Here is a 72089-nt window from a genome sequence, read left to right as displayed (position 1 = left end):
AAACAACTGGTTTCAGTGAATGCTGCCACTGTACCTACTACAGCCCCTACAAATACCTACCCAACAAAGCCTTATATAGGTAACCTCCCAAAGTGCACCAAATGCAATTACCACCACCATGGACCTTGTCGAGAAATGCAGTGCGCCAACTGCAACAGGAAAGGACACACAGCCCGTTTCTGCAAGGAACCCGCAAAGCCGATCACTCAAGTTCCCGGTGCGGGTGTAGGGCAGGCTTGCTACGGTTGTGGCGAGGTGGGCCACTACAAGAGGAACTGTCCTAAGGCAGCAGGCACCGGAGGTGTGGGACGAGTTTTGGCAATAGGCCACGACGAAGCTGTAGCCGACCCAACTATAGTTGCTGGTACGTTCCTTCTCGATAATTCATATGCATGCATATTATTCGATAGTGGAGCGGAGAGAAGCTTCGTGAGTCAAAACTTTATTCATTTACTTAAATCTAAACCTAGCAAGTTAGAAAAATCATTCACTGTAGAGATGGCCAATGGAAAAACCGAAAACACTAATTGCATATACATGGGCTGTACGTTAACTTTAGACGGCCATTCTTTCCCAATCAATCTCATGCCGGTCCAAATTAAAAGTTTTGACGTCATAGTCAGCATGGATTGGTTGAGTCTTCTTCGCACCGACATCATGTGCTTTGAGAAAGCAGTCCGTCTTAATCTCCCTAACAACGAAACATTAGTTATCTACGGCGACAAATCTAGTACAAACCTTCGCATCATTTCGTGCATCCAAGCTCGAAAGTGCTTGCGAAAGGATTGTCGAGCATTCCTAGCGCACATCGTTGATACAAGTCAAGAACTGAAGGACATCCAGAGCATCTCGGTAGTACGCGACTTTCCCGATATCTTTCCAGAAGAACTACCAGGATTACCACCGCAACGCCAAGTCGAGTTCAGAATCGACTTAATTCCAGGAGCTACCCCAGTAGCGAAGTCGCCTTATCGTCTTGCACCAGCAGAGATGCAGGAACTTTCCAGTCAACTTAATGAACTCCTTCACAAAGGATTTATAAGACCAAGTTTCTCACCTTGGGGAGCACCGGTCTTGTTTGTAAAGAAGAAAGACGGATCGTTCCGTATGTGCATCGACTACAGAGAGCTGAACAAACTTACTGTCAAGAACCGCTATCCTCTACCCCGTATTGACGACCTATTCGATCAACTTCAAGGGGCGAACTACATCTCCAAAATAGATCTACGATCCGGATATCACCAATTACGAGTTCTAGAGGGGGACATTCCAAAGACAGCTTTCCGAACTCGTTATGGACACTACGAATTCGTGGTGATGCCGTTCGGATTAACCAATGCACCAGCAGTATTTATGGACCTAATGAATAGGGTATGCCGCCCTTACTTGGATCAGTTCGTCATTGTCTTTATCGATGATATACTTATCTACTCTCGAAGTGAGGAAGAGCATAGTCAGCACCTACGAAAAGTCCTAGAAACACTGCGAACGGAGAAACTCTATGCGAAGTTCTCTAAATGCGAATTTTGGATTCAAAGAGTCGAATTTTTTAGGTCACGTTGTTAGCGAGAAAGGTATACACGTGGACTCCTCCAAAATTAAGGCCATCGAGAACTGGTCGGCACCAAAGACACCTACAAAAATTCGTCAATTTCTAGGTCTAGCTGGCTACTATCGCAGATTCATAAAGAACTTTTCGAGCATTGCGAAACCTCTTACTACATTAACCCAGAAAGGTGTGGCCTTTGACTGGGAAGCGAAACAAGAGAAGGCATTCCAGACACTAAAGCAGGCCTTGTGCACCGCACCGATACTATCCCTCACCGAAGGGATAGAAGACTTCGTAGTGTATTGCGATGCGTCAAATCAAGGACTTGGTTGTGTTCTTATGCAGAGAGGGAAGGTTATCGCTTATGCCTCCCGACAGCTTAAGACACACGAAGTGAACTATACGACACACGATCTCGAGTTAGGAGCAGTGGTATTTGCTCTGAAGATCTGGAGGCACTACTTATACGGAACAAAGAGTACTATTTTCACCGATCACAAGAGCCTTCAAAACATTTTCGATCAAAAGGAACTCAACATGCGACAACGACGATGGGTTGAGTTACTGAATGACTACGAATGCGAAATTCGTTATCATCCTGGCAAGGCCAACGTAGTAGCTGACGCCCTCAGTCGAAAGGAATACACTGGTCGGAGGGTCAACTCTCTGACTATGACCATCCATTCCCACTTATCCACACAAATTAAGGAGGCACAAATGGAAGCTTTGCAACCTGAAAATGTGGCGGGTGAATCCCTGCGAGGAATGGAGAAGAACCTAGAAGTCAAGGGTGGCGGAGCCTACTATCTCATGGACCGAATCTGGACCCCGAAACATGGTGGTTTCAGAAACGTAGTCATGACCGAGGCTCACCACTCAAGATATTCCGTTCACCCGGGTTCAGATAAAATGTATCTGGATCTTAAGAAACTGTACTGGTGGCCTAACATGAAAGCATAAATTGCTACCTTCGTGAGTAAATGTCTTACTTGCGCTAAGGTTAAGGTCGAGTATCAGAAACCGTCAGGATTACTACAACAACCAGAGATACCAGAATGGAAATGGGAGCGGATTACTATGGACTTCATAACCAAGTTACCCAAGACGACAAGTGGACTCGATACCATATGGGTCATTGCTAACAGATTGACCAAATCTGCGCATTTCCTACCCATCAAGGAGACTGACAAAATGGAGAAGCTTACACGAACTTACTTAAGGGAAGTAGTGCGACTGCATGGTGTTCCGATATCCATTATCTCCGATCGAGATAGTAGATTCACTTCAAGATTCTGGCAGTCACTACAAAATTCCCTGGGAACTAGGCTAGACATGAGTACAGCCTACCACCCACAAACAAACAGACAAAGTGAGAGAACAATACAAACTTTAGAAGATATGCTGAGAGCCTGTGTGATTGACTTTGGAAAGGCATGAGATATTCATTTACCCCTTGTCGAATTTTCATACAACAATAGTTATCATACAAGCATAAAGGCTGCTCCGTTTGAAGCCCTCTTTGGTCGAAAGTGCAGATCCCCTCTGTGCTGGACTGAAGTTGGCGATACCCAGTTAGCTAGAGGAAGAGTTCCTGAAAGCACTCTCACCGGTCCGGAAATCATACGAGAAACGACAGAGAAGATCGTTCAGATTCGTGAACGATTGAAAGCCTCTAGAGACCGACAGAAAAGCTACGCTGACCAAAGGAGGAAACCTTTGGAATTCCAGGTAGGAGACCACGTCTTATTAAAGGTCTCACCGTGGAAGGGTTTAATACGCTTTGGAAAGTGTGGGAAACTAAATCCAAGATACATAGGGCCTTTCGAGATTCTTGCCAGAATCGGCCCGGTGGCTTACAAGTTTAACCTACCGCGCGAACTTAGTAACATCCATCCAACCTTCAACGTCTCAAACTTGAAAAAGTATCTGTCCGACGAGACTCTTGTTATTCCACTCGACGAGATCGAGATCAACGAGAGCCTTAACTTTGTGGAAGAACCAGTAGAAATCATGGACCGAGAGGTCAAACAAACAAAACAAAGTCGCATACCCATCGTGAAGGTTCGCTGGAACGCCAAGCGGGGACCTGAATTCACATGGGAACGTGAAGATCAGATGAAACAAATGTACCCTCATCTCTTTCATGTTCACTAGTATCTTTACTACTTTAAATTTCGGGACGAAATTCTCTCTAACAGGGGGATGATGTGACAACTCGATATTTCAACTCCTTGTAATGACCTAAAAGGGTCAAGTATTGTAACCACTTTTGAGTAATAAAATTTACTTTCATAATAAATGTACAAATAGTTCTATTTAATTTCCTTCTATGTTTAAATGTCTTTGAACCATGATCGTACGTGAAAAGAACGCCCAAATCCGACTTCATATAGCGAAGTTATGATTTTTCCAAGTTTGGCTTAGCAACAGACAGCTAAAAACTCGAATCGGAGATCGAGCGACTTTTGGCCGGAATGACCTAAACGAGAATCGAAGGTCTCGACAATGGTATTCCAGCGGTAAAAAGTCTGGCAAAAACCGACATCAGATAAAGAAGTTATGAATTTTCAAAGAAATTCCTTAAACACGGCGAATTTATAATAAATAATAAAAAAATAATTTCGGAATTTGCCGACGGAGTCTAAATGAAAGTTGTAGAGCGTAGTCTCACCTACGCGTGGATATAAAGACCATCGAAAACGGAGTTCGTATGAAGAAGATATGAATTTTTGAAGTTTATTAAATAAATTAATTATTTATTTAAATCAAAATTCGGACATTATCCGAAGAGGAGTCAGCGTCCTCATCCGAGGTACGCGCTGCGTACCCCTGTACGCCCAGCGTACCCGAGGGACTTGGCCTCTGATCGTCCACGTCGCCATATCCGAGGAATCCGACCCGTCCGAAGCGCCGACCCGTCCGACCCGCTGTCCCGTCCGACCCGCCTCCCTAGCAACCCGTCCCATCCGAAGCTGAGGCAGTCGAGGCTTCGGTCATGCATGACGTACGCGTACGCGCTGCGTACGAGCGTACACCCCGCGTACCGAGGCAGTTCAGCCTTACTATAAATAGGATGCGAGGGCTTCCGAGAAAAGGGCTCAATTCTCTCCTCTCTCTCACAATCTTGCCTCGTTTCCCGTGTCCTTTCAAACCCGAAGCTCTGGTCTTTTTGGCTCAAGTCCCGAGGGTCGATTTTACTCCCGAGATTCCCGAGAATCCCGAGGAAAATCCGTTTCCCGAGACGAAACTCTGCCCGGTTTTCCACCTCGCTGTCTCTAAAACTTTCAAGTGAGTTTCATACCCCTTAATCAACCTTTTTAAATATTCTAAATGCTTTTATATGCTTTCAAGGGGGGGATTACAAGTAAAACACACGAGTATTATCGTGTGTTACATAAAGAAACTCTTTTATATGCTGTTATATATTCAAATCACATGCGATTTATAAACCTTTAAGGAACTTATATATATATATATATAACATATGTTAAAATAACATTCTATCTTTGGAAATATAAATTTGTTGTAATGCATATATAAACTAAACTTTTCTTAGATTATTCTTGTCTATCTTAGACTCTACACCAAAAATCTATGCTTTCATAAACAAGCGATTTCTTTTCTAGGTATTTCTAAACAAACAAGACACACTTTTAGAAAACTATAATAGGTATAGTTTTACGAACAAATTTCTAACTCTTATGTACTAAAAACATGAATTTCAAGAAGTTTACTTTCGTATACAAGAACAAACGTAACATTTTAACAAGTAGATCTATTTTTATACCACGGTTTTGTGAGACACTAACTTCATGTACGTTCGAGTACACATTTCAAGTCCTGTATTATATACCAGAATCCCTTGGTGGGGAAGCATGGTGTTTGTGTATAGATCTATACGGGCTTGACAACCCGCGCCCTGACTGTTAGCTGCAGTCCACCGTTTGGGGTGACAAACGTCATAACATTCCAATGCCTGAAGAACGTTGTGTATAGGCATTCCGAGTCAATAGTATGGTTATAAAACTCACAAGGGGTATTAAAAATGCATTGATTTACCAGGTTTTCAAACTCATTGGTTATTTCACACTTACATACATTTTGGAAACAAACATTGGTCTTGAGTGAAGGCTACTTTTATACTAGTAGAAAATATAGGATTTTCTAAACACAAACAAACAAAGATAAAACATTTCATTTCATTCAAACATTGTCACTTAAATACTTATGAAATTCACCAGCTTAAATGCTGATCTACTCTTTCAAAATTACTTGTATGTCCCAGGAAATAAGTAATTTCAGGTATTCATTACGCTTTTGATGAAGGGATGCTGCGGCGCCAGTTTAATCTCGTATTTTTGACATCATATTGTAATTGAGTTTTGAACATGTAACTTTTGACAAATGTAAACTTTCAATTATATATATGATGGTTGTATTGCTTTCTTTACTATGTATTCATTTGTTACGTTACCACATGAAGTCATCCGCCCCCGAACGTTTCCGCCGTTCAGGTTTGGGGGTGTTACATCATACAATACAACTTGCATGATTCCAAGTTTCTATGTTACACCCCGGCCGTCGGCGGAAACACCGGGCAATGTAACGTCATTTCTCGTATCATAGTTATCAACTTCCTGAAAACACATGAAATTTAAAATACATCAACATAAAGTTGGTAAGTCCATAGGTTTTGACTCCATATAAAAATAATACTTTTTCCAAGCTCAAAAGTATAGTTTTGAAAGTATCATTTTGACTCTCCAATGTTTAGTATATATATACTAGGTATAAAAGTTTACTTGCCAAATAAGTAGTTTACCTATAAGTCTCATATACTATGAATATAAGTGTTTGTAATTCCATACAAACGCGAGTTGCTACGTATAAATCTTATTTCAATTCTATACGAGTAAAACCGCTACGTATAAATCTATTTCAATTCTATACGAGTATGTGTGTTAGGTATAATTATCTACTTAATATACAAGTAGTACCTAGGGTATAAGTAGGGGAAACTTATACTTAACATTAAAACTTGTATAGCGACGAAGTATAATGTTTCTAACAAGTTGCTACCATGAGTACGTAACCGCAGCTTGACAACAAAACCTCTGACAAAACAATACACTCATGATTTACCATGAGAAACAATACACTCATGATTTACCATGAGAAACAACACCGCGCGCTTCATCGACGCCGGAATAAAAATAAAAGGAACGAATCATCACTCGCTTGTCTTGGGTTGTAATTAATAACCACGAGTGGGGTCGTCAACCTGTATCTTATTCATACACGACTTCCTCGCTCACACGGGATTAACGGTTACAGGTCAGAAGACTTCCCCTAAGATCCTCAATCTTAGTTGATGAATGAGGTAGCTCGCGTAGCTAATTATGAGTAGTACAACTATATATTAGGTTCTGATAGCTATTTATAAGCCTATTTTAAATTCGTCTTGTTATAGAGATTTTATAGTGTTCAGTTTATCATAACTTCTTCACGGGAAGTCAGATTTAGATGTTCTCTATATTTTTGGAATCGTATGGATGTATACTTTGATTTATACTATAAAGTATGTATGAAAGTTCATATTTATATTAGCATCGTCATGAAATACATAGTGAGTTTACTACATTACTAGTTTAACAAAATCACTTTACATGATTGGTATAATCACATGTGATTGTTATTGACCTAATTTTGACGGGTGTTACATTCTATCCAACTGAAACTTTGGTGATGAGAATCTTTCCTGATTTGGAAAATTTAGACACTACCACAAATGAAAGAATCAAATTCATATTGCTAACATGGAAAACTATGTTATTACATATTTCCTAGCAATCTATCATAAATCCTAAGCAGCAGCTCAAAAATCCAATCTTTGAACCATGCGATTGAAATACATCTTCGTGATCAGATTCAACATACTCTACCGTTAAGCTTCCTTCCCTTTGCATGATCCTACACAACATCAAAATGCAACCTTGTCACATCATGTATTAAGAATAAACAATTAGCAACTTAATAGAGTTAGACAGTAGACTTACCTGAAGCAGAGTCAAACTTTTTGATTCTACCTTCTCTCAGGTTTTTCAGGTATTCAGTGCAGCTTCGCAACCAGTGCCCCTTCTCTTGGCAATAGAAAGATACAGACTCTTTCGAAATGGTACACGAGACAATCTCAGAATTAGCCTTTCTCTTTCCCTTGGAAAGATAAATCTTTTCTGGACATCCAATTTTTCCATTGTGAATGTCCATGGAAGTTTGAGGAGTAGATCTTCCAACCAAATTTGATTCAGTAGCAATAAGAAAATAAGTATGATCAACAATGATCATGTCGTGGTCTGTCACATAGTATTCCTTAATGAACTCACTATATCACTCAGGAACTGAATGAAGAACCCAGTCAACAGCCAACATGCTTAAAACTTCGACACCCAATACTCTCATCTTGTCAATATATGACTTCATCTCCTAGAAGTGAGTACACACAGGCCTTCCATATTGCTTTTTCATTGCAAGTAGGGCTTGAGTGACCTTGAATTTTTCAATTCTTTGATCTTTTGGGTTACGGAGAATTATTGGAGGAGGTGGAGGAAGTGAAGTATGACCTCCATGATCCAACCGCAGGACATCATCTTCAAGAGGAAAGTTTGTTCCAAAAGATTTGGGAAGACCATAGTTGTCTGAACTAGACATCTACAATGGGAGAAATTCAAGTTAGTTGATTTAAGTCCTTAATATAACACCCAAATGAAATATTAAGGCTAGGACCCAACACAATATTTTACAATTTGGAAGACGGATGCCGTAATCCAAACTGCAAAATATTTGAAGGTAGGTAAATGACGATTTACCAATTTCCACCACGAAAAATGAAAAAGAATTTTAGGTTTTAAGTGAATTGAAATTCCTAGATCCTTTGAGATTCATTGAGATTTTCAATGGCATGTTTAAGTCTCGATTGTGCCCTTCAAGTTTATGACTGGGATGTCGAGGATCACAAACAAGGTGTGAATAACCATGTAAATTAGCTTGGTACATCCAATGTTACAACCACCTAATCAATGTGCCGGTTAACCACACACACTCTATTGATCTATGATTAACATAAAGCTACCCTTTCCCACACACTGGCAATCCATATTAGTGTTCTGGTTAGGGTTTTTGACACTGTAGCACATCAATCTTTGGTCAATTTGCACATTTAGTCGCTAAAATTTTTTTTGTGCTCAATTGATCCTTAATGTTAGTAACTACCAAATAATTAAAGGAATGTGAGCAAATATTACTGGTTTAAGGGTCATCGCTGACGTGTATTATCTTATGTGGACAAGCATTTGACCATGTCATCTGTAACGTGGAAACCTTCCTTAATTGAACATTATATTGAACCATTGAGGATACATTATTACCCCAAATTAGGTCAGTGCCTCCCTTCCGAAACTCTACACTCAATCGATATAACCAGAACAATGTCTGCCTCTTCAGTCGATCAATCAAGCTCCTGCGTGTCGGAAACCTTTGTGATGATGACCCCTATCCACCTTGCGATTGTCAAGATGCAATAAGCATCGAAAGCACTGCCTGGACCGACGATAATGTAGCTCGCAGGTTTTGGAACTGTAAAAACTGTTTGGTGAGTATTCATCTTGTTTACTTACACCGTATTTGTTATTTTGAGCTGGAAATGTACACATTTTCATTAATTGAAACCCTAACCCTAACTCTGGTTTTCCCTTTTAATCAGTCAGATGAAGGTCCAAAATGCAAGTTCTTTATGTGGAAAGACAAAGAAATGGAGGAGGGTTACTACAAAGAACAGGTTCGCAATATGAGGTTTGAGCTGAAAAGGAAAGAAGAGCTTAGTGAAGTTTCGAAGGTTCAAAAGAAGTTGGTTAAGCTGTAGCAAGATATGGAAGCAGATAGGCAAGTGTTTGAGACACAGTTGATGGAGTTGACGAAGCAAAAAAAATAGAATGTTGAAGTGTGCGATCTTTGTTATGGTAATTGTAGTCATTGCCATGTGGTTGAAATGGACTTGAATTGTGCAGCAGATCAAGTAGGTGTTTATGGTTGATGGTATATAATTCCAACCAGTTTTTTGGAAAGTGTACGGGTGGATGTTAAAAGTTATCAGCTTTTTTGGGAAGTGTATGGGTGTATGGATACATGGTCAAGGTTAGATCCTAGTTGTAATGTATAGTCAGGTTTTTGGTTGAATGCTTGTTTGATCAGTGTGTGTGTGTATGGGATGTTAGATGTAATGGAATATAGATGTAATGGGATGGCAGTACATGGGAGCAATTGTAATGACTTTGTGTTGATTCAATGAATGATATGAAAGATCCTAGTTATGATATACCTTGCTAAATTTTATAATATGCATGTGCTCCTTTTAAAAATTAAAATGTGGGTACCACATTGTCGTCCATAAGGAACTCACTTGGTCCAGTTAAAAGTGGATTATCTTTAGAGTTTTATGCAGGGGTATATATGGAAAAGTAAGGGTTAGTAAGGGTATATGGACCACTGACCACACGTGGTATATAAGGACATAATCAATCATAATTTTAAATTATCTATATAAGCAAATATATTCCCTTACCATGCAGTTTAACAAGACAAGTCCTTGCCATGCATGCAACTTCAAATTAACAATACAAAAAGCTCAAAATAACAATCAACTTAAGTAACACAAAATACACATCACATAAACCAACATAGTGTCATACAAACTAGCATAGTTAATAGCAATTTCATAAAAACAACAACAATACACCAAAACACATCATTTCACACTACACACCATGTTCATATCACATAAACTAACACTTAAAGTTATTCTAGAGTAACATGTTTAGCTTCTGAATTCCCAGGTGCATCTGCACCACCAACTTTCTTTCCCAGTTTCAACTTGATAATCCTTTCAGATTTCTTCCTCTTGATTATCTTCAACAGGGTTGCAACTGGTGTTTCTCTAGCCTCCTGTTCTTGTACATGAACATGAATAGGTTCTCCATTAGATGATGCATCAAACTCCAAAGGACTGAGTTCCACCTCATCATAGTCTTCTTGCTTCTCCACCAGCATTTACTACTACTCCATCGTTGACTGCATTAGATTGATTACCTTCATCATCCTTACTGAGCGCTTCAGCTACACCCTGATTGACCAATATGAAACATTATTAGAAATTTAAAAAGAAATTGTAAAGATTAACCATTTAAATACTTATGTACCTTTTTTCTATTAGCTTCGGTTTTAGGAGGCCTTGTTAAAGTACAAGCTCTTTTGTTGTGTCCTTCAATCTTACAAAGGCTACATTTTTGTTTTTTCCCAGCCTTGGATACCTTCACCTACTCCTTACCTTTGTTTTGTGTTTGGGTAATTGTCTTTGATTTTTTACTTGACTGGTTTGGGGTTTCTGTTGCATCCCTTTTCCTTTAGTTGCAGGTCTCCCAGGCATAGTTCTACGAACAGGAGGTAAAGGTGGGTTTTAATCAGTTGCAGGCCACAAATTACTTCCATTCATAGGTGCTAACCTAAACTTGTATGCCTTCATGTAAGTGATGATACTAAACATTTTGTCCACGTATGTCTCTACTTCCCTATTCATAAAACTAATAGTTGCAATAGAATGGACACAACCAATTTCATTAAGCTGCAAAAGCCTGCATGAGCAAGTTCTTTCTTCAAGATCCACTTCATAAGCATTTGTAGTTCCTCTTACTATAAACTGATTTAGTCCACTAGGTAAGACTTGTAATGTCTTAGACCCGTCTTAATGTCATTCACTATTTCTCTAATTGTTGGACAAATTTGGTTGCCCCATCCTAGACCCTTTCATTTCTTCTTGAACACCCTCTCCATCATATACATCCTCAACTCCTCTAGCATGGTGATAATTGGTTTCTTCCTAGCATCAACAATCACAACATTAAAACTTTTTGACATTCCGTTCTCCATTGCATGGTTAAGGGCCTCCTCATCAGTATCTGATGGACAAATCCCATTGTTTGCATCACTTCCAACAGCATATAATAACTCCCCTTTACAGATCCCTTTAAGGAACCAACCATCTAAACCTATTATGTTCCTGCATCTCTCCTTCCACCCCTTCTTCAATGCATTAAAGCAAACATAGAACTTACTAAAGTAGTTCTTCCCATCTGGCATATGATTTACATCAAGCTTCACAGTGCTACCTGGATTTGATCTCCAAATCTCTTCTGCATACGACCATAACTTTGCATAATGTTCAACAAGGGTACCAGTTATTAGTTGGAGTGCATATTTCTTAGCTCTCCTGCATTGACCAACACTAACATGAATGCCAAACTTCTGTGACACAATTGTTCTTACCTTTCTAACACTCATCTTTTGTCTAAGTAAGAACTCTATTGTATAATGACTCCCTATCCAAGAATAAGTGACCATGGACCCTAACTTGTAGTTCCTTGCACATTTGTGGACTAGCTTTAAAGACTTAATTTGGAAGCTTGATTCATCACTCATCCAAGATGCCCACAACCTGAATGAGAACTCACCCTTGTAACACTTAACCAACAATCTTTTCCTATCATTTTTCTCAAAGCAAATTTGGTACCCATTCGCAACAGCATAGTTGCATAACATTGATTTTAATTGAGCTGGATCTTTGAACCTCATACCAAGTATTGGGATCTGCTTTTTCCATGGAACTTACTCATTAAAAATGGAATGTTTTTGAGTTACATTGGCATCCTCTTCATGCCCATCATGATCATGTATGTTGTTATCATTTCCCTCTTCCTCTTCGCCAAATAATCTATTTAGAAATTCATCACCCTTTGTCCTGTTCATAGTGACTACCTCCTCATTAAAGTCCACATCCACATCTGTTAGGTTATCAATTTCATCCTTATTCTCACCACCATCAATGCAAGAATAATCTCCATCCTCCTCTTCTATTTTAGAACCAAACCAATCTTCTATTCCTTGACCATCATGGTCCACATACATACAAATTTTACCATATGTCCCATATGCCTGAAAAATGAAACTACCATAGTCTTCATCATTAGCGATAGCAGTTATCCCAGATATTAAGGGCTTACCTGGTTCACAATAGTATAACTTCTTTATACTTTCTTACATGAACCGTTCGAGAAAGGTGACACATTCACCGTATGTCATTCCAGAAAAACCGTGATCATTGAAAGTAAAGTTGATACGATGGTTATACGAGAAAGTATTTCTAAAAAAACATCTTTGAAGTTCAGCTCCACTATAGGGTGGAGTCCATCAGGGTTTGGCATTGAGCTAGACATTATGGGTCGGTTGACTGCTCACTGACTTCGATCAGAGAAAACGACTTCGAACCGTAGGTTTAGTGCTTCGTATTCACTGTAAGATGAGAAAAAGAAAGAACGAAGAAGGACTGTTCTTGCTAAATAAATGTGTTTATTTTGACCTCTAAATCCTACATGGATAGAATAAATGAATTATATTATGTAAACTTATTCCACGTAAGCAATATCACCGGTTGTTCCGTTTACCAGGTACATAAGGGGGTAATTAGCTGGTAGTTACTAACATTAAGGATCAATTGAGCACAAAAAAAAAAACTTTAGTGACTAAATGTGCAAATTGACCAAACATTGATGTGCTACAGTGTCAAAAACCCTTCTGGTTAACCATACATGCTCCACTAACAACTTAATAAGGTGCAAAGTGCAATTTCATGGGTTACCACCATATTCACATTTTCCTAAGTAACTAAGATTTGGGAATTTATAAGTATTTCGTTACTTTATATGTATCATTATACTATTAATGAAGGGAGAATTATAGTCTTATCTTACCCGTTCGGCTAAAGACCCCCCAGCAGTCAAGGAAGCGGTGGGTGACAGTGGACACCCATTATACTGTCATTTTATAGGCAGTAACCTTATACCCCCCCCCTCTTATAGACCGGCTCCGTGAATAAGGCCTACTAATGGTAAGAATGACTTTTTTTCTAATACATATATATATATATATATATATATATATATATATATATATATATTAAACCTATAATATTATAATAATATAATGGTAGGATTTTAAACTTTAAAATTCTAGGGTTTGGAATTAAATTTTTCAAAAGTTAGACTTTTAAAATTACAAATTCCAAAACTTTAGGGCAAGTTTTGAACTATTAAAAAACTTTTCGAATCCATAACTTATGAGTTTAATATAAGTTTTAATGAAAAGACTCTTGAAAATCCATAACTTAGGACAAGTTATGGAGTTCATAAAAACATTTACGGAAAAAGACTCTTCAACTTCATAACCTATAAGTTTAATGATATCTTTAAAAGAAAACTTTTCGATTTCCATAACATGAGGACAAGTTATGGAATTCATCAAAACACTTAGATCAACAATTGTAACTTACAAATATCAAACAATTTTTTCTACGATCTAAATTAAACTCATAAGAACAAGACAATTCATATCAAACAAATTTCATGTAATTAGCCTAACTATATAAACTAATACAAAACATGAAACTTTGAAAATTATCTTATAAATTGGATAAGCATGATCATTACCACATCAAAAACAAGTTTATAAGTTCAAAAACAACTTAGTGTAATGATGCTAGTCCAATTCTAGCCAAAAACCTCGAAAATCTGCATTTTGGAGCACCAACTCGTCGAGTGCATGAACTAACTCGGCAAGTTGGTTACATCTGTGAGGTGACTTGGCGAGTCCACTGTCCAGATAGCAAAAAATTGATTTTTAAAGAATTTTAAAGCAAGTAGCATCAAGTATATAGGAAAACAACCCTAGGCTTTGATACCACTAAAGGGTTTTTGAGCATTCTAACACTCCTATGGTGTACATGCAACCCTAGATGCTTTTGATCTATGTTTTCTCTAATATACATGCAAACTTTAATTTTCCAAAGCATCATCCTAACTAGCATATAATAGAGTATCTTTACTACAAAGTTCTAGTTGGATGACATACCTCTTGTTGTAGTTGGAAACCTTCTTGAGTTTAGCCTTTAAGAACTTAGCACCAATAGAATGAATGCCTTAAATGGAATCACAACACACCTAGTGTACACCCCAAATCCGAACGGTGGAAACATTTAGGGGCGGAGGATGTCATGTACATTATCATAACAATTGAATAATCAAGAAAGTACACACCACCATAATATATATTTGAGAAGCTTACATGATTGTTGTATTACATGTTTCAAAAGTCAAATACAATATGATGCTGCAAAAGATGTTACTAACGCTAGAGCATTAGTCCCCAAAAGTAGATGCTAACATGGTATTCAACGATTCCCTGACAATACAAGTTATTTCAAAGAAAAAGTGTCAACAATTAAGTTGATGAGTAGATATTCGTGTAAATGTATGCCATTCGAAAGTTCACGTTTGTTTTCCAGAAAATCCGATATTTTCTTATAAAATGAGTTATGAATCGATGTTTGTAAGAAATGAATTTATTGAACCAGGAAAAACCTATATTTTACGAAAAGTGAGAAGTAGTCTTAAATGCCCAAGACTGTAACTTGTAAGTAAATATGTCATACTTAAAATGATGATATATAATTTTATTAGTAAACAAAACTATAGGAAGCTTGTATTTTCACGTAAAAATAACTGTAATATTAATTTTCCCGTAAAAACATAATACCATAATAATTGTCTATCGTGTGAGTTTTTATAGCCGTACTATGATGGATTTGCCTGTAGTGACATTCTTCAGGTGTTGAAATGTTATGACACTTGTCACCCTTAACCTGTTGGTTCGACTGTAGCTAACAGCCAGGTGTTGGATCATCAGTACCGTATAGATCTACACACACTTATCACGTTCTCTGGACGGAGACTCTGGTTATAAAACAGGGCTTTCTTATATACCTTGATAGGTACGATGAAGACAAATTACTCACATATTCTCAATTAAGTCACGTATTTTTGAAATGTATATGTTTATGTCCAAAATGATTACCCTTGTCATGATATGTTATGCAAACATAAAAATAAAGCATGATATTATTTATAAACACATTTCATCCCGAGAGGGTAAAGTGGTGTCGTAAGATGTTTTGCATGCCAACGTTTCCGTATGATAGTTATAACAATAGTATGTGTAACACCGAAATTTTTCAAACTAAAATTTTCTTTTAAAATCGCTTAATCTTAAAACACTTTTCGTAAAACTCTGATTTTGATTAAATTACAAAACAAAACTCCATATTCAATTAAATAATAATCCAGGATCCTCAAAAACGTAATTCTTCCTCCGGTGTGTACAATTGAGCCGGTGCCCCGTGATCCTGAGAGAAACCTGAAACACCTAACACACAACACCGTAAACACGAAGCCTAGTGAGTTCCCCAAAATACCACGTACAACACATACGCCTTTCAGGCCATAACTCTATGGGATCTTCCGATCAAAGTGTCTCAGGGGATTTCCATCCCATAACTCTGTTGACCTTCTGGTCCATGCTCTGTTGACCTTCCAGTCCATATCATCATAATAATATCATAACATATCACATATACAACATACATCAAATTTTCATCATACACATAAGACCTTCCGGTCACACATAATTACCCTATCGGGTAAGGCATAGTGAGAAGACTCACCTGGCAAGCAGAAAGAGGATATCTTTACACTTGAATCTCAGACTCGCCATTTCCTAACACATAAGGCAAATATCTCTGATTAACACTCGAAGTCTCAACTCTAATTAAACCGACGATTACTCATTCCCTCTCTAATCGGGTAGTGGTTAAAAGACCATTTTACCCCTCCAAGGTCTCTATTACTTATGTTGACCAAACCCCAACGTCAACTGAAGTCAACTGAAGTCAACGGTCAACTCTGACCAGACTCGTCGAGTATACAAGGGTGACTCAGCTAGTCGATGTGAGTCTTCTGACTCCTCAATGGCATCACTTAACTCGTCGAGTGAACCTTCCACTCATCGAGTCTTCCCATGGACTCGGCAAGTTGCTCCCATGACAACACTCATCCGACCTTCTGAGGTCAGATATGCTCCTCTAATCAATAGATTTGACTTCCTTGAGACCAATAACCACGTAAAGGTCGAGGCTTGACATACATGCAAAGCTCACAAGGCTTTCCTTGGAGAAATGGCTCCTAAAATGGCATCAAAGTCACATTCCCTCAATGAACTAACATAAAACATACAGAATAAGGCTCTATGGACCTTTTTGGGTCCAGATCTGGGACCTCTCACACAATGGGACCCTATACTCATCACTACAAGCCATAGAAAGGTGTAGAAACCCTAAAATCACCAATCTTAACCAAAACAAAAAGGGAATTCGATTTGATACCTCTATAGTGAAGATACGAGCTCAGGAACTCTGAATCAACAACTCCCATGACCTCCATTTGCTGGAAATGACTTCTCCCTTGCAAAATCACACCAAGAAAGCTCAAAATGGCTTTATCTCTTTCACTCTTCTCTCAAGCTCTCTAGGGTATCTCTCTCTGGATTGTTAGCCGCACAAGAGGGCTATAAGGTCCTTTAAATAGGGCTCAGTCCCGAGGATTTAGGGTTTTCCTTAACAGTATTGACTCGGCGAGTGCAGATACCCGACTCGTCGAGTCCCTTCATTAAACAGGTCGCCAAGTCGTGATCCTACTCGACGAGTTGAGGCGTCAACTCGCCGAGTCTCTTCATATCCCAAAATAAAATACTCAAATTTCCAAGCCTAGATATCCGAATGTTACAATTCTCCCCCACTTGAATTAGATTTCGCCCTCGAAATCATTCCTTAACCACTTATAGATTGAAATTATCAACTCGAAAGGCACTACCGAAATTATCTTCATACTACACTCATATCTTTCTCTATGGACACCCGAAACCACATAGAACATCCAAAACCAGAGATTAAACCAACTCTTTTGTCGCTAAAATGCTCCTTCCCAATACCCGGAAACTGTAGTGGCCTGACCCGCCGCCAGACCGCCTACTCGAGCGATCACCATGATATTCGCTCTTCGAATATCGATCGTGTTTACTCACTGGATTTCTGATTCTCACAAGACCACATCCAACAACCGGCTATCGCTCCTGCAAACCGATCATGCTAAATCATACGAATCACGCCCCACGAATAAAAGGGTTCACACTCCACCGGTCACATCTACTTAACTGCTACCAAAAACCATACGAACTAAGAATCCCCAACACTCTGCCCTCAGACACAAAAGCATAACCATGCTCGCTCAGAAGTGTCCTCAAACATCACATTCATAAGCCTCAGCTCCAAATCCCATATCTATTTTAACACCAAATGAGGTCTGACCTCAACCCCATAGTTGAACCTCCATGGTCACCCATAACATGATCCAAAATGTCTCACTAAATTCCTCCTTGCATCATCTATCTCGGCCCAGACGGATACTTTACTTTCAACTGGAATTGTCTCATGCACCCCATGGTATTTCCCGTGCCCACGAACCGACCCTGCTCAGGTCTAAGATATTGGATGACAACATCACTCCCATCTTAACACGGAATCCATCTCTAAATCCGGAACTCAACCCACCTACCTGACGTATCACCAGAGCCAAACTCAACTTGAGACTTTGGTTTGCCCCAAAGTTAGAACTACGCATCCCAACGAAAAAATCATCTCATAACTCAGGACTTGCAACCTGCACGCAAACCACCTCTCTAATTCCCTTTGGTTGCGACAACCACCGCTCAATTTGGAATATAGCGATTTCCGACAAAGACGGAGACCCCAGTATCGCCCCTGGTCCAACCGCCAGGCTCCAAAAACTCAATACTAGGGCTACTCGAGCCTAAAAATCTTCTACATCATACTCTGATCAGAGAACACTTCATCATCATATTCTCTTGCCGTCTAGTGAGTAGTATGGCTCCCCACAGCATCGCGATGACCTCTTGATGACTAGTGAGTACTACGACTCCTCGTAGCATCACAACAGCCTCTGCCTAGTGAGTACTATGGCTCCTTATAGCAACACAACACCCTCTGACTAGTGAATACTACGACTCTCTATAGTATTACAACTCCCACTCTCTGACTTGTGAGTACTACGGCTTCCCGTAGCATCACAACACCCTCTCTCATCACCCCATAATCTCATTCTCATTACAACACCACACTACGTCCACTAACTCTTGCTACGTAGACTATCATAGATAGCTACACACACGCTTGACCCAAATATGCATCACAGACTCTGACGACAACCGCCATAACAAAATACCTTTCCCTGCTGAGATCGACATTCTTAAATAATGCCTCTTGATGACAATACTCGAACGGCTCCCACTGGAATCGTAGATACTTGATACACGACATTTCGTTTCAAACTCAAGATTCTAAAATAATTCCGACATCAGGAGATTATACCCAGATTCCTCAGAGCAATAACATAGAATGTTACAATGTTCTGCCCCAACCACTAGTCTCATACTCCCATCATCTTACAGATACATCAATACATTCCCTCTAAACCCCATAATTAATTCTTCATTTTACCCAATGCACAACTTCGATGTATCCAAATACTCAATTGGAACATAGAGAAAGCACTAACGCTTCAGAACACGTTGATGATCTTTTCGAATTTCTTTCCTTTACTACTCAAAACCCTTGCAATAATACACATACCGGCCCGGGAGTTGGCTGCTCGATCATCTTCTATCTACCCCCCAAAAAGGCCATATACAATCCATACTTCGACTCAAAAGTTCTTCACTTCCCATACCATCCTTACGAGCCTTCTACTTGGAATGGCCCTGACCACTACCAGGTTCCTGACCATTGACCACCTGCCGTGGAGACACTTATCCTTTCTCAAACTCGTACCACATGTATCATCTTGCTCTGTACCTCTCCTCGATCACTAATAACTCTGGTCTCATTAATTCATACCGTAGGTCTCTAAATCTCACCTCCTAAATGCTCTTGAACAAATATCTGCTTCCTTCAATACGATACCAGGTTGTCCCCCACTAAGGGTTCCAACCATCACCAATTGGCGCACAAACCATCCCACAGACTGTTTCCACTAGCAACATCGCACCTGCCCTTGGAAGGTGCTACGCAACGCCCAATAATCTCCTTTAAAGTGATCAAGCAACCTTAAATACTCTGAATCTCAGATGAAATCCTCAGGAACTTCTCATCACGACTGCCTCTAGTCGTTCAAAGTCTCATACCATCCCAATACCGAACACCTCAACTGTCCTGTAATATTACTGACTCTTAGACTGAAGCAATAAATCATCATACTCCTCAACCTCGACTTCTCAACCCATGCTCCAACACATGAATCATCACAAGAATAGGGACTCTACTCCCACACTCAATACCCATCATAGACAGAAGAGTCACCGCTCTGATATACTCGTCTGGATTACCCGCTGATACCGCTACCACACGCCCTACTATACTCAAAAAGGGTGCAACATGATCCTTGACTACCTCAGTCCCAACCGACTACATGCTATTGATATATCTTTATCTCGCGGCAGACATGCTGCCTGATACTCTGGTGGAAAATCGACATAAATGTCCATCTGCAGTGTTTTACTCCTAAACCCCAAAACCTAAATCTCACACCTCTTATGTTTCCTACTAGAAGCGGAAATACCATCCTTACGAGCCTTCTACTTGGAACGACCCTGACCACTACCAGGTTCCTGACCATTGACCACCTGCCGTGGAGACACTTATCCTTTCTCAAACTCGTACCACATGTATCATCTTGCTCTGTACCTTTCCTCGATCACCAATAACTCTGGTCTCAGTAATTCGTACCGTAGGTCTCTAAATCTCACCTCCTAAATGTTCTTGAACAAATATCTGCTTCCTTCAATACGATACTAGGTTGTCCCCCACTTAGGGTTCCAACCGTCACCAATTGGCGCACAAGCCATCCCACAGACTGTTTCCACTAGCAACATCGCACCTGCCCTCGGAAGGTGCTACGCAACGCCCAACAATCTCCTTTAAAGTGATCAAGCAACCTTAAATACTCTGAATCTCAGATGAAATCCTCAGGAACTTCTCATCACGATTGCCTCTAGTCGTTCAAAGTCTCATACCATCCCAATACCGAACACCTCAACTGTCCTGTAATATTACTGACTCTTAGACTGAAGCAATAAATCATCATACTCCTCAACCTCGACTTCTCAACCCACGCTCCAACACGTGAATCATTACAAGAATAGGGACTCCACTCCCACACTCAATACCCATCATAGACAGAAGAGTCACCGCTCTGATATACTCGTTTGGATTACCCGCTGATACCGCTACCTCACGCCCTACTATACTCATATAGGGTGCAACATGATCCTTGACTACCTCAGCCCCAACCGACTACATGCTATTGATATATCCTTATCTCGCGGCAGACATGCTGCCTGATATTCTGGTGGAAAATTGACATAAATGTCAATCCGCAGTGTTTTACTCCTAAACCCCAAAACCTAAATCTCACACCTCTTATGTTTCCTACTAGAAGCAGAAATAGCACCACTCAGATCATAGAATGTGACATCTCTTTTATTGGCTGGTGGCTCAACTCAGACTGCAATCCCCCATAAACGTCATCTCTACTTATCCTTGAGTCTTGCGACTACATCTGACATCTTACCAAAAATACTTTGAAATGCTCTCGACCTCCCTCCCAAGGGATGCCTCTTCGGACTCAAACATGGCCCTCAGGCCTAAACCCCCATTGCGTCCAATTTCCACCTAATCAATCATGACCGGATAACCGGAGAATTATAAGTGTCATTCGCTACGAACCATGGTACTCAGTCCATGATATCTCTTCTCAATCTGCTATGATGTATGGTACTTGAACCATAACATCACCCATCAATTTGCTAAGATGCATGGTACCCGAACCATGACATCACTCCTCAATCCTCTATGATGCATGGCACTCGAACCATGACATCACTCCTCAATCTGCTCCGATGTATGGTACTTGAACCATAACATCACTCCTGAATCTTCTCTGATGTATGGTACTCGAACCATAACATCACTCCTCAATCTGCTCCTTATAACCTTTAGGATACTCCGTGTATCGAGTATGGCTCCTCTGCTTTTGGTAGTACGGGCCCATACTACCTGCCACATCTACCCATACTTTCCACACGGCCCATCCCAGAGCTCCTAAGTAGCTGCTCAACCTTCTTGTTCACTAACTCTGTCACGCGTGCTCGCTCCTCAGCAAAAGGCTCTACTCTTCCAACATACTAATCTGACTAAGGTTACTCCGTAGGCTCCTCCTAGATTCTCACACTTCTCCGCCATCAGCTGCTGAAGAGCTCCTAATGATGCCAGCCATCTACCTTCTGAATATTGTCATATTCACTTAGTAGCTCACTCTCATCATCGAGAGTTCCACAAAGCATGAAGTAAGCAGCACTCGGGCATCGAAGCATCTCCTTCAACACGTAAAACCTCCTTAGATTATTATCCACTTGCTTTCCTCATACTCGAAGGATATCACCAAACTCTAACGACTTCGCCCCACATGGCATCTGCCTACCCTCTCGGCATGCTCCTCCTATGCTCAAATAGACACCTCTTCTAGATTACTCCTCTACTCGAATCCCCTAAAAGGATTCCTGCTGAACACTCTTACTCAACACATACTCGAAAGCACGTCACATATAACAGCAACTCCTAGGCTAAGGCATCACAAATCAGGCCATTCTAGTCCTAAAATATGAAATACCTAGCCTGTCTCTAGCATGCATAATATCTTATAAAATGTCTCATAAATATCTCATAACATAAATGTAAGGGTATTTTGGGAAATCACCGTTCGGGCTCTGGCTGATTGTACACACTGCTCTTCTCGTTTTCTCTTTGAACTCTTACTCGCTTTAGAAAAATCATTTCTTTGAAAAACTTTCTCAATTCCTCAGTTTGAGTCCAGATTTATCAGAAGGTGCATCCGAATCACTCAAACCAAGGCTCTGATACCAACTTGTAACACCGAAATTTTTGAAACTAAAATTTTCATTTAAAATCGGTTAATCTTAAAAAACTTTTCGTAAAAATCTCATTTCGTTTAAATTACAAAACAAAACTCCATATTCAGTTAAATAATAATCCAGGATCCTCAAAAACATAATTCTTCCTCCGTTGTGTACAATCGAGCTGGTGCCATCCCGTGATCCTGAGAGAAACCTGAAACATATAACACACAACACCGTAAGCAAGAAGCTTAGTGGGTTCCCCAAAATACCACGTACATCATATACGCCTTTCTAGTCCATAGCTCTATGCGATCTTCCGATCCAAGTGTCTCAGGGGATTTCTATCCCATAACTTTGTTGACCATCCAGTCCATGCTCTGTTTACCTTCCTGTCCATATCATCATACTCATATCATAACATATCACATATAAAACATACATCACATTTTCATCATACACATAAGACCTTCCGATCACACATAATTACCCCATAGGGTAAGGCATAGTGAGAAGACTCACCTGGCAAGCAAAAAGCGGTTATCTTTACACTTGAATCTCAGACTCGCCATTGCCTAACACTTAAGGCAAATATCTCTAATTAACACTCGATGTGTCAACTCTAATTAAACAGGCGATTACTCTTTCCCTCTATAATCGAGTAGTGGGTAAAAGACCATTTTACCCCTCCAAGGTCTATATTACTTATGTTGACCAAACCCCAACGCCAACAAAAGTCAACTGAAGTCTACGGTAAACTCTGACTAGACTCGTCGAGTACACAAGGGTGACTCGGTGAGTCCATGCGTTTCTTCTGACTGCTTCAAGGGCTCACTTGACTCGTCGAGTGAACCTTCCACTCGATGGGTTTCCACTAGATTCGAATCGCGAGGCAACCGGACTCGACTCGTTGAGTCTTCCCATGGACTCGGCGAGTTGCTCCCATGACAACACTCCTCCGACCTTCTGAGGTCAGATCTGCTCCTCTAGTCCATAGATCTGGCTTCCTTACGACCAATAACCACGTAAAGGTCGAGGGTTGACATACATGCAAAGCTCACAAGGCTTTCCTTGGAGAAATGGCTCCTAAAAATGGCATCAAAGTCACATGACCTCAATGAACCAACATAAATCATATAGAATAAGGCTCTATGGACCTCTATGGGTCCAGATTTGGGACCTCTCATACAAAGGGACCCTATACTCATCACTACAAGCCATAGAAAGGTGTAGAAACCCTAAAATCACCAATCTTAACCAAAACAAAAAGGGAATTCGATTTGTTACCTCTACAGTGAAGATACGAGCCCAGGAACTCTGAATCAACAACTCCCTTGACCTCCATTTGCTGGAAATGACTTCTCCCTTGCAAAAATCACACCAAGAATGCTCAAAATGACTTTATCTCTTTCACTCTTCTCTCAAGCTCTCTATGGTATCTCTCTCTGGATTGGTAGCCGCACAAGAGGGCTATAAGGTCCTTTAAATAGGGCTCGGGCCCGAGGATTTAGGGTTTTCCTTAACAGCGCTGACTCGGCGAGTCCATATACCGGACTCGTCGAGTCCCTTCATTAAACAGGTCACTAAGTCGCGATCCTACTCGACTAGTTGAGGCGTCAACTCACCGAGTCTCTTCATATCCCAAAATAAAATACTTAAATTTCCAAGCCTGGATATGCGGATGTTACAATATGAAAAGTATAGCAAAAGATTGATGTTTTTCACACGGGTTTAACCATGTGTTTAGTTGTATCCCCCCCCCCCCCCCCTTAAAAGTGTTTAAAAGCAGTTAAAATCATTTTAACGTGTGGTGATAAGGGTATGAACTCACTTGTTAGAAGTGACGATTTGATGAAAATGATGTTTAACTCGGGCATCACTTACAGTGGAAAGATGCAAGTTTCTTCGGAACTTTGGGACTTCATGCTTCCGTCAGGGCTTGTACATGTAACCGGGGTGTCGGGGTAGTCTCGGGATGCTTAACATAGAGTAAAAGTGGAAAGGAGAGTAGAATTTAGAAGCCTAAACCCGAGACTGTGACAACCCGATATTTTGAGATGATAAAATGTAACGCCAGTCAAATTTAAGCCAAAACTTAACTTTCCTAACTTCATATTTGGGTTAAATAAAGTGGTAGGACTCGTATCAAGGTTTTCGTACATATAAAGAACACAAAAATCCAAGTTATAACGAAGAAGTTATGACCAGTCTAAAATTCACGGCGAGAGCCGGCAACGCTGGTAGACGTAAAACGAAAAGTTTCGATACAATAAGTTTTAGCCTTAGGTATCTAAACAAAATTTGTACATTACGTTAAACCGTGATCATGCATACAAAGAACGCCCAAATCTGACTTCGTATGAAGAAGTTACGAATTTCCTAAGTTTCGTAACAGTAGTAGAGGGCTAAAAACTCGAAACAGAGATCGAGCGATCTTTAGCCGACACAACCTAAACGAAAGTTGGAGAGCCCGACAATAGGAGTATAACAATAAAAAGTCTGACGAAAACGGACGTCGGATTAAGAAGTTACGGATTTTTAACAAAGTTATCGTGTCCCGACCCATTAATTAAAATATAATTAAAAATAAAGTCAAAATTAGCCGACGGAGTCTAAATGAAAGTTGTAGAGTATTTTCTCACCTTCGCGTGGATCTAAAGAACGTCAAAAACGGAGCTCGTACGCGAAAGTTACGGAATTTAGAAGAGGACAGGCCGGATTACGCCCCGCGTTCTCTGGGAGTACGCCCCGCGTACTAGACCCAGAGTTGAGTCCCATCGGCCCCGCCCCCTCTACGCTTATCTAGCCAGGATTCGTAAGCCATGACGCCATATTACGCCCAGCATAACGAGGTACGCCCCGCGTACTCCAAAATTACGCCCCGCGTACTCACTCTTCCAGCACTATAAATAGATGGCATGAGCTTCGAGTTTTGGCACACTTTCACAATTCCTCAGCCATTCTCCCAGCTCCAGAGACCATTCCCTCACCTCGGTTTCCGCACTCGAGCCCCCGACGAAAGATTTACGCTGCAGAGATCCCCGAAGAGCCCGACGACGCAACTCTCCGCGGCCGAAGTTGTGCTCAACCCTAGCCTCTCTCTTCAAATTTAACGAGTGAGTTCATACCCCTATAATCTACATTTTTAAATGTGTTATCAATATTGTTTTAATATACACTTTTAAGGGGGGGGGGGGGGAATACAAGTAAACACACGATTATTATCGTGTGTGACTCAAAGTTTCACTAAATACTCTTTTTTATCAAGTAAAACATATGTGATTCATAACCATTACATGAAATCCTTCGTACGGAAAACATAACACGATATCATATTATCTGTTGAAATTAAACAGGTGATTATATGTATACGAATCAAACGGTTTATTTGTACCATGAGTACATGTGTTCATTTATGTCATCACAAAAGTTACACATTACATAACAAGTTTTACTATACAAATGAAACAAACTTTTGGAAAAACTATAATAGTTTACGACAAACATTTTTACATGTTAAAAACTCTTTATCAAACTGTCTTACATACTTTATATTTCCTTTCAAACACCATTAAAATCGTATTTCAAACAAAAGTCTTCTTATACTTAAAATTGTTCTTATCAAACAAACTACTTTCAAATCGTTTTATAAACTGACATCAAGTCATCACTTCTTATTTATTAAACTTCTCAAAAGATATACAAAACATCTGTTATATTTTATTTGACAAATGCACGCCTATACATGTGTGGTTATATATATATATATATATATATGTATATATATATATATACATAACATATATACAGATATAGACATAAAAGTTTTATATTCAGTTGGTTCAGTACCTTTGGGTAGCAAAGGCATATTTCGATTATACACACACATTATCAGTAACTATAATAGGTATAGTTAAGACATACTATTTACCATTCCAAGTACCAGGAATCATACAAAATTCAGTCTATTCATGAGTCTATACAAATACATTACATACTATGCGAAGAGATACGATTACATACAATTACAAAGCATACAATTTCAACACATACAATTTCAAGAAATGCGATTACATGAGATAGTGTACTAGATATTCATTTTACATACTACAAGTACCATATCAAAGAGATATTTTCATATACAAGAACAAATGGACATTTTTCATACGTAAATCTGTTTTATACTAGGTTGTGAGACGCTTCACGTACTTTCGAGTATGCATTATTAAGTCCTGTATTATATACCATAATCCCTTGTAGGGGGAGCGTGATACTTGTGTATAGATCTATACGGGATTGACAATCCCACACCTAAGCTGTTAGCTACAGCTAGGCCGGCAGGCCTGGGGTGACAAGCGTCATAACAGTTCCAACGCCTGAAGAACGTTGTTACAGGCAGTCTGGGTCATTAGCATGGTTATAAAACTCACATGGAGTATTATAAACACATTGATTTACGGGGTTATCAAATAGTTTAGCAAAGATATACTTACACAAATCTACCATTTTAGACATGAAAAACACCATAGTAATTCATTTTTGGAAATTTTAAACTATCACCCCTTATGGGCAAATATTGGAGTTCTAAAAGCAAACATTCAAACCAGTCGGGTCTTGGTAGAAGGCTACATTTTTTACTAGTAGAAAATATGGGATTTTCTAGAGTTTTCAAACGTTTATAGATACTTACAAATATGTACATTGGTACAAACTTTCCTACAAGCGTTGCAGGTCTTTCTTTACAGTTTTACAAATCAAAGTCACATAAATACTTATGAATTCACCAGCATTATTGCTGATACTCGCTTTCAAAAATACTTGTCTTCCCAGGTCACATATAGACAGGTATGACCACCAGGATTTGTGAAGACGGAGCGGTCAAGACTCGTCTTTTATTTTGAATATTCATTTTGTAGATTCGTATTATGAAAGAACTCAAATGTAATTAAAATTATACTATTAATGCAATGGATGATGTTGTTTCTTGTTTACTACTTTGCATTGTTGTGATACATTACATGACGTCCTCCGCCCCAGATCGTTTCCGCCGTTCTCGGTTTTGGGGTGTGACAGATTGGTATCAGAGCATTGTTTATAGTGAATTAAGTATATCAACCCATAAAAGATATACAAACTATAAATACAATAGGGATTAAAATACCCTGATAAAGAGTCTATACTTTTAAATAATAAAATATTTAAGTAAGGATACATGTCTGCATTCATACTAAAATCAGTGTCACTAAGACAGAACAAAAGTATTACGATTGTTGAACAGCACAAGTAGACTTAGAGACATATAGTCAAAACTGGGATGATATAGCCTGATCAACTATATTTTCCAAGGGTTGACTAGCATGTGCCTAAGTGTTGTTATGAGTTGCAACAAGTCTAAAAACTTACCCACAATACCACAATGGGAACAATAGAACGTAAACCTAAAATACTATAGGAGTATTTTGTGTATTCTATAAACTACTTATGTGTTAGATTCTTATACCCCAAATTATCGCTTAGATAACATAGCTGGACCCCATCCCCACGACAACTCGTACTTCCCGAACAAAGGCAATACTGGATGGTTTAGAGAAGAACCAGAGATTGATCATCCAATCCCTTTTGAATGATCACCATACTAAAGACCTTTCGGATGATGATAACTCTGAACTCGAGAATGAGAACCTACCCCCGGTGGCTCCCAATTCAAACCCTAACCCTCGTCCAACTCTTCATGGCCTGACGCCTCCTTAGGTAGAATACTTGGAAACATGGAGCGCAGAGCAAGATCAACCTATGTCGTCAAAAGGAGACCGAAGCTACTACAACTTAAGCGAAGGGAGCTCAATAGACAAAGTTCTAACAATCCTGATCTGCAGAGTTGGTCGAAACGAAATTCAAGGCAGGACGACTCTCCATTATATCAAAGAGGTTAAAAACCAACGCAAGAATGCACACCATCTACACCAATCATCTTGAAAACACTCGTGAGAGATCTAAGAGAGACCATGAGACCCTGCTGCAAGCATTAGCTGAAACACAAGCCGAAGTCATAGAACTCCGAAGGGTATACAAAGGACACCTACTTGATATGGAATGTCAACTGACTGGGATGAGAGTCCACCAGAGGGATGACCGTCACCAAAAGTAGATGCCTTACTTTAATTTCCCTTGTTAAAAGAATTATTTTTCTGTCTATTCCCGATGCAGCATTTTTCTATGTAACTATCTTGTACTGTAAGTACTGTTAGTTAGGCCTTTATGCGGCCAAAACCTTTCTACTCATGATATGATGTAAGACCTTCTTCAAGATAAAATTTTCCTAAACTTATTCCATCTTAAACATCGATGATATTGACAATCGGCTAACCCCCGTGTCACTCTTTGTTCAAAAACCCTCATCATACCCTCGTTGGAGTCTATCTGAAACATGCTTTAGTCAAAACATTGGACTATAGTAATTTAACTCCGAAAACATTTCCAAGTCTCTGTAGTGGTAAGATCATGTTATTCACCAACTAACGATACCTCGGCTTGAACAACAAACATACTTCTACTCTGTACTATGACTGCATCATAGGGATGTAGGTCAAACTTTCAAGAACATACTCTTACTCTTTACTTAAGCGATCGAAATACACCTAGGTTCAACCTTAATATCTCACGAACTCCTTTTCCTTTCGTGTTACAGAATCATGTCGCCGAAGAAAAGTAATCAACCCATCAGCTAAACACCAACTCTTCAGATTGATGCAGCTACCTTTCAAGCTGTAGTCTCAGCTGCCGTGACAACTGTTCTAAATCACCTTAACGCCAACTATGCAAATGTTAGCGGGATGGTTTTCAATAATTCCAATCCAAGTAACAACCAAGTACACCCACGAGTAACAAACTACCATGACGCTCCGAACCTCAAACCAATGAGCAACAAATGAAAATTTTGGGATAAAGTTAAAGACAAATCACCACGAGGGACAAACAAGAAACCATCACCGGTGGCAACCTTCGCAGCCACAACATCTTTAACTCCTACCACCAACACTACAAGTATCCCAATTATCCCTAACCCGGCCAGACAGTGTGCTGGAAACCTACCGAATTGCAATAAGTGCAACTTCCATCACTTAGGTAGTTGTCGTCTGTTACACTTCAAGACCTGCAACAAGAACGGACACACTACCCGCTTCTGCAGGACTCGGGTCAAACACATTACATCAACCACCAATGTCGAAACTTCTCGGATATGCCATCTATGTGGTTTAATGGGTCACTTCAAGAGGGATTGCCCAACAGAGAAGAACGACCGTAGAACATGAGGAGTTTGACCTCAGAATGGAAAAAGGCAATGAAGGATCCGACTATAATAGGGGCTCACTTCCAATCGTCAGCATTAAGTATGTCGTTAAACTCGCATAAAACTAGTGCAACTCGAGTCTTACCTTTTGAGAGATCCTGTCAGTATAAGGGGACCCTCATGTTGCATATACTTGCCTTTTGTAGTATACCTTGTTCGCAACAATAGTCTTGTAGTAGAACCAAAGTACTGTAACTCTGTTAAAAGTTGCACTGTTGTGTTTTGTCTGTAACACCCTTATGATCAAACCTAATACCGTATTTCCAAGTAAGTCCGATATCATCATACAATTTGACTCAATTCGATCCTCGCAATATCAGTTTCGTGCGTACTTCTCCTTCTCCGAAAACGTCTTTCTAGCGAAGCCGTCATTCCAGAACTCCGAAGTACTCATGCATAGAGTACCTCCTGTTTCTCATCCTTTCCAAGGAAACCGCAGCAAACCTCCCCGAAGTATCACTCGTACAGTACGTCAAGTTCAATCTAAAGACCCATATGGTTGATTTGTCTCCGAAGAATGTATACATAAGGGTGGTATATAATCAAGATTCTACAGGTTTAGCATTGATGATTCCACTTTAACTTCTTTTCCTCGTTGGGATGTGAGCTTAAAGAGGAATCATTTATTCGACTACCTTTTCAATCTTAATTTTATAAGACTCGTATACCCGAGTCTGTGATGGATGGACTAGGTATGAGTTCTACTATGAACTTCAGGACGGAGACTACCCAAGACTACGAGTGATCGTGCATCAGCGAGAATAAACTCAGAAATACCTACCCTTTTTCCTAATTCATGAGTAGTTATACGTTCTTTTAGATCTTCACGATAGCTAATCCACCCCAAAGTTTTGACATCTTAATCAATAGGAGTTGTTTAAGTCTACATCGAGCCGACATTAGGTGTCTTGATAAAGCAATTTTCCCTAACCTCCCTAAACAACAAATCCCTAGTTATTTACAGCGACAAACCAAGTACGAACCCTCTCATCAATTCGTGTATTCAAGCTCAAAAATGCTTATGAAGGGAATATCATGCATTCCTTACACACATCGCCGAGACATGCCTAGAAGTGAAGGACATTCAGAACATCCAAGAAGTACGCGACTTTCCCGACACCTTCCAAAAGAACTACCGAAACTACCACCACAGTGTCAAGTCGAATTCAGAATCGACTTAATTCCAGGGGCTACCTCAGTAGCCAAAAATCACCTTATTGTATAGCTACAACCGAGATGCAAGAACTTCCTAGACATCTTAACGAACTCCTCAGAAGAGGATTGTCTAGGCCAAGTTTCTCACCTTGAGGAGCACCAGACTTGTCTGCAAATAAGAAAGAGCGTTCCAAACGCTAAAGTAAGCCTGGTGTACCGCACCGAAATTAACCTTCCCAAAAGGGGATAGAATATTTTGTGGTGTAATGCGATGCATACAACAAAGGGCTTGATTGTATTCTTAAGCAAGAGGAAAGATCATTGCCGATACCTCAAGACAGCTTAAGACACAAGAAGTTAACTATTCAACATGTGATCTTGAGTCATGAGCAGCGGTAATTACTCTGAAGATCTGGAGACAATAATTGTAGGGCATACTCTCACAAACCACAAAACATTCAACATACATTCGACCAAGAAGGGTTATTATACCAGCGAAGTCAAACGAAAGAAGCAAAGTCGTATCCCGATAGTGAAAGGTTCGCTGAAATGCCAAGCGAGAACCTGAGTTCACTTACGAACATGAGAAGAAAATAAAACTTCTATCCGTAACATAATTATTAAGTCTTACTTACAACTCGAATTACGGGACGAAATTCCCTCTAACAGGGGGATGATGTGACAACCCGATATTTTGAGATGATAAAATGTAACGCCAGTCAAATTTAAGCCAAAACTTAACTTTCCTAAATTCATATTTGGGTTAAATAAAGTGGTAGGACTCGTATCAAGGTTTTCGTACATGTAAAGAACACAAAAATCCAAGTTATAACGAAGAAGTTATGACCGGTCTAAAATTCACGGCGAGAGCCGGCAACGCTGGTAGACGTAAAACGAAAAGTTTCGATACAATAAGTTTTAGCCTTAGGTATCTAAACAAAAGTTGTAGATTATGTTAAACCGTGATCATGCATACAAAGAACGCCCAAATCTGACTTCGTATGAAGAAGTTACGAATTTCCTAAGTTTCGTAACAGTAGTAGAGGGCTAAAAACTCGAAACAGAGATCGAGCGATCTTTAGCCGACACAACCTAAACGAAAGTTGGAGAGCCCGACAATAGGAGTATAACAATAAAAAGTCTGACGAAAACGGACGTCAGATTAAGAAGTTACGGATTTTTAACAAAGTTATCGTGTCCCGACCCATTAATTAAAATATAATTAAAAATAAAGTCAAAATTAGCAGACGGAGTTTAAATGAAAGTTGTAGAGTATTTTCTCACCTTCGCGTGGATATAAAGAACGTCAAAACCGGAGCTCGTACGCGAAAGTTATGGAATTTAGAAGAGGACAGGCCGGATTACGCCCCGCGTTATCTGGGAGTACGCCCCGCGTACTAGACCCAGAGTCGAGTCCCATCGGCCCGCCCCCCTCTACGCTTAGTTAGCCAGGAGTCGTAAGCCATGACGCCATATTACGCCCAGCGTAACGAGGTACGCGCCGCGTACTCCAAAATTACGCCCCGCGTACTCACTCTTCCAGCACTATAAATAGATGGCATGAGCTTCGAGTTTTGGCACACTTTCACAATTCCTCAGTCATTCTCCCAGCTCCAGAGACCATTCCCTCACCTCGGTTTCCGCACTCGAGCCCCCGACGAAAGATTTACGCTGCAGAGATCCCCGAAGAGCCCGACGACGCAACTCTTCGCGGCCGAAGTTCTTCTCAACCCTAGCCTCTCTCTTCAAATTTAACGAGTGAGTTCATACCCCTATAATCTACATTTTTAAATGTGTTATCAATATTGTTTTAATATACACTTTTAAGGGGGGGGGGGGGGGGGGAATACAAGTAAACACACGATTATTATCGTGTGTAACTCAAAGTTTCACTAAATACTCTTTTTTATCAAGTAAAACATATGTGATTCATAACCATTACATGAAATCCTTCGTACAGAAAATATAACACGATATCATATTATCTGTTGAAATTAAACAGGTGATTATACGTATACAAATCGAACGGTTTATTTATACCTTGAGTACATGTGTTCATTTATGTCATCACAAAAGTTACACATTACATAACAAGTTTTACTATACAAATGAAACAAACTTTTGGAAAAACTATAATAGTTTACGATAAACATTTTTACATGTTAAAAACTCTTTATCAAACTGTCTTACATACTTTATATTTCCTTTCAAACACCATTAAAATCATATTTCAAACAAAGGTCTTCTTATACTAAAAATTGTTCTTAACAAACAAACTACTTTCAAATCGTTTTATAAACTGACATCAAGTCATCACTTCTTATTTATTAAAGTTCTCAAAAGATATACAAAACTTCTGTTATATTTTATTTGACAAATGCACGCCTATACATGTGGGGTTATATATATATATATATATATATATATATATATACATAACATATATACAGATATAGACATAAAAGTTTTCTATTCAGTTGGTTCAGTACCTTTGGGTAGCAAAGGCGTATTTCGATTATACACACACATTATCAGTAACTATAATAGGTATAGTTAAGACATACTATTTACCATTCCAAGTACCAGGAATCATACAAAATTCAGTCTATTCATGAGTCTATACAAATACATTACATACTATGCGAAGAGATACGATTACATACAATTACAAAGCATACAATTTCAACACATACAATTTCAAGAAATGCGATTACATGAGATAGTGTACTAGATATTCATTTTACATACTACAAGTACCATATCAAAGAGATATTTTCATATAGAAGAACAAATGGACATTTTTCATACGTAAATCTGTTTTATACTAGTTTGTGAGACGCTTCACGTACTTTCGAGTATGCATTATTAAGTCCTGTATTATATACCATAATCCCTTGTAGGGGGAGCGTGATACTTGTGTATAGATCTATACGGGATTGACAATCCCACACCTAAGCTGTTAGCTACAGCTAGGCCGGCAGGCCTGGGGTGACAAACGTCATAACAGTTCCAACGCCTGAAGAACGTTGTTACAGGCAGTCTGGGTCATTAGCATGGTTATAAAACTCACATGGAGTATTAAAAACACATTGATTTACGGGGTTATCAAATACTTTAGCAAATATATACTTACACAAATCTACCATTTTAGTCATGAAAAACACCATAGTAATTCATTTTTGGAAATTTTAAACTATCACCCCTTATGGGCAAATATTGGAGTTCTAAAAGCAAACATTCAAACCAGTCGGGTCTTGGTAGAAGGCTATATTTTATACTAGTAGAAAATATGGGATTTTCTAGAGTTTTCAAATGTTTATAGATACTTACAAATATGTACATTGGTACAAAATTTCCTACAAGCGTTGCAGGTCTTTCTTTACAGTTTTACAAATCAAAGTCACATAAATACTTATGAATTCACCAGCATTATTGCTGATACTCGCTTTCAAAAATACTTGTCTTCCCAGGTCACATATAGACAGGTATGACCACCAGGATTTGTGAAGACGGAGCGGTCAAGACTCGTCTTTTATTTTGAATATTCATTTTGTAGATTCGTACTATGAAAGAACTCAAATGTAATTAAAATTATACTATTAATGCAATGGATGATGTTGTTGCTTGTTTACTACTTTGCATTGTTGTGATACATTACATGACGTCCTCCGCCCCAGAACGTTTCTGCCGTTCTCGGTTTTGGGGTGTGATAGAGACCTTCAGTTTCAATTTATAGTGAGTAATTTTGGAGTTCATGTCGTGAACATGAAGATGTTCACGTCGTGAACTTGGTTCTTATCCATCACTGGCTCACGTCGTGAGCCTCAGGCTCACGTCGTGAGTCCTCTGACAGTGTAGGAATTCGTATCCCGAACTTCGGAAATTCTTATCTCTCGCATACGAGCTCCGATTTTTACGTTCTTTATATCCATGCATAGGTGAGATTATGCTCTACAACTTTCATTTAGACTTTGTCGACTATTTTTGATTTTATTTTTAATATTATATTTCTAACAGGCCGGGACTGGAAAAGTTCGTTGAAAATCCATAACTTCTTCATCCGACATCCATTTTTGTCTGTCTTTTTACCGTTGTACTACTATTGTCGATATATTCGATTCTCGTTTAGGTTGAGTTGGCTAAAAGTCGCTCGATCTTTATTTCGAGTTTTTAGTTATCTACTGCTATATCTGAAACTTAGGAAAATCCTAACTTCCTCATAAGAAGTCAGATTTGGACGTTTCTTTTTATGTACGTTTATGGTTTAATGATATCTACGACTTTCATTTAGATACCTAGGGATATAAAGCATTATATTGAAATTTCGCGCAGTACGCTTAACAGTGTTTTACTGGTATTGTCGTGGATCTTCGATCGGTCATAACTTCTTCGTTATAACTTGGATTTTAGTGTTATTTATATTTTTGGAAACCTATTTATGATATCTACCACTTTACTAACCTAATTGAGTGTTTTGAACAATTTAAGTTTTTACCTGAATTTGACTGGTGTTAGACCTAGGACAAAGGATAACTTGAGAGGGGGTTACTTGCACTCATAAAATCGGCTTGCTCTCTTGTGTATCCAATCATCGTCATTTTCATGAGCTAGAAGGATTCTTATATAGTGTGGCTAAATTAGGGCTACACCATGCAAACCCTAATGTGCATGACCTTCCATATTCCTCATGCTCCATTGGTTTAAACCTACATGTATCATCCATGGGTCACCACATGGGTTTAGTCCAACATAAGGAACTATGGATCATAAGCCCACATTATAAGAATGAATGATTTACATAATCAATCCCCATATATTTAATTAGTCTCTTTTGATCACAAAATTAAATCCAAATTAATTCTTGATCAATACTACTCAAATAATATGATTTCATATAATTTATTAGAACTTATAATATATTTATAAACCATAAATGACCTCTTCTCAAATGTCTATCCTATCAAATTATCCTGAAGATATGCAACCCTATTGGACCATGCTACTCTTGGGTCAAGTACATACCAATTATAGCTATGGACTTAGACACTAATCCAAAACTTTACGCTCATGCATGCTAGAAACACCCCTATAAAGTTCGTTTATGGCTTCAAAATGGACATATTGCATGAATGGGGCCTATAGGTAAATAAAGTTTGCAACTTTAAGCCTAAAGAGGTCCTGTAGGGGTCAGATCTACTCCATCAACCACTAGAAACCTCTTGTCTTTGGACAACTCAAACAAGGTCCCAAAACTCAAGCTAAAACTTCAAGAAAGGAGATCTAGTTAACTACAAGTCAATGTGACAACTTTATACCTCAAAGATGTTACCATTGGGGAAGAGTTTCTGGATCTAGTAGCTCCTTCTTGTATCCAAAATATTTCCTTCTTTCCAAGTGGATTCAAACACACACAACACCCTCAAAATGGCTCATAATCATGAAAACGTGTCTTAGGGTTTCGAGGTTACAACTTAGGACAATGGAGGTTAGAAATGAGGCTAAATACTGAGGTTTAAGTTGCTTAAATAGGGTGCATAATCACAGAATTAGGGTTTCCCAAAGCCATTCCAACTCATCGAGTTGGTCCTTCCCAACTCGTCAAGTTGGTTTTCAAATAGCCGCGTGCCAACATAATCCTACTCATCGAGTTTCCTCCCTCCAACTCGACGATTTGGCTTCTTAATCGGAAAATATATTTCTTTAATTAGCCTTCTACATTATGGGTGTTATAGTAGCCATAAATCTTGCTTGTAAGCAGATAGTGGGAGAGCTGCTGCTCACTTGGTTTGCTGGTAAGTGGAAAACACACAAAAGAAAAAAAACACCCTCATGGGAGGTGTGTTGCCTGGAAATCGAAAATAGTAAAAAATAATAATAAAGAGAGTGTTTTTGAGTGATTTTTTTACTTATATAACAAGGTTCAAATTTCACCTCATGCTAAATAGAATTTAAGTATGAAGTTTCAGTTATTATGCACAACTGATTGATGGTGATGGACATATTTTCTTTCCTCCATATTGTATGTACTTTAGGTTAATATGGATAGCAATCATTTGGCATGTTAAATACCTGTAGTATTTTTTCATGATTATGAGGCATAGTGAGTGTGTAAAATGTGGGTAGGAGGAGTGTACACACTTTCTTTCATGATGACATGCTTTCAGAGTTAAAGGCTAGGATTTTAATTGAGAATTAAAGGAATTGCCTATTGGGGGATGTGATAGATAAAGAATGGGAGAAGGATTACTTAATATGTAGGAATAAATGAGTGAATTGGAAGTCCTAGAAGTATGGATGGCCATTTTAGAATCCCACATAATAGTTTATCGTACAAGGTAAATGATGTTATGCTAGTGATATCCTAAATGGTTTAAAATAGCTTTTTTAGTTCATGTGATCACTTCCAAACATCTAACATTTTTGTTCTAAAATTGTGATTGAAAGTCCTGGTTCAAACATTTCCAAAAAGTCAGACGTATACTAATTCCAAAATGTAGAGCTCTGGGAAATTACAGTTGAAGTTTTACATCTCAATTGCTCCAATTCGTCAGTTTTTACCACTTTAATAAATTTACAGTTTAATAATATAGCTAGTTTGAAATAAAATATAAGACGTATGTATAATATAAGAAATGTTCTCGGAATGTCCACACGAGGTGTGCAAGTACCTCAATGCTTGCATTCGGTACTATACTTATAAGAATATATATGGATTCAGTAAACGCCTTGGGCTTCAAGGGAATAGGGTTTAGACCTTATTTGATGTTGATAATATTGGTTAAGTGATTAAAGCCTTTGATTTGTAATTTGAAGAAAAAGGGTAAAATGGGAAGTGTATTATTCCATACTTTTTGTACGTATTATCGTTTTAGTTCGACATGTATTAAGTAAAATGTGATTAGATAGGGTTGTGGGGCTCGTTGATACCTTTTCGGGTACATAAAGATCATTGAAAACGAAGTTGAAACGAAGAAGTTATGATTATTTGAAGTTGGAATGGAATTGGGTCAAAACCCATTGTTAGTTGTCACGATGTGAGGAGCATATTCTCACGACGTGAGGAGCATGTTCTCATAATGTGAAAACAAGGTTGTCACGAGTTGAGAAATGGGCAACCCAAGCCCATGAATTTTATGGTTTTCTAGGTATTTAAAGGATAGTTCCATGTTTTTGGGATACATTTCCACCCTCCATCATACCGAAAGCCTTTTAAGAGAAACCATAACCTCATTTTCACCATTTAAGCCTCCCTTCTCCTTTCTTGTCCTTTTTTGGAGTTTTCGATGGTTTTAGAGCAATTCTTTCTTTCCAGATAGATCTTTGAACCTTGGAAATTGAAGATGTCAACTTTCAACTACCTTCTAAACCTTTGTAAGTTGTAAATTTCCAAGTTTTATTGCATTTCATCTTGGGATATAAGTGTATTTTGTGTTTTGATCCGTTTTTAATGAGTTTTGAATAAGCGTTGGGAATAAAGTTTGCAACTTTATTACTCTCCAAGGTCCCAAGAACAATGTATGTTTCAGATCAGGTCTCACAAGTAGTTTTGATGTCAAGCATGGGATTGTGACCCATTTCTTACCCCTTTTTGGCCTAATTTTGGAAAGGACATGTATTGGTTAGGTATGGCCATAAGTAAGAATTTTTATGTTACATTTAGGTGTATGGGAGCCTTCTGGATAGTATGGATAAGTTGATTAAAGTATTAAGAGCTTAATGCATTAAAAAGGGAAAAGTTTGTCACACCCCGAAACCGATGGCGGAAACGTTCTGGGGCAAAGGATGTCATGTAAAGGATCACAACCAATGTACATAGCAAGCATAGTAAACACAACCATTACATTACATAGAAATATTTACATTTGTTTGAAAGAAAAAAAATACATACTTTATATATATCAGTAAAACAAAAGTAAAGACGAGACTGCTAAAATGCTCTGTCTTCCCCAAAAGATTATGGGATACCTGTCTAACGTTGACCTGAGAATACAAGCAGTTTTAGAAATATCAACATAAAGTTGGTGAGTTCATAAGCGGTTTGTTTCTATAAAGGAACAAGTTTCCTCTTGTTTTCTGAAAAAGTTGTTATCCAAGAAAATCCCATATTTTGTTATAAGAAAAGTTTATTTATCCGTTTGTTACATAATCTGGTTAAGAACAGTTAAGTTATCCCAGGAAAAACCCTTATTTTCCTTAATAGTTTGTGGTTGGTTATCGATTCAGAATGCAGTGTACAAGTATCTACCATACTTGTAGCGTTTAAGTGAAGTATCTTGAAAACCTGGTTATCCTTGAAAAGTACATTAGTTTTAACACGTATATAAAACTAATAAGTAGGTAGTAAGAATTTTCATAATCTAAGTTGCGAGTTCCATAACCATACAATAAACTAGATAAGGCTCGTAACGGGGCCAATATCATTTTATGACTTTTGTCACCTGTGGACCAGTTGGTCCCACTGTAGCTAGCAGCCAGGTGCGGGGTAGTCAATCCCGTATAGATCTATACACTCAAGTCACATTCTCCCTCTTGGAGATTCTGGTTACAGGGGTAGTCCTACACTCTCGTATCTAAGGGGAGTGTTACCAAGGACAGGTCTCCAATCTAAAGATTAATGAATGGAAAATCCTATTTTATTGGTCCTTCACTCTCGTATCTAAGGGGAGTGTTACCAAGGACGTTTTGAAAGTAATAATATGGAAAATTCTGTTTTATTGGTCCTTCACTCTCGTATCTAGGGGAGGTGTTATCAAGGACGTATCAAAAGTTCTAAGGTTAATGCTTTTAACAGTAATAATGTGGAAAAAATCATTTATGAATATAAAATATAACATTTTATAATGAGTTTCACAATTAGTTTGAAAACTAACTTTGCAAGTTAAACGGTCGGTTAGTACGGTTTTCAGTGTTAAAAGCATATGGAATATGAAACATTTCATACGAAATAATAGGTTTGAGTACAAGATTTCCTTGTACTTTTGCTTGTATTCCCCCTGAAAACATGAAAAACACAGAAAATGGTCTAGGGGTATGAACTCATCAGACGAGAAATGTGCCGGTTAGGATGCTAATTGTCAATTCAGGGCTTGAACACACGCGTGGATCCTATGTAACATGAGGAGACACATAATTGTATCTAATTAGACTTTGAACTACTAATTAAGTAAGAAAATACAGTCCGAGGCGCGAAAACACTTTATCTTAAGTGTTGGAAGTGATACGGGTTGCCTCTAAGGAGTGTAGGGCCTAGATAAGGAGTTTACTCTTCAAGTGTAAACCCTTAGGGGTGTTTACGGTCCAAAGACCATATCCCCCATGAGTTTACGGCTGTAAACTCATGGGTGGGGTGTTTTTGGGTGTCTAATGGTGTTATAATGCACAAGGGAAGGTTCTAGGGTTGATTCAAGGGCTATGGAAGTGATCGGGACTTGAAATGACCTTGGAAAAGGGGTTTACGGTTCTTGAAGGACTCTTGGTGAGCTTACTACCGTAAACACATGATTCATGTGTTTTGGGGGTTGTAGGTTAAGCATGTAAAGTTCTAGACCCAAATCTAATCCATTCAAGGTGTTAAGGGCACTTAAACACCCTTTGCAGGTGTTTACGGTTTTGGGAGACCTTCCCAAACCGTAAACTCAAGTGTTTCTCATTTGTGCATGGTTTGGTGTATCACATGAAGGAATACAAGGTTCTAGGCACTCATGAAAGCTTTTGGAGGTGTTTAAGGGGCAATTTAACACCTTAAAAGGTGTTTACGGTCTATGAAGGAGTGCTTACGCTCCAAGATTGTTCTTGGGCCATAAACTCGTGTTTACTACCCAAAAGACAAGGTTTTGGTGTTCTCAGCTTGTACATGCAAGTCTTTAAGTCTTTTCTAAACACTAGGAAGAATTTTGAAGGGTTATAGGGCTTCAAAACCCCTTTATGGGAGTTTACGATTTTGAGAGGTGTTCCCAAACCGTAAACACAAGTTTTTGAGTGTTTTAGGTGATTTAAACATAGATTTGCATGCTTAACAAGTTAAACAACAAGTTAGGATAGATCACTTACGATTTTGGAGCTTGAAAGGGGCGTTTTTGGAACAAAACTCGAGTTTTAGAGAGATAGTAAAGAGAGAAAGTTATGAGGAGGTGGGAAAAAGCTTAAGTGAAGGTTACTCATCCTTTATATAAGGCTTGAGTTTGTGGACCGGAGGAAATCTACCCGATACCGACGTTAAACGGCGTTTACAATTTTACCCGATTAAATTGTCGTAACCCGACTTAGTTGTAACTAAAAATTTTCCAAATAAATATCGAGGGTGTTTTCACGTGATTTTATTTCGTTCTGACACTTAAGAAAATAAAATAAAAACATTAATTTATTTGCCTAACACAAAAGTTAACGGAAGATTTTAAATAAAAATAAATTTTATTAAAGGAAATGGGTTACAGTGACGGAATAAATTTCAGGTTGTCACATTATCCCCCCGTTAGAGGGAATTTAGTCCCAAAATTTAAAATTAAAACATAGATCATGGAATGTGAAAGAGATGCGGACATTTCTGTTTCATCGAATCTTCGCATTCCCAAGTGAATTCGGGTCCCCACTTGGCATTCCAGCGAACCTTCACTATCGGGATGCGGCTTTTTTTCGTATGTTTGATCTCTCGATCCTTGATTTCGATTGGTTCTTCCACAAAGTTTAGACTTTTTTTGATCTCGATCTTATCAAGAGGGATCATGAGGGTTTCATCGGATAGGCACTTTTTAAGATTAGAGACGTGGAAGACAGGATGGATGTTGCGAAGTTCATGACGTAGTAAGAGTTTATAGGCTACAGGACTGATCCTAGCGAGGATCTCGAACGGTCCTATATACCTCGTGATGAGATTAAAATAACTTTTAATCTATGAAGATCGATTAGATCTTGAACAAGTGTATGAATATAAAAAACAGTAAGAACGGAATAAAAAGAACAAAACAAGATTGAATCAAACGAGTCGAATGATTAAAACAAAATCCTCAGAAGAGCTCGATTAAGAACATCAACTGTAGAGGATTGATAGGTTACAAAAACGATTAAGAAACCTACTGTACTCTAGATGAATCGCTATTCATAAATCTCTATAATCGTAAACCTCTATCTCATTGTTAACCTAATATGCATGCAAGCATTGACTTATATACAATACATAAAAGGCTCTCGGTTGGACAGGCCCAAACCGGAGTGTACATGGCTAAACTATCGAGCCCAAAAGACGCAACATCAAAACAATCTTCAGCCCAACACCTCGGGTTAAGTTTCCCGTGCTTTCCAAAGCGTACCATGCCTTTCTAGGGCGAGACCTTCAACAGGACACGATCTCCAACCTGGAATTCGAAAGGCTTTCGTCGTTTATCGGCGTAACTCTTTTGTCTATCTCGCGAAGATTTCAGTCATTCTTGGATTTGGATGATCTTCTCGGTGGTTTCGCAGATGATTTCAGGACCAGTGAGAGCACTGTCGGGGACTCGACATTTGGCTAGCTGCGTGTCCCCTACCTCAGCCCAGCACAGACGGGATCTGCACTTGCGACCGTAAAGGGCTTCGAATGGGGCAGCCTTGATACTGGTGTGGTAGTTGTTGTTATATGATAACTCGATCAAGGGTAAATGGGTGTCCCACGAATTTCCGAAATCGATGACACATGCTCTCAACATGTCTTCTAGGGTCTGGATAGTTCTCCCACTCTGCCCATATGTCTGAGGATGCTAGGTTGTACTCATATCTAGCTTAGTTCCAAGAGCTTTCTGAAGGGACTGCCAAAACCTTGAGGTAAACCTGCTATCTTGATTGGAGATAATGGACACAGGTACCCCATGCAGTCGGACTATCTCTTGAATATAGATCCACGTGAGTCTTTCCATCTTGAATGATTCTTTAATCGGAATAAAGTGAGCGGATTTGTTCAAACGATCGACAATTACCCAAATGGTAGCGTACCCACTCGTAGATCTGGGTAACTTGGTGATGAAATCCATGGTAATCATCTCCCATTTCCATTCAGGTATCTTGGGCTGCTGGAGAAAACCCGAGGGTTTCTGGTATTCGACATTTACTTTGGCGCAAGTCATACACTTGCCCACGAAGGTAGCGATTTCGGCCTTCATGTTTGGCCACCAGTATAGCTTCTTGCGATCCAGGTACATCTTGTTTGAACCCGGGTGCACATAATATCTAGTCTTGTGAGCTTCATTCATGAGAACGTCCCTGAAACCTCCGAACTTTGGGGTCCAGATTCTATTCATGAAACAATAGACTCCGTCACCTCTAATCTCAAGTTTCTTATCCATTCCCCTCAAGGCTTCGTTCAACACATTCTCTGGTTTTAAGGCTTCAAACCGAGCTTCTCGGATCTGTGCGGATAAATGGGAATGAATGGTCATTGTCAGAGTCTTCACCTTGTTGTCTGAGCCTTCCTTTCAGCTAAGGGCATCTGCTACCACATTGGCCTTGCCAGGATGGTAGCGGATTTCGCACTCATAATCACTAAGCAGTTCTACCATCGCCGCTGCCTCATGTTTAAGTCTTTCTAATTGAAGATATGTTGCAGGCTTTTATGGTCGGTGAAAATCGTGCACTTAGTTCCGTAGCGTTAATGTCTCCAAATATTCAGTGCAATGACCACTGTTCCTAACTCTAGGTCGTGAGTTGTGTAGTTGACTTCGTGTGCTTTAGCTATCTCGAGGCATAATCAATAACTTTTCCTCTCTTCATAAGAACACAGCCTAAGCCCTGATTGGAGGCATCGCAGTAGACAACGAAGTCCTCCGTTCCTTTGGGCAGGGACAGAAAGGGTGTGCTGCACAAAGCTCGCTTCAACGTTTGGAAGGCAGTGTCTTGCTTTTCACTCCAATAAAAGGGTACACCTTTCTGTGTCATAGTGGTTAGGGGTTTGGCGATTCTGGAAAAATTCTGAATGAATCTACGATAGTAGCCGGCGAGACCCAAGAATTTACGGATTTATGTGGGTGTCTTCGGTGCCGACCAATTCTCTATCGCTTTGATTTTAGACAGGTCCACATGTATACCCTCCTCGCTTACCACGTGACCAAGGAAAGCTACCTTCCGAATCCAGAATTCGCACTTTGAGAATTTTGCGTACAAGTTTTCCGATCTAAGAGTTTCCAACACTATCCTCAAGTGTTGTTTGTGATCTTCTTCGCTTCTGGAATAGACAAGTATGTCATCAATGAACACTATGACGAAATTGTCTAGAAAGGGGCGACACACCCGGTTCATCAGGTCCATGAACACTGCCGGTGCGTTGGTTAGACCGAAGGGCATAACTACAAACTCGTAGTGTCCATATCGAGTCCTGAACGCTATTTTGGAAACATCATTCTCGTGAACTCGAAGTTGATGGTACCCTGATCTAAGGTCTATCTTCGAGAAGTAACTGGCTCCTAAAGTTGAACAAAGAGGTCATCTATTCGAGGAAGAGGATAACGGTTTTTGACGGTCAATTTGTTCAACTCGTGGTAGTCTATACACATCCGAAAGGATCCATATTTCTTCTTCACAAATAATACCTGGGCTCCCCAGGGTGAGGAACTTGGTCTGATGAACCCTTTGTTGAGTAGCTCATTGAGCTGACTGGATAACTCCTGCATTTCTGCTGGAGCTAAGTGATATGGAGACTTGGCTACAGGATTAGCTCCAGGAATTAGGTCGATACGAAACTCGACTTGGCGTTCGGGAGGAATTACCGGGAGCTCTTTGGGAAAGACATCAGGAAAGTTACAGACTTCAGGGATGCTCTTGAGGTCTTTAACTTCCTGTTTCTCATTGATTACATGAGCTAGAAATGAGCAACACTCCTTTCGCAGAAGTTTTTGAGCTTTAACACATGAAATGATGCGAAGATTGAAACTAAGTTTATCGCCGTAGATCATGAGAGTCTGGCCAGAGGGGAGATTGAGACGGATGGCTTTTTCGTAACAAAGGATATCAGCATGATTGAGACTCAACCAATCCATGCCAATGATAACATCAAAGCTCTTTATGGAAACTAGCATTAGGTCAATGGAGAAAGAATGATCATTCAGAGTAAGGGTACAACATATGAATATATCGTTAGCGTTCTCTTTCTCACCGTTAGCCATCTTGACGGTAAATGTTTTGGTTAATGGTTGGGGATTATGTTTAAGAAGATGTTTGAATGAATGGCTAACAAAACTTCTTTCATCACCAAAATCGAAAAGGATGCAAGCATAAGAGTTGTCAAGAAGGAACGTACCCGATACAACGGTGGGATTAGCGACTGCCTCATCTCGTCCCATAGTTAGAACTCTCCCGGTGTTGCCAGCTGTTGCTAACTTGGGGCAGTTTCTCAGGAAATGCCCGACTTCACCACAACCGTAGTAGGCCTGACTGACACCCGCTCTGGAAGCTTGATTGGTTGATTGGGTTGGTGTTTTGCAGTATTTCGCAGTGTGGCCCGTTTTGCCACAGTTGTTGCAAAGCACCTCCCGGCATGGGCTGGAAGTGAGGTGGTGATAGTTGCACTTGTTGCACCTAGGGAGGGTACCAGCATACCTACTGGTAGGTGCTTGAGCTGTAGAAGCAGCGGCATAATCAATAACGTGGGTAGTAGCAGCGTGGACTGCCACAATTTGCTGCTTCTTGGAAGATCCTTACGAACTCTGACTCTTCCGTTTGCTCCAAGATTTATTCTTATTTTCACTGCTCCCTTTAGTTGGTTCAGGAGCAATGGTCACTTCCTCGAGGTCATCACCATGGTCAATCAGAGTTTGTGTTAGGAATTTGGCGCTATCGTAGGTGTCTGGCTTCGCAGCCAAAACATTACCCTTGGTTGGCTGGGTCAACCCTCAGATGAATCTTTCAATCTTTTTAATTTCTGGGGTAACCATTCCCGGACAGAGAAGCGCCAAGTCTTCAAATCTGGAAGTGTAAGCGGCGATATCGGAACCCTTCATCTTTAGGTTCCAGAGTTTGTGCTCCAGCTTCTGCATTTCGCCCCGTGGCAGTATTCAGCAAGTAGAAGCTCTTTTATGTTCTCCCAACCCATAGAATTGGCAACAGGTAGGGCTAAGGATTTGCCTCGGCCATTCCACCAAGTCATGGCTTTATCGGTGAAAGTGCAGGCGGCGAACTTCACCTTGTCATTTTCTGAACAGGCACAGATTTCAAAAATAGACTCGATCTTCTCAAACGATCGAGTCAGAGCAATAACACCTCCAGTGCCATTGAAAGTTGTAGGTTTCATGTTCATAAAGTATTTGTAGGAACACTCCTTCTGGTGTCCCTGACTACCTTCCTGGTTTTGGGGCTGAGTACCACCTCCTGGCCCACCTGAACTGCTGGGTTCATTTATGACATAGGAGCAGCCAAAGTAGCATTAAGAACTGCTTGGAACATGGCAGGATCAAATGGAGAGGGAGGTGGTGGTGGAGGAGGATTGTTGTTCTTTGAACTGGGTCTTTTCTTTTGAGGCATCTTGATCTAAAATGATCAGGAAAGAGAGGATGGTAAGTCCTCTAAATAGAATCAAGAGATATGAAACAAGAGATATCTCATTAAGGCAGATATAGTGTTCTACTAAGTGATAAAACAGGAAGGAGCTATCAAAGCAGGTAAACTATCGCTAAGGAAAGAATGAGTAGCAACACTTGGAATGAATTTCTACAACGTATTCGGCTTTGGCTAAAATACTCCTATAATATTTTATGTTTTGCTGCGACGATGACTTGTTGTTTGGATATTAGGTATGTTTTAGGCCTGCTGCACACCACAGTCACTCCCAAGAACATGTTGGCCGTGTCTCGAATGAATATAGTTGATCAGGTTATATTGACCCTAGACACGACTACATAACTGCCCAGGTTTAACCGCAGTGTACAACACCCAATTACTTATGATTTGTTCTACTCGGGTTACGGTTTCTGGCGTTTAGGTATTCTTGTATACTTTTGGAAAATACTTGTATTTTAAAGGATACTTTTAGTTCAGAGCACTTCGGCCCCTTAGTGTTTATAGTTATATACCATGTAAGGTTCAGTATACTTAGTTCACTATAAACAAGGGCTCTGATAAAGTTGTTCTCACAACGTGAAGGTTTTGCTTTAATGATGTGAGAAAGGGACAGTTTCCACGATTGTTTTGTCTCGAGTCCAGCACGACATGACAAAAGGTTGGTCACGACATGGCGGCCGACAGTGGAATGTTTGACTGTTAACTTTGACCGTTGACTTTTTGACCAGATTGACTTTTGGTCAAACCTGGGTAGAACTGAGTATTTGGCTAAGGACTAGACTTGATTTCGCTTTAGGTAGCTTGGATTGGATGATGTGTTGCTGAAGTAGATGTTGAGGTTTTGTTGAGTAGTTCAGGTGAGTCTTGCATGTATTTATGGATGGAAAACACTCCAGGTTTGGGCCTATTATTATATGTTTAGATTGAAATATACCCCAGGATTAGGCCCACTATTGTATGTTGGGTTGAAATATACTCGATGGCTAGGCCCACTATTGTTTGTTGGGTTGAAATATACCCCATGGTTGGGCTCACTATTGTATGTTTGGGTTGGAATATAACCCAGGGCTGAGCCCACTAATTTGTATGACATGTGGGATTTTGGGGAACTCACTAGGCTTTGTGCTTATAGTTTATATTTAAAAGGTGTTTTGGTACTTGAGATGTATTCGACATTAAATGTTTATGATTTTACTCGGATGTTTTGAGAATACTATGACTTTGATCATCTTTTGGAACAAAGAATGAATAAATTTTGCATACGACATCCATTTTTTGATGTTCCTTATATCTACGGATCCTTGAGAGTATAATTTATCTAATTTGATCATAAATTAGTCCTAAATATACTTGATGCAAAATATATTTTTAACATCGCTATTAGTATCCATTATTGTGATTTTTTATTTAGTCATAAGTGACAATCAATATATTGAACATTTTGATATAAATTAAAAGTGATTATGAATAATAAGCGTTTAATACTCTTTTTTAACACATACTTACATAGATTAGGTCATAGTAAAACTGCGTTTGTGGTGGTTCAGTTAACGATCTCGACCTAAAATTACAAATTGTTACATTCTTTTCCCTTTAAAAATATTTCGTCCAGAGATTTAGCTTGTGGCTGGGATATATTTAAACGATTAAGATAGTTTTGCAACATCTGATTTTCGTGCTCCTAGGTGAATTATGGTCCTCTTTTTAAGTTCCATCCAACCTTAACAATGAGAATGTAACTTTTCTTCAAGTGTTTGATTTCTCGGTCCGTAATCTTAATTGGTTCCTCGATGAAGTGTAGCACGGTGTTCAACTAAATTTTGTCAAGAGTTATATAAAGGGAGTCATCAAACATAAATTCTTCAAATTCGATATATCTGAATCATTGTCTACATTGTTTAGTTACTGAGATAATTTAAGGTTGTTTACCACAGAACCAATTATGTCGAGAATTTAAAAAGGTCTTATGTATCATGGATTTAGTTTAGCTCTTTTACGAAATTTAATCATCCCCTTCCAAGTTGACATCTTTAACATTACCCTATCACTCACCTAGAACTCCATCTATATAGGCACAGCTTTTTCTGATGATTACAGGCTGCCCTTAATCGGTTTTTTGATTGGTATGATCTTTTCTGTTGTCTTATAATTATCTATGGTCCCATGCATAGATTATCACCCGATTGATTATTGGCCAGTAAACTATCTCCGACCTTAGCCCAACATAGTAGTGATCAACATTTTTTTCTGTATAAAGCCTCAAATTGTGCAACTCTGATGCTAGTGTGATAAATTTTGTTGTAAGAAAATTCAATCAAGTGTAGGTGGGTATTCCAAGAGTTCCCAAAGTCTATGATGCAGGCCCAGAGCATATCCTCAAATGTTTCGATGGTTCATTCACTCTGACCATCCGTTTATGGATGGTAAGTTGTGCTTATATTTAATTGTGTACCTAAGGACTTTTAAAATGATTACCAAAACTGAGAGGCTAATCTACTATCTTTGTCAGAAACGATAGATTGGCACCCCGTGTAGCTTGACGATATCCTTAAGGTATTTTCTTATCTGATTTTCCATCTAATCCGTCTCTTTGACTAGTAGGAAGTGTGCAGACTTGCTTAACTTATCAACTAACCACTAGATGTCTTGGGTAGTTTAGTAATGAAGTCCATTGTGATTAGTTTCCATTTCTACTTAGGATCTCAGGTTGTTGGAGTAGTCCTAAAGGCTTTTGATGTTCAGCTTTTTCTTTAGAGCAAGTTATCCACCTTCTCAGATAAGTAGCAATCTTAGCTTTCATATTCAGCCACCAATAAGGTCTTTTTTAAATCATGATATAATTTTTTGGAGCCAGGATGGACAGAATACCCTCTTTTTTAAGCTACACCCATAACTATGTCCCTGATGCCACCAAACTTAGGTGTCCAGATTCGATCCATAAAGTATCGCATTCCATAATCCCTAAGTTCAAATTTTTTATCCATTCCTCGCAAAGCTTCAACTTCAATGTTTCCTTCATTTACTACTTCTACATCAACTTTGTGTATCTGTGCACTCAGGTTGGAATGGATAGTTATCGTTACCGCTCATACACACCATGGTTTCATATGTTCCTTGCATCTTAAAGCAATGATACTACGTTTTCTTTTCCTGGGTGATAATGAATCACACATTCGTAATCGTTTAGTAGCTATACCCATCTTCATTTTCTAATATTGATTTCTTTTTTATTGATGTAATATTGGAGGCTTTTGTAATCTATAAAAATAGTACACTTTGTACCATACAAGTAGTGTCTCCAAATCATTAAGTAAAACACCACTCCTCCTAGCTCGTGATCATGAGTAGTGTACTTGACTTCATGCATCTTTAGTTGTCGTTAAGCATACACAATTACCTTTTCTATTTGCATTTATACACAACCAAATCCTTGGTGAGACACGTCACAGTAAAAAACAAAGTCTTTGGTTCCTTCTGGGAGTGATAGGATTGGTGTGATACACAACATGTGTTCAAATTTTTGGAGTGTAATTTTTTTTTCTTCCAGATAAAACTTCACATATTTCTTTGTTAATGGAGTGAGAGGTTTGGCTATCATATAGAAATTTTCACTTAATCTCTTGTAGTATCCAAAAAGACCTAAAAATTGGTGCACGTATGTTGGCATCCTCGGTGCTTCCCAAATATTAATTGCTTTGATTTTGGTGGGATCCACATGTATTCTTTGTTGCCTACGAAATTCCCTAAGAAATGTATTCCTCTGATCAAAATTTCACAATTGGGGAATTTGGTGTATAATTTATCCTTTCTAACCAGCTCTAATACTAAATGTAGGTTTTTGTCATGTTCTTCCTTGGTTTGTGAGTATATCAGAATTTCGTTGATGAATATGATAATTAATTTGTCCAAATATGGCTTGCAAACCTGGTTTATGCGATCCATGAACACTATCGGGGCATTGATCGAATGAGTCACACTATGAATGACCCTAGTGAATGACCCTTCACTAGGGCCTTAAGTGTGGCCTAGATGATTGGGATAATAATGGGCCATCCAAGAGCAAGCAATTGAACTAGAATAATTTAATGGGCTTAGAGTAAGGCCCATGTAAGGGGTTTGGGCCTAATTTGGAAAACTGGGCCATAAATGGGCCACAGTTTGGGCCTTAATGATTACATGATGCTGGGCCTCAGAAGAAGACCATGTACATGCTTGGGCCCAGTTTGGAAGGTTGGGCCATATGTTGGGCCTTGATTCCTAGTTGACTTTGGGCCTAAGGATTGGGCATTGGGCTTGAATAAGCCAAGCTTAGGGTAATGCAGTAATTATCCAAAGTATGTACTTATGGTTATGTAGTGAGAGCCAATTATTAATTGGGTGTTATTTTGGTGTTGATAGTTCGGGAATTTGTCATTCTGTAGCTGGGGTTGAGTCTGTGGGACTTCAGCAGTGTGGGATTAAGTATGTGGGACTTTGGCAGTGCCAGGTTAGTCTTCTCACTATACCTTACCCAGAGTGGTAATTATGTGTGACTAGAAGGTCTTATGTGCTTATACGTGATATGTGATATATATTTTATGTGATATGCTATGTTATGAGTCGCCTGGTTTGGAATGGAAGGTCGACAAGGTTTGGACCAAAAGGTCAACAGAGGTGGGCCAGAAGGTCAACAGAGTAGGACCGGGGGGTCTACAGATTTAGGATCGGAAGGTCTATAGAGTCGGGACCGGAAGGTCTTATGTGCTTACAAGAGTTATGTGATATTATGCAATTTTTTTATGTGATATTATGCATTTTTTCTATGTTATATTATGCATTTTTTTATATGGTAGTAAGCATTTTCTTTATGTGATATATGTTCTTATCTATGTGATATGTGTATGCTATGCCCTGACCTTGCAGGGTGTGGACTGGAAGGTCAATAGGGTTTGGACCGGAAGGTCATCAGAGTATGGACCAAAAGGTCATCAGAGTATGGCCCGAAAGGTCCATAGAGTAGGACCGGAAGGTCTACCAGAGTTATGGGACCGAAAGGTCCCATAGAGACACATTGACCGGAAGGTCTCGTAAAGCTTTAGCCTCAAGTGGCTAATTATATGTGTGTGGTATTTTGGGGAGCTCACTAAGCATGCATGCTTACCGTGTTATGTGTTATGTGTTTCAGGTACTTTGTTTCAAAGGAGAGGAGTTGGGTTGGTCGCAACGCATCACACTATGTTTTCCGCACACGGGATTCTTGGGATTACACTCTGACATGGTTTTTTATGATACTATGTTTTGATTATTGACACTTTGTTTTTGACATGAGATATTTTTTTGAAAGTTTTTATAATGTTCGGTTTTATGCAATAATTTAATTAAAAATGAAATTTTTAGCCTTAAATTTTGGGACATTACAAGTTAGTATCAGAGCCTTGGTTTAAGGGATTTCGGCACACTCTCGGGTGTGTCTGAACTCAAACTAAGGACTTGGTATGAAAATTTTCAAAAGTAAAATCATTTTATAAAAGAAGTTCGAAAAGAATTCAAAAAGAGAACAAAACTTTGGAAAGAACAGGGTGTGTGATGCGTGCAATCAGCCGAGCTCAAGTAAGTTTTCCCCAAGATACTTGTACATGTTATGTTATGATATGATATGATTGTGAGAACTGCATGTTAGATTAGGCTAAGGATCTAGGGAGGATGCCTTATATGCCTGTTGTATGTGTATGAGAACTGCATGCTAGATTAGGGAAAAGGATATAGGGAGATGCCTCATATGCCTAATATATGTGCTTGTTGAGCTACATGAGAGTGTTGAACAGTTAGTAATAGGCCAGATAGCCTACTTAGGTTATGCCTAATTGTGTGAGCCTTTGAATTGCATGTACAAATCCCTGAGTAGAGGATAGAAAGGTTTGATTGGAATAGGATGGTTAGATTTTCCATTGTCTGAATGCTGCTTGCTTTGTGCTTTGTAGGATTCTTAGTAACGTGAGCTAGCTATATTCATGAGGTAGCTAGTTGACATTACTAGGAATCTTTTAGCAGCTGAGGACTGGGTGCGTTCGGGAACCTAGGAAAGCCTAGGATATGTTTTAGTGGGTTAGTAGAGAGGCTCAGTGAGACTTGGGTACCAGTTTGAGGAAGTGGCTTGGAGGATTCGAGAGGATTGCTAAGGAAACTATGGAAAGGTGTGGAAGGTAGTATTGGGCTCGTACTACTGAAAGCACATGATCCATACTCGAATTGGTGAGAGTCTTGGAGAATCATAGAAGCTTCGGGGAGAAGTTTGTGACCCAGTTTGGGGGACAGAGGATGTCCCAGTTGTTGCAGCTTAGTCATTACCAAGTGAGTTAGTAAGCGTGGCAGGGTGTCAGACCCTGAAGGATATGATTTTCAAGAGGTTGCAAATGTGAGATCGACTTGGAGCACTTTAAGCAGCAAGGTTCATGCTAGGTGCGTATAGTAGAGGGTCCCGGGAAGAGACCTATGACTTCAAATCATCGGGTGAAATGCCAACAGGGCGTGAGACAGTGTAGCACATACAAGAAAGTGGACAAGGGATTTTTTCACTCCAAGTGCTTAGACTACTACAGGTGTGGCAGGGTTGGTCATGCCAGTTCAAGGTGATTAGTATTCCTCCAGATGTTCGCGAATATGTTACTTTTGCCACTTCATGGTGGATGTTGGGAATCTGTATCGCCTTGGAATTGTGACTGAGTTTGGACAGAATAGATCTCAGGTCGGTTTTATGTTACTGTTTGGGTTATCAAGGATCATATATGCCTTCCTGCATGTCGAAAGGTCCTTGATGAAGCCACAGAGGGATGTACCCTGCGGAGTGGGTTCTGCGTGTACCATTATCATTCCAAATCTTTGACGAGATCGGTACAGGAGTATGATTCAGAGAACATTGGGTCAGGATTAGGGTGATGGTTCTCCAGTGAAGTCAGAGATCAGTGGTTCTATCATTGTTTGGATATTGTAACTAGCTGCCTATGGAAGAACTTTGGAGTTCAAGGCACTATCATTGCTAGGGAAGGACTGGTAGCATGAAGACAGTGGACTCAGTTGCGAGTGTTAAATGTATGGGTGTTTGATCATTGAATGTTCGAGAGAATTATATTTTTCCATGGGTTGTGCTTGGTTAGAGTTTAGTAATGCTACAAGAATGAAAGTGAGAACGAGGATTTGTCAGCCAAAGTGAAGATTAAGGCTTCTGGTTGTCAGCATAGGAAGTGGATTGAGGTGTCAGACTGGACTAGATTTCATGAGTACTCTTCAAGATTTCAAAGGATGGGCAATCTTAGGATGTAACCGTTGATTGATCGCTAGCATTAATAAGCATAGGGTGACATCATTGGGATACTAGGAAGCGATAAGGATTGGGAGTTCTTCAATTCTCACGAACCGTGAAGACTTAGCTGAAGCTAAGTGGGGGAGAATTGATCAAAGGTCCAGGAGAAGAAGTAGGTATTAAACTAGGATGAGTTTCGCATCCCCATCAGGGGGAAAGACAGTCGAGTGGCCGTCTAGGTTGAGGATTGGGTGAGTTGGAAGTTTAGAAAATGTTCCAACGTTTGGTTCATGTTTTCCTAGCAATCGGATACTGATAGAGTGTTATAAGACTGCAGGTGTAGCTGTATCATTCAGTAGGTTGGTAGGCAGCATGAGCGCGTCGTCAGATCTTGTAAGGAGCAGTTGTAACCATCAGCTCGGGTGCAACATTGAGGATATGGAAATCCAACGATTGGATTTTGAAATTACCCATAAGGATTAGATCAGGTTAAGCAGTGATACGACTGTAGGAGTGCTACTGCAGTTATGGGATCGGGGAAACGATAGACTGTATAATGTTGCTTGTAATATAAGGCTACCATCGGTTAGGTAGCAATCACTTTTAGCATGTATTTGGTGATGATAGGATTCAACGTATGGACCCGATGGTTGGATTGGGAGGTTGTTAGAGCCACAGTGACATGATAACTAGTGGTAACTAGTTCTAGAGAAAGGATTTCGTTCAGAAGTCGTGTAAAGCAACTATGTGTGAGTCCTTTGGGCTCCTTAGTCAGATTGGAACCCAATATTTCAGACAACTGTGGATCGAGTTGAGGCCAGGCAGGCCTTGGGGGAGATTTTGGAAAGCCGTCATGTAGGAACATACTGCATCAGGCAGCTCAGTGTTCAGGCAGTTCTAGCATTTTGGGCAGTATTAGTATCTGTATTTTAGTTTGCAAGTATGGTCGAATAGTAGATAGCTTGGGATATGATAAGTCACTTGCAACAGGGCTATTTGAGTTTTGGCCAAGTATAAGTGAATCATAGGGATAAGTGATTTGTGATTTTGTTTTTCTAATGGGAGCTTGGAGAATTCAGGAGATGAGTAGACAGCTGAGAGACAAGTGGAATGGACTCGACAATAATGATTCAGTATGAGTGGTCTATCAGGGATTTATACCATCTCGAGACATCAGAATTCAGATGAAGTAGATGTGATCTTGTTGCGAGGGATTAGTTCGCCTGCAGAAGTTAAGGCTTTGTGATGATTGGTCACAGCTACACTGAGAAGGCTAGGGTGCGCCCAGGATGGTGACCATGTTACTAGAGTGGTTTGGCATATAAGAGATCCTAAGGAATGATTTCAAGGTAGAAATCTAATTTAAGTGGGGGAGAGTTGTAACGCCCCGTTTATTTAAATAAATTAATAAATGTAATTCCTGGATTAATTTGTGAAGAATTTTAATAGTGGAGGGCTGTTTAGTAAATTACGGAGTTGTTTTGAGAAGAATTTTAGAAGCAAGGGTACGTTTGGTAATTAATAGATTTAAATTGAAAAGATTTATGGAGTCATGGACTGAAAGTGTAAGCGTTGAATACAAATTGAGAAAAAATTATGGAAGAGGGAATTTTTAATAACTTTTGGGATTATATTGAAAAGAATTTAGGAGCTGGGGTCTAAAGTGTAAATAAAGGAGCAAAATTGAAAAGAAACTGGATTGGAGGGACCAAAGATGTTAATTGATCACAAAGTTGTGTGATTGGGTATTAAACCCATCACCCTACTCGACTCATGCGAACCCTAAACCTAAATGATGCAGTCGCCACCCTTATGACTCCCTCTCTCTCCGACGCCGCCACCCCTCTTACCCTCACATCTCCGAACATCGAGGTTGTTGCCCAAAGACGTGAGTCACCAAGAGTTCAGTCGAAGATCGGGAAGAACAACTGCATCATCATCATGTGAGTCGTACGCTGTAATAGCCCGAAATTCAGGTACGACCGATTAGCCCTTCATCTTTATTTATTTGTCATTTTCGGGCCTTTGTGTTGGGCGAGTACGCTGCGCGTACTCGCGCGCCTCATTTAAACACGTCATCACTGGGTACGCTGGGCATACCCAAGGTTACGCCGGGCGTAACCGGTCCAGACCCAAAACCCTAATTCGGGTTGTTGGCTATAAAAGGAATGAGATGGCTTGGTTCCTCAGCCACCATCCTTCAGAAAGAAACCCTAAGAGAGTTGTTCCTTCGTTCATAGCTTGTTTGTGAGTGTTCTAAGCTTTGAGGTGTCATTTCAAGGTAGCAAAAGGGAAGAGGAGTCCATTGTGGAGGCTAGAAATTTGTGTACAAGTGTAGATCCGTGAATAGCAAAGGTTGGAGCTTCTTCCAAAGGTAAAAATTTCAGATCTTGCCTTGTAGTTCTTATGGTATGCTTCATGGACCAATTTCTAGGGTTTTCGTCCCAAAGATGGAGACTTTATGAGCAAGTAGTCTCCATTGGCTTAGATCTACCATATTCCAGGTCCATTTGAGTTGTATGTTCATAAAAATGTGATCTTGGACGTATATATTTAGCCATGCATGAGATCTAGATCTTTGGAGGTGAAAAGGAAGGTATTAGAGGGTGTAGGATCCTTTACAGCCATGCCAAGGCTTAAAGGTTCCGACTTTATGGATTAGGAGGCTTAAAGAGAGCTAGATCTGGAAGTTGAAGGAGTGTCTTAACCATTTAAGACAAGAAATATGGTATGGCTGAATCTGGGATTTACGTTGGGCGTAACTCCCAGTACTGGCAGCGTAAGGGGTTGCGACCCCCGATTGTGACTCATCGATGTACGCCCCGCGTACAGAAGCTGGTACGCCCCGCGTACTGTGGTCAGTTGACTTTCGTTGACTTTTAGGGTTTTGGTCAACATGAGTCAAGGAAGGGTAAAATGGTCTTTTACCCCTCTGAGGAATAATAAAAAGGGTGAAGCCTGGTCTTAGAAGTCTAAATTAATTAGAATGATATTTCGTTATGATTAGGCGAGTTTGGGTCTTCGTTTCGAGATTCGGAGATAGCGAGCATGTGAGATTCTAGACTTTCCACAAGGTGATTTTTCTCACTATACTGTACCCGGAAGGGTATTACTGTGTGACTGAAAGGTCAGATATGTTATGAGTTGTATGCATTGTATATGATAATTTAACCGTTTTATATGTGCTATGTATGCTATGCTTGATATGGGCCGGAAGGCATTATGTTATGGGCCGGAAGGCATATATGTTATGGGCCGGAAGGCGTTGTGATGTGGACCGTAAGGTCGACGCGGGTAGGATCGGAAGGTTTACCGGGTCGGGACGGAAGTCCCCTGAGACACATGGACCGGAAGGTCATGGCCTGGACGGGCGTATGTGCGTAAGTAGTATTTTGGGGTATTCACTAAGCATTTATGTTTACAGTTGTTGTGTTACGTGTTTCAGCTACTAGCGAGGACCGTGGGAAGGCGCCGGCGTGATTTGTGCACACTATCAGAGGATTTATTTATGATCTTGGGATTTACATGATATGTATTATGTTATGATACATTGGATTTATGACTTGATTTGGATGAAAATATGTTTTAGGAAATGAAAATTTTGTTTTGAAAATTCGCGTTGTTACAAGTTGGTATCAGAGCCTTGGTTTGAGGGATTCGGGTGCACCTTCGGGCGTAACTGTACTCAAACTGAGGATTTGAAAAAAAATAAAAGCATAAAATTTTATAAGAGATTTTGTGATAACCAAAGAAGAAGCAGTGTGTACGGTCAGTCAGCGCCCGAACGGTAAAATCCCCAAAATACCCTTACAATATGTGTTATGAGATATGTTATGATATGTTATGAATGTTAGAGTAGACTAGGTATTCATATTAGGACTAGAGTGTCCTGATTTGTGATGCCTTAGTCTAGGGGAAACCTGCTGCTATGAGATGCGTTGAGAGCGAGTAGGTAGCCAGTGCATAGCAAGAATAGAGTACTCGTGATCCGGGGTCCAAGTAGGAGGACTTGGGGTGAATGCTGATGTGGTGTAGTCAGTAGTATTGGGCCCGTACTACTGAAGACAGCGGATCAGTGGGCAGTCCAAGTAAGAATCCTTTGGGTATCGGAGGTCGAGTAGGGTTGCATTATCGAGTGCGAGTATGCTCGATTGGGTCTCTGATATTTTTATGTTGTATTTCAGAGGCATTATGGTTGGGACACGCCACAGACCTGGGACGAGCGGTGTGAGTGACGAGGAGCTTCGTCAGATGATCCACGATGAGGTGGCTGCGGCAATCCGGGCCGAGATTTCGGAGATGTTTGGGTCTATCAAGACCACGCTGTTGGAGACTTTTGATGAGCGGTATGCCGCGATGACTGAGGTTGCAACCGCTGCAGCTACAGTAGCTATGGCTGCTGCCAGACCTCAGGGAGGTGCCTCGTTGTTGTTCCGGGAGTTCAGCAACACAAAGCCACCCGAGTTTGATGGGACGCAGGACCCGATCGCTGCAATGATATGGATTGCTGACATTGAGGGATGTTTCTATACGTGTTCATGTCCGGAGCATCTGAGGGTACGGTTCGCTTTGAACCAGTTCCGCCTGGGAGCGAAGGATTGGTGGAAGTTCGTGACGGCGAACTTCACCCTTGTGGAGATTTCAGCAGTGACTTGGGAGAGATTCACCACCATGTTCAGAGATGAGTATGTTCCCCCGGTGGAGAGGGAACGACTGGTTCAGGAGTTCTTGACCCTCAAGCTGGGTAACGATTCAGTTGCTCTGGTCACCCTGAAGTTTCATGAGAGGGCGATGTTTTGCCCTGAGCAGGTGTCCACTGAGCAGACACGGATGAGCCGATATTTGGGTATACTGAGGAGGGACATTCAGGAGTTCGTATCGAACTCCACATACCGGACATTTGCTGAGCTCCAGGAAAATGCCCGGAAGAGGGAGATCGAGTTGGAGACTCAGGCCAGGGAGGAGGTCGAGTCTCAGCGGGTGGATCGGCGGCCGGCTCAGTCCCAGCCGACAGCCAAGCGGACCAAGTCCGCGGATTCGAGGATGGGAGGTCAGAAGGGCCGCACTTGCAGAAAGTGCGGAAAGGGTCATGAGGGGGCCTATCGATCAGGTGCTTGATACAAATGTGGCAAGGAGGGGCACATCGCTAGGGATTTCCCCAAGGGATTTATGCTGAGATGTTGTGCTTATATTATGATATGCGTAGGTACTTTTCTTGTGAATTTTGTACCTGCCTTGGTATTATTTGACTCGGGTGCGAGTCGGTCTTTTGTATCTCTGGCTTTTAGTTAGCACATCGGTATTGATCGAGAGGTGATGAGTCGACCTCTGAGGGTTTCCATAGCTGATGAGAAAGCAGTATATGCCACCGACGTGATTCGAGGATGTGTGCACGAGATTTTTGGTGTCAATTTCCCTATAGATCTAGTTCCTATCATGATGGGAGATGTCTGTATCATCATGGGCATGGACTGGTTGAGTAAGTTTGGAGCAGTCATTGACTGCGAGAAACAGCAGGTGACTATACGAGACCCTAGTGGGGGAGTGCTTACTGTCTATGGCGAGGGGACCCGGTATGGGTCAGTGTTTTGTTCGGCTGCCAGGGCGAGGCAGAGTTTGCAGCAGGGCTGTAGTGGATTCATAGCCTATATGATGGACGCACGAGTTGTGACAACCTGAAATTTCCATTTGTACGAACATTATCTATTCAATAGAAGCTAGTCCAGTTTCAGTGAGTTTCAGATTTTTCCGTATAAGTTTGCGTACATTAGGGTTTACGTTTAAGGAGATATCAGGAGAGTGGATACTCCTGGGTTTGTGAAATTTGAACATTCCAAGTTTCATAATGTTATAGTCCAACTTCCGGAATAAAAATATTTTCTGTCAAAATATTTCAGGACTATAAATAGATTTCTGAATTTAATTAATTCATTATTCACAATTCCAACTAGAGAAAAGCCATTTTCTCTCTGACGGATCTTCGGGTTTTCTTCCCAGATTGTGAGTCTACTTTCCTAGATGTGTTTTATTACTTGTTTTATGCTTTATAACATAGATTACATGTCTAAAGTACAGGATCCGGGAGCTTACGGCCCAAGAACGTTCTTGGGGTGTAAACTCCAAAACAAGGCCTAAAAGCTACCTAGTCTCATTTCCATGTTAAGCAACTAATTAAAGACTTAATGTATGAACATTAGAGGTTAGAAATCAATTAAGAACCACAACTTATAGGAGTTTACGGCCAAGGATATGCTCTTGGGCCGTAAACCCCTTTTTCAAGGGCTAAGAGTGCCCTAAACACCCCTAAGGCTTTAAGACAATTACCCTTTGATACTTGTAACTTGAATGGGGAGAAAATGACATCAAAATCATCCCTTAAAGGGATTTTATGGCCAAGGAACATCTCTTGGGCCGTAAACTCCAACTAAAGGCACAAAGGTGTGCCTAATGTCCCCTTTAGCCTTAAACAAAAACATAGAAGCTATCCTACATGTGCAAGTGACTTAAAAGAATTAAAACCAACACCCCATAGGAGTTTACGGCCGTAAACTCTAGGGGATATGGTATTTAGGCCGTAAACTCCTCATGGAGCATTCTAGGGCCTTAAAATACTTCAAGAATTATTCCACAAGTACTAGGCTTATTCTAGGATTTAGATAGCACCTTAAAACACCCAAAACCACCAAGTATGGAGTTCACGGCCGTAAACTCAAGGGTTTACGACCGTTATATATATGCAAAGTGTTTACATGTTCCTAAGTGTCTCAACTTATTTTTGTTAAGTTATTATTTGGCTAATTAGTTATATATATGCTCATTATATGATAACTAGGCTCGTGCGTGTGAACAAGTCTCCGTTTTCCACCTAGCATGGTATCCGATACTACAATCCAATCTACTCACCACAAGTGAGTTCATACCCCTTTAATTAACCTTTGAAATGCTTTTAAATGTTTTAAATACTTTATGGGGGGATACAAGTTAAATACTTATAGTTATTGCATTAATCACATGTGATTGCATTAATCACATGTGATTAATAACTAGAAAACCAATGATTTATTCACTGTTCAAACTGTTTATCAAATTGTTTCACTTCAAATCGTTTTACAAACTCTTTTACTTACCAAATGCTTTTATTAAACTTTAGTTTATTCCTTATAAAAATTGCATGCCCATATATGTATAGATATATAAGTAATGTTTAAAGGGCTTAGGAAGGCCATCCGCCCTATTTCCTTTTCCTCGATTTGGATGTGGTCTGGTGGGATTTCGGGTGACCATCCGAGGGTCGTTTCAATATTAGTTATATATCGTATATACATGTATAGACATAAAAGTACTTCCATATTCATACTTATCAGTACATCAATAGTTAGTTACCATCGGGGTAACACAGAACATATAAACAGAACATATACAACTATACTAGAAACAGAACATATGCAACTATACTAGAAACAGAACATATACAACTATACTAGAAACATAACATATGCAACTATACTAGAAACAGAACATATACAACTATACTAGAACGAGAAACATCACATATACATGAACACGTTAACAATTGTGATCCACTGTGTCGGAGCATGCCTTAAATGTCATGGCCCGAGTTGTAGCCAGAATTCTCTTGGAGGGAGAGCGTGAGTTTGCGTATAGATCTATACTGGATTGACTATCCTACACCTTGCTGCTAGCTACAGCCGGACCTGCAGGTCTGCGGGTGCCAAACGTCATTCCGTTATTACGACCATTCATTATGTCGTTGTTACCAGTCGATAGCATGGTGCAATATATCACATTATACCTTAATATAAATCCAGTTTAAGGTAGTTAGTACATCAGTAGTTCCTGTTATACAAAACTACAGTACTACAATGATTTACCCATTACATATTTTAGTGATAACCTCACTTAAACATTAATGTACAAACTATATTTTGTTAAATGATAGTTACCCTTGGGAAAATTACACACTTTTACAACAAACAAGCATACAAAACAGTTAAGCCTTGGTAGAAGGTTACTTTAATAGAAAATATATGTTTTTCTGAGAGATTCAAACTTTTATAAACACTTTCAAACACTTACTTACATTTTTACAAACTTATACATTGAGACAGGTTCAAACGTTTTGACAACAAACATTGACACTAAAATACTTATGAACTCACCAGCTTAATGCTGATAAACTCTTTCAAAATAACTTGTATTCTCAGGTCATCAGTAGACAGGTATCGAGGCCAGCTTTTGAGAAGATGGAGCCTATTCAAGACTCATCTTATTATTTTGATTTACATTATTTTGGTGTCTACAAATGTACAGAACACGCTTGTATTAAAATTATATATTTAATGCAATGGATGATGTTGTTTGCTTATTTACATTTACTGTGTTGTGATACTTTACATGACGTCCTCCGCCCCAGAACGTTTCCGCCATTCTTGGTTTTGGGGTGTGACACGAGTGGCCACAAGGAGGCCAAGTTCGGTTGACGAGGTTCCGGTAGTGTGCGAGTTCCCAGATGTTTTTTCCCGAGGAACTGTCGGGCGTGCCTCCAGAAAGACAAGTAGAGTTTCGTATTGATTTGATTCCGGGAGCAGCACCTATGACCAAGGCGCCTTATCGCTCCGCGCCGCCAGAGATGCAGGAGTTATCCTCGCAGCTTCAGGAGCTGTTGGGGAAGGGGTTTATTCGACCGAGTAGCTCGCCTTGGGGAGCACCGATCCTTTTTGTCAAGAAGAAAGTGATGGGTTTTGGCCATAAGAACTTTCCTATGTGCGCATGCAAAACCCTAATGCTTGGATCTAGGCTTTCTAATTAAACATGCTTTGAATCCAAGACTTCTAATGACTAATTAGGTTAAATAACAACATTGAAACATATCTAGAACCATACCTTTGAATTCCTTGTTGATCTTGTTGTCTTGGAGCTTCTAGAGTCACAAATGTCACTCCTCTAATGGCTTACAAACACCAATAGCATGGAAGATGATTTACGAGAGAGGAGAGGGGTGGAAATCGGCCAGAGTTCTCTTGCTTTAGGTGAGATGCCGATTTCCCTTACCCATGGGGTCTATTTATACTTGTAGACTCCTTAAAGGTTACAACCTAAACCCTATTGGATAACTTAGACTTTAAGTTAATCCATATCCTTTCCTTGATAACCCTTTGGACGATTTTAGCTTATCCTAGCCCTAGAAATCGTCCAATCCTTTATCAATAAGGATTTACAGTCTAAAGTTTAACTATCAAATAATTGACAGTTTATACCCCTTTATTTAATTAATCTCTTTAAGTCACCAAATTAATTCCAATTAATTCTATGACTTATATTAATCAAATAACTAAATATTATTCTTTATAATATTTACTCTCTCTTAATAAATCATCCTATCAAGTTGCTATGGTGAAGGCAACCCAAAAGGACCATGCACAAACGGGTCAAATACTTGCCTATTATAGTTGCAGCCTTAGACACTATTCCAACAGTCTCCCACTTGGATAAGTCTAGTAACTATATGCACAAGTACAATTCGGTTTGCAATTGTAGCTCTCAAAGACGCTGTCATACTCTGATCTAATCAATCTTGTCCTTTAGATAATGGATCGTACAGTCCTCTGTAAGATATCATGCTGACAATCCTATGGAATGGTTAGTCAAACATTTAGGTTTCTCGATCTCCGATTTATTTGACATAGAACTTAATCGAACACATCAATTCAGTTCTGACCGGGCCCGACACATAAGTCAAATCAAATCATCGAGCGGCCGAGATATCGCTTTTACCTTCTTTGATAAAAGTTACAGATAAACTTCGACTTATATGCATTTACTTATTCATTAACCAACTATACACAACAATGCGTTTTATAACACCGAGTTACTGATGCGTTTTCGCATTATCAATGTACAATCAATTAATAGATAACAAACCACATATCTAGGTTTTAAGACTATATGATATTATCGTCTTGCGATCACCTTTTATATCGTATTCCATAAAGTGATTCCAGCAAGCGCGGGTTTGTTCCAATGCTCAAAACTAGTTCATAAGCACTCATGAACGTTGCAGCAACCCTTTGCTATGTCTAACACCATTTAGACAATCTACACACCAATTCATGACAATCTTCATTCATATCTACTTCCAACATATGAACGATTGAGGACAATTTGAACAATTCGATTATTCCTAATAAACTCAATTATTCTGGAAGTCAAAACATGCAAAGTGAAACAATAGTTAAACAATTAACACAAGATAGTAACATTACTCATAAATAAAACTCCTTTATTTAATCATCAAATGTTAATTACATTTATCTATTACACGTTTCTAATACTATCTAATCTATGCTAATATCATCCTTCAGCCCAATACTCCTAGCATGCTGCAAGTGCTTAACCCTACTCAGTCCCTTCGTAAGCAGATCTACTGGGTTATCTTCTGATGATATCCTCTTAACTATGAGTTATCCTTCTTCTACACGATGTCTAATGAAGTGATATTTTCTGTCGATATGTCTTGATCTACCATGATCCCTCGGTTCCTTGGTCAAGGCAACCGCACCTTGGTTATCACAGAAAATCTCCATGGGCTCCTTTATGGCAGGTACAACTCCAAGATCACCGATGAAGTTTTTCAGCCATATTGCCTCCTTCGACGCTTCGCTCGCTGCAATGTACTCTGATTCGCACGTTGAATTAGCTACAGTCTTCTGCTTGGAACTCTTCCATGTTACTGCTCCTCCATTTAGGGTAAAGACCCAGCCCAACTGCGAACGGTAGTTGTCCCTGTCGGTCTGAAAACTGGCGTCACTATACCCTCGCACCTTCAAGTCATTACTCCCTCCGAGGACTAAGAACCATTCCTTCGTCCTACGAAGGTACTTAAGGATGTTCTTCACCGCAATCCAATGTGCTTTGCCAGGGTTCCCTTGATATCTGCTAACCATGCTCAAAGCGAAGGCTACATTAGGGCGAGTACAAGTCATAGCGTACATGATTGAGCCAACTGCGGAAGTGTATGGTACTCGGCTCATTTCTGCTATTTCAGCTTCGGTACTCGGACTTTGAGTCTTACTCAACTTGGCATTACTTTGTATCGGTAGTTCTCCCTTCTTTGAGTTTTCCATACTAAATCGTTTTAGTACCTTCTCTAAGTAAGTATTATGACTAAGTCCAATTAGTTTCTTACTTCTTTCTCTTACTATCCTTATTCCCAAAATGTAAGAAGCCTCTCCGAGGTCCTTCATAGCGAAGCACTTCCCGAGCCAGGACTTAACCTCCTGCAGAGTCGGGATGTCGTTTCCTATGAGTAATATGTCATCGACATATAGAACAAGAACGCTTACTATACTCCCACTGGCTTTGACATATACACAAGATTCGTCTTCGCTTCGTACAAATCCAAACTCTTTGACTTTCTCATCGAAGCAAAGATTCCATCTGCGAGACGCTTGCTTAAGTCCATAAATGGACTTCTCAAGCTTACACACTCTATTTGGATGCTTCGGATCCACAAACACCTCTGGCTGAGCCATGTAAACATCCTCAGCCAACTTTCCGTTAAGGAAAGCGGTCTTGACATCCATTTGCCAAATCTGATAATCATAAAATGCGGCAATAGCTAGCATCACTCTAATAGATTTAATCTTCGCAACTGATGAGAAGGTCTCATCATAGTCAACTCCGGGAGTTTGAGTAAAGCCCTTTGTAACCAATCGCGCTTTATATGTGTGTACTTTACCATCCACGTCGGTCTTCTTCTAGAAGATCCATTTGCACCCAATGGTCTTATGTCCGGGCACATGATCAACCAAATTCCAAACTTGGTTGTCATACATGGATTGTATCTCGCTATCCATTGCCTCTTTCCATTTCGCAGACTCCGGGCCTGCCATGGCTTCTTTATAGCTATTAGGTTCATCAAGATTTACTAGTGTACCATCACTAATATACGTGTCCCCTTCGGTAGTAATATGAAAACCATAAAACTGGGGATGAAATCTAACTCTATCGGAATGTCTAAGAGGTAAGGACTCGTCAATCGGTTCAACTGGAGTTTCCTCCTCGAGTTGAATGCTAGCGGTAGAGGTTCCTTCATCTATCTACTCTTGAATCTCTTCAAGTTCCATCTGCCTCCCACTGTCTCCTTGGCCTATGAGTTCTCGCTCTCGGAAAACTCCTCTCCTCGCAACAAAGACAACATTGTCCTTCGGTCTATAGAAGAGATATCCAAAGGATGTCTGCGGGTTGCCGATGAAAATACATCGCTCACTTCGAGGTTCAAGCTTGTCGTGATTATCTCGTCTTACGAAAGCCTCGCAACCCCAATCCTTGATATGTGCTAGCGAGGGAGCTTTCCCTGTCCACATCTCGTGAGGTGTTTTGTCAACCTTCTTAGTAGGGACTCGGTTAAGGATATGGGCGGCAGTCTCTAAGGCATACCCCCAAAAAGAGATAGGTAGTGAAGCACGACTCATCATAGAGCGAACCATATCCAATAAGGTTTGATTACGCCTTTTTGCCACACCATTCAACTGCGGTGTCCTAGGAGGCGTCAATTGCGAAAGTATTCCACACTCCTTGAGATAATTGTGGAATTCAAGACTTAAGTACTCTCCTCCTCGATCGGATCGAAGCATCTTGATTTTCCTGCCCAATTGATTCTCCACTTCATTCTTGAACTCTTTAAACTTTTCAAAGGTTTCTGACTTTTGCTTGATTAAATAGATATACCCATATCTACTATAATCATCGGTAAAAGTCACGTAGAAGCGGTTCCCATCCTTCGTGGTTGATCTAAATGGTCCACATACATCGGTATGTATTAGGTCCAATAGACCCTCACCCCTTTCACAAGTACTCGTGAAGGGTGACTTAGTCATTTTTCCAAGTAAACAAGACTCGCATGTGTCATCTTCCCTAAGGTCGAATGACTCCAACACTCCATCCTTTTGGAGTTGGGCTATGCGTTTCTTGTTGACATGTCCAAGACGACAATGCCACAAGGATGCTTTATCCATACTAGTGGAAGAATCAATATTCAAAACATCATTTCCTAAGTTATCAACAATCATAACAGTTTCATATATTCCATTACATGGTATAGCTTCAAAGTAAAAAAAAAACACCATTTAGATAAGCCAAAATAGAACCATTCTCATTATTAAAAGAAAATCTAAATCCTTGTCTACATAAACCATGAAATGAAATGATGTTTCTAGCCATTTCTGGCGAATAGCAACAATTGTTCAAATCTAAAACTAAATTATTCCTAAGCACTAAAGAATACACTCCAATCTTGGTCACAGGCGACGATCTTCTGTTCCCCATGATTAGATTGATCCTTCCTTGCTCCACATCCCTATTTCTTCTTAGTCCCTGCACATTAGAACAAATGTGGTAACCACAACCGGTATCAAGAACCCAAGAAATAGCATGATTAGAATTGTTAGATTTGATTGTGTATATACCTGCGAAAGATGGCTTGATCTTTCCTTCTTTGATTGCTTGCAGGTAATCTCGGCAGCTTCTCTTCCAATGTCCTATCCTGTGGCAGTGGTGGCACTCTGCCTCCTTTAGGTTAGGGCAGGGCTTAGCGGGATCAACTTTGGTCCCACTAGAAGAGGCACCATCTCGGGCTTTAACCTTGCGATGGTTCTTGGACGAGGCCTTCCTCTTCTTTCCCTTTCCTTGACCAATAGCCAAGACAGGAGTAGCAGGCGGATTGGGAGTTGGTGCAACAGACTTGTCTTTGAAGTTGCTCTCAGCGACCCTCAAGAGACCTTGGAGTTTGCTTAGGGTGACCTCCTCTTTGTTCATGTGGTAGGTCATCCTAAATTGGTTGTACATCGGAGGCAATAAGTGAAGCACCATGTCGATCGCCAAGTCTTCTCCAAAGTCAACATTTAACTTGCGAGGGCGGTCGACATACCATTGCATCTTTTGCAGGTGCACGGTAAGAGATTCTCCATGACCCATCTTAGCGGAAATCATGTTAGTGAAAATCTCATAACGCTCTTGTCTCACGTTTTGGTGGTATCTCTCCAATAAGTCTTGGTGCATCTCGTACGGGTACATGTCCTCGTAGGACTTTTGGAATTCGGAGTTCATTGTCGCGATCATGATGCAATGCACTTTCGTTGCATCATGCTCGTGAGTCTCAAAAGCGGTGACTTTGGCTGGAGTAGCGATTTCGGGGTTGATTTTCTCGAGCTTCTCATCGAGGACATACTCCTTATCCTCATAGCGAGCAATGGTGCGAATGTATCTTATCCATTCGCTAAAGTTCGTTCCATCGAAGGTGACCTTTTGGCAAAGGCTCATCAACGTGAAAGAACTAGCAGCAGCGTTGTTAGCGTTCGACATCTACAATTAGAAAGGACAAAGATAGATTAGAATAAGAATCCCTAATTATCACCCAATAATGAAAATTAGGGCTAGGATCCAATAATAACATTTACATGCTAGAAAAGGGATGCCGTAATCTAACATGCAAATAAATTGAAGGTAAGTGAATGACGATTCACTAATTCTCCATCACAAAACTTAAACTATTAGTCCTAAGTGTATTGAGAATTCTTAGGTTCGGATGAGATTAATTGAAACTATTCAATGGCATGTTTAAATCTCGAAATGCCCCTCTTGTTTGTGACTGGGATACCGAGGATCACAAAGCGGGTGTGAATTACCATGCAAATTCACATGGTGCCTTCATTGTAACGATCACATATTCGATGTGCCGGTAAACCACACACGCTCCATCGAACTATGATAAACAATGAATCACCCTTTGCCACCTATGCTTAGAACCAATTAGTGTGTCGGTGTCACACCCCAAAACCAAGAACGGCGGAAACGTTCTGGGGCGGAGGACGTCATGTATAGTATCACAACACAGTAAATGTAAATAAGCAAACAACATCATCCATTGCATTAAATATATAATTTTAATACGAGTGTGTTCTGTATAGTTATAGACACCAAAAATAATGTAACACAAAATAATATGAGATGAGTCTTGAATGCACTCCATCTTCTCAAAAGTTGGCCTCAGTACCTGTCTACTGATGACCTAAGAATACAAGTTATTTTGAAAGAGTTTATCAACATTAAGCTGGTGAGTTCATAAGTATTTTAGTGTCAATGTTTGTTGTCAAAAACGTTTGAACCTGTCTCAATGTATAAGTTTGTAAAAATGTAAGTAAGTGTTTGAAAGTGTTTGTAAAAGTTTGAATCTCTCAGAAAATCCTATATTTTCTATTAAAGTAACCTTCTACCAAGGCTTAACTGTTTCGTAAACTCGTCTGTTGTAAAAGCGTGTAATTACCCAAGTATAACAATCATTTGATAAAATATAGTTTGTACATTAATGCTTAAGTGAGATTATCACCAAAATACGTAATGGGTAAATCATTGTAGTACTTAGCTTTGTATAATAAGAACTACTGTTGTACTAATTACTACTACCTTAAACCGGATTTATATTAAGGTATACTGTGATAAATTGCACCATGCTATCGACTAGTAACAACGACATAATGAATGGTCGTAATAAAGAAATGACGTTTGGCACCCGCACACCTGCAGGTCCGGCTGTAGCTAGCAGCAAGGTGTAGGATAGTCAATCCAGTATAGATCTATACGCAAACTCACGCTCTCCCTCCAAGAGAATTCTGGCTACAACTCGGGCCATGACATTTAAGGCATGCTCCGACATAGTGGATCACAATTGTTAACGTATTCATGTATATGAAATGTTTCTCGTTCTAGTATAGTTGTATATGTTCATGTTTCTAGTATAACTGTATATGTACATGTTTCTAGTATAGCTGTATAAGTTCTTGTTTCTAGTAGAGCTGTATATGAACTTGTTTCTAGTATAGTTGTATATGTACTTGTTTCTAGTATAGCTGTATATGTACTTGTTTCTAGTATAGCTGTATATGTTCCTGTGTTACCCTGATGGTAACTAACTATTGATGTACTAATAAGTATGAATATGGAAGTACTTTTATGTCTATACATGTATATATGATATATAAGTAATATGGAAACGACCTTCGGATGGTCACCCGAAATCCCACCAGACCACATCCAAATCGAGGAAAAGGAAATAGGGCGGATGGCCTTCCTAAGCCCTTTAAACATTATTTATATATCTATACATATAAGGGCATGCAATTGAATATGTAAAAGTATAAATAAGTTTTCATAAGACATTTGAAGCATAAATATAATTTCAAGAGGAGATCGACTTGATGTCGATCTATAAAACAATTTGAAGGCATAAGCTGATAAAACAGTTTAAGTACGAGAAATATTTGTTTGAATCACAGTTTGTAAATAAGTTTGGATAGTAAAAGAGTTTGTAAAACATTTCAAAGTAAAGCAGTTTGATAAACAGTTTGAACAGTGGTAAAAATCGTTGTTTTCCTAGTTATTAATCACATGTGATTAAATGCAATCACATGTGATTGAAGCAATAACTATAAGTATTTGACTTGTATTCCCCCCCATAAAGTGTTTTAAAACATTTAAAATCATTTCAAAGGTTGATTCAAGGGGTATGAACTCACTTGTGGTGAGTCGTTTGAATTGTAGTGTCGGATACCGTGCTAGGTGGCAAACGGAGACTTGTTTACACGCACGAGCCTAGTTATCATATAATAAGCATATATATAACTAATTAGACAAATAATAACTTAATAAATAAGTTAAGACACTTAGGAACATGTAAACACTTTTTATAAGTGTTTAAGGTCCAAATGGTTGCATCTAAGTTGCTACGGGACAAGGCAAAAGGGTTTGAAACATTATATGGCCTTGCATAAGAGTTCACCACCCAACAAACCCCACCCTTTGGAGTTTATGGCCGTAAACTCATGGGTTTATGGCCGTGAACTCCTCACATGGTGGTTTTGGGTGTTTTAAAGTGTTATCTTGATCCTAGAACACTCCTAGCTTTGTTGGAATAACACATGAAGTAGTTTAAGGCCCTAGAATGCTCCATAGGGGAGTTTACGGCCAAAGGACCTTATCCCCTAGAGTTTACGGCCGTAAACTCCTATGGGGTGATGGCTTTTAATTGTTTTGAGGCCCTTGCATGTGTAGGATAGCTTCTATACTTTTATCTAAGGCTAATGGGGACAAGAGGCACACATTTGTGCCTTCACTTGGAGTTTACGGCCCAAGATATGTTCCTTGGCCATAAACTCCTTTTAAGGAGTGATTATGATGCCTTTTGTTCTCCATTCAAGTCCCATGTGTTCAAGGTAATTGTCTTTAAGGCCTAAGGTGTGATTGTGGTGCATTTTACCCTTAGAAAAGGGGTTTACGGCCCAAGAGATGTTCTTGGCCGTAAACTCCTACAAACTTATGATTTTGAAGGGTTTTGATGTCCAAAATAAGCACAAGCAATTGAGGGTTAAGTCTTTAAGCATTAGGGGAAGTTTAGGGCACTAAATGCCCTTAAAAAGGGGTTTGCGGCCCAAGAGAAGTTCTTGGCCGTAAACTCCAATTACTTGGGTTTCTTGGATGATTTCTAGCCTATAAAGATCATACACAAAGTCCTTGATAAGTTGCCTAAGATGGGGATGGGTCTAGGAAGCCTTTATGTTCCATTTTGGAGTTTACTCCCCAAGAACGTTCTTGGGCGGTAAACTCCCGGATCTTGTAATCTAAACATGTAATTGATGTTAATAAGCATCTAACAAGTATTGAAACACATTTAGTAAAGTAGACTCACAATCTGGGATGAAAACCCGAAGATCCGTCAGAGAGAATATGGCTTTTCTCTATTTGGAATTGTAAATAATGAATTAATTTAATTCAGAAAACTATTTATAGTCATGGAATATTTTGGCAGAAAATATTTTTATTCCTGATATACGACAGTAACATTATGAAACTTGAGATGCTCAAATTTCACAAAACCAGGAGCATCCACTCTCCTGATATTTCCTTAAACATAAACCCTAATGTACACAAACTTGTTCGGAAAAGTGTGAAAATCACAGAAACTAGACTAGCTTCTATTGGATAGATAATGTTCGTGCAATGGAAATTTCGGGTTGTCACATCATCCCCCTGTTAGAGGGAATTTCGTCTCGAAATTAGAATTTAAGCAAATATAAAGTTACAACAATTAAGCGAAAAGATGAGGGTATTTCAACTTCATCTGATCCTCG

The sequence above is a fragment of the Lactuca sativa genome, chromosome 6 (assembly GCF_002870075.4).
Source record: "Lactuca sativa cultivar Salinas chromosome 6, Lsat_Salinas_v11, whole genome shotgun sequence".
In the NCBI taxonomy this organism is placed as follows: domain Eukaryota; kingdom Viridiplantae; phylum Streptophyta; class Magnoliopsida; order Asterales; family Asteraceae; genus Lactuca; species Lactuca sativa.
The sequence above is the reverse complement of the archived record's forward strand: the minus strand, read 5'-3'. Positions refer to the sequence as shown.